This window comes from Neovison vison, chromosome 4 (assembly GCF_020171115.1).
Source record: "Neovison vison isolate M4711 chromosome 4, ASM_NN_V1, whole genome shotgun sequence".
NCBI lineage: Eukaryota > Metazoa > Chordata > Mammalia > Carnivora > Mustelidae > Neogale > Neogale vison.
In genome coordinates, this window is record NC_058094.1 from 219,628,200 (window position 1) to 219,678,700 (window position 50,501).

Below are 50,501 nucleotides of genomic sequence, written 5' to 3' on the forward strand. Positions count from 1 at the left end.
TTTCTGGAGGGCAATTCACTTATACATAAATAAAGTCCTAAAAAAGTAAATATCCTTGAGTCATCAGCAATCCACTTCAAGGAATGTGATCTAAGAAAATTATCAGATATTTAATATCCTAGGTGCAAGAATGTCTATTGCACAGTTGTTTATAATTGTCAAAAACAATACCAAGATAAGCTAAATGTTCATCCAGAGGAAGTCAGAAGATACATCATGGTACACCAAATGGACTAATTTCCATATTTCAAAACTTGTCTTAGGAGATTATTTAATGATACAGGAAATAATTATATTGACACAGAAAACCATTTATTGCCAAGTGAAAAACATACAGCTTTTAGTTTAAGAGAATAGATTGAAAAAATCATTGACCTCTCCTTATTCTAAAAAAGAAAGAAAGAAAGAAAGAAAGAAAGAAAGAAAGAAAGCAACAAACTACTGAAGTGTAAGTTTGGGTAAAAAATGCATAAAAGAAAAGAAATTAATATGACTGCTGAAAGGAAAATGGCAAAACAAGACTTCATGCGCTTCTGAGAGATCAAAAGTAGGTATGGCCAAAGTGACACAGAAATCAGAGCGGAGAGAGATACCCCTTAGCACAGGTAGCAGAGAAAGCAGCAAGTGAGGGTCACTTTTCAGAGCTCCTTCAATCTACAGGAACACAGAACACGAGAAAGAACCTGATACAGTTGGTTGAGAATTATACTTTCAATGGCTTCTGGGTCAGAGTCTCCTTTCTGACCATATGTATTTGTAGAGAACACATCTATGACATGAAGCTGCAAAACACGTCTTTCGAAGGAAAGGAACTGTTAACTGAAAGGGGCAGTGGCTTCCAGAGAAAAGGTTGCCAGCTTGCTTATCTGAGAGCGAAGCCTGCCAGTCCACCCACCACACCCACAAGCAGAGAGCGTGGGGTCAGTCTTCTCATGAAGGGAAAAAGCCACTACTTCGAAGAAAACGTGAGTCAGTTATAGGTAATAACATTTTTTTTTTCATAAACATGGTTGGAAAATTGAGTATCAGCAGACATTTGGTTTCAAAAAGAAAACAGCTTGGTCAAGAGAATGCTATCGATTTAACAAACCATTTTGTTATCCTCCTGGGACTCTGGGGAAAATGACATTTCCCGGTCCTCTGGGTTGAGAGGGGGGACAGATGACTGGTTCTGAAGAGAGGAATGTGAACAGAAACATATGACACTTCCGGATTTGGTCCCAAACTCCAAATCTCCAACACAGGATCCTCTTCTCTCTTACCTTTTGTGTCATCCTGGGAAAGCCTTGGGTGCTGGCGTCCTGGATCCCTGAGTCACATTTCCTCTGAGAGCCACCCCAGGGAGCTTCCTGACTAGGAAAATGTGCAATGGCCGTCATATAAAAAGGAAAGACCAATGTGCTCGCTTCGGCAGCACATATACTAAAAAGGAAAGACCAAGATAATCAAGCAGAATATGGACTTCGGGGAACAGAGATAGTTCAGGGAAAAGATAAGGACATTAATTGAATTCCAAGTGTCTTTTTTCTTTTTAGAAAAAACTGAGGACATATTGTGCTCATTGATTAGGAAGAGAATAAAGTCAAAACAAACAAACAAACATCGAAGAATGAGAAAAAGTTCATGGATGTTAAAAAGTGTTGCTTGTATGAACTAGAAAAATATAGACCCCAAAAAAGGAAACACCCAATACAGGTGGATCATATGAGGGGAAAAGGTAAGCAATAACAGGTAAATATTTTGACATATTTTCATCAAGTGGTGATTATCTCAGCTTATGTGAATAACCCCCATGACCCAAGGGAAATTTTGTAGCTGCTGCGTAATAGTGACAAGTGGGACTATGCCCGGAACCCAGAGAATTCCCCGGGATGTGTTCCTCTGTCTGATATTTCTAGGTAACAAAACTGCAGCAACCCAATGAAGCTGGGGCCCCACAGATTCAGTGTCTCTGTCTCTGGGGATGAAGGTGTGATTCATCCCGAGAAAAAACTCTGTCCTGCTAAGGCGCCAGTAGAGATAGAGGGAAAAGTGGAATGGGAAGTGGAAGAAGGTCACGATGCCTGTCAATTCAAACCCTGTGACCAGCTACAGAAGCCAGGACCATGGCCGACGTGTTTTGTGTTCTTTCGTGTTTTCTTTACCTCCCTTCCCTGAAACATACACATTATAGGAGGAGCCCCTTGGCAGTGGCTACCATTGTAGGTTTCACCTGAGTCCAATTCAAGCTTTTGTTCCATCTCCTGGCCTCTTAATACGACTCAGATAACTGCTTTCTCTAATCCTATGACACGAGCATCCGCAGATCAATCTGTTTTCTCCACGTAGTACCAGCAGGGGACGTTAGGGACACATTAACTGTTGTCTCAAACAAAACTCCAGACTTCCTGGTTGCACAGTAGAAGTTTCTGTCTTGCCTTTGTAAAGTCCTCAGCGGTTGTTTCTGATTGACAGGAATCTCCTTTCCAAGGAGTAATTCCAAGTTTGAGGAGGGGCTGTTTTTTCCCACCTGCCTTTTTAAAAAATGTCGCTTCCTAGATCCTTCTACTCATCTATATCAAGTTGGTAAAAAGAAGAGATAGATAAGCATACCTGCCTACTAATCTTCTCGACCTGGAGGTGACCACAGGTATCTACACGTGCAGACACTGAGAAAGACTAGTTACATGGCTTCCACTGGAATCTCCGTCTCTGTCTCTCTCTCCTTCCATCTTCCCTCTCCTCACATCTTCCAGTTCCGCTGTGTTTTTTCTGTTTCCAGATCCTCTTCCTTCTATGTCACATTCCACCTGAAAATCTCAAAGTGGCTCTCCAGGCAAACTTATATGGTGATTTTTACATTCTTTGGAAAAAGGAACAGAGGCTTTCATTAACAGACAATAGTCTTGATCTAAAAAAAAGTAACTCATGGTCATTGCATCCTTTCCTTTAAGATACTACCAATGCAGGGTGCCTGGGCTGCTCAGTCGTTAAACGTCTGTCTTCTGCTTAGGTCATGATCCCAGAGTCCTGGGATCCAGTGCTGCATCCATTGGGCTCCCTGCTCACCAGGAAGCCTGCTTTTTCCTCTCCCACTCCCTTTGCTTGTGTTCCCTCTCTCACTATTTCTCTATCTGTCAAATAATAAATAAAATCTTTATTTAAAAAAAAAGATACTACTAATACTTTCTTCAGGAACCTTGTTTGCTTAAGCTTTTGCATCAGTTATCAGGTTAGAAAGAAAGTTATCTCTTAGTATCTCAAATAAGACATAAGTCATTATCCATGGATTTTCCCGCAAGACTCTTGGAAAGGAGAATTGGGTCCTGCCCCAGGAAGAGTAATAATTATGACCGCGATACACCTTCTCTTTTTGGGGTAGGAGAAGGACCCAGCCTCAGGCAGCCAGCAATGGGCCACAGATGCCTCTGCATCACTTCCCAGTCACCAGTCACTGAGGACGCCCACAGACGCCGACTAGTGGAGCTGACCACTGGGTCTCCTTTGACCGCTACATTTATTGAGAAGAAAGAAAGTTCAATCCCCTTGACTGCTCTCTTCTCATTGCTGTTCTGAAATTTCCATCCAGTTATTATTTGAGGAATTATTAAACACAAACCCCTAAACACTCCTCCCTTTATTTTATAAAGCAGTTCAGCTCAGCTCCTATTCCTATATCCAAATTTACATATGCATGTAATACTCAGACCAAGAAAAAAAAATTGGGGGCAAGGCAGTCAACCTGACAAGTAACAAGACTGTATTGACGGGGCAGGTGGCAGCTTTCTACCCTACCTGAGCGGGCATGCCGCCCTCGCCAACCCCCTAGAGCTAACCAACAGATTTCCTCCAAACAAAACCAAACAACTTTCCCCAAGGAGGATATTTGAGGCAGCTGCTAAGAGGAAAAGACCAAAAACATTCTCTATCTTATGATATTAACTTCTATTGCTTGAATGTTGTCTCTCTGCCAACCAGTTTCTTAGCAGCCTTTTTTTTTTTAAATTATTCAATGGCATTTAACAGATGGAAAAACCCTAGATCACAGAGAAAGGCACACATCATAATCATACACAGACTTATCAGTCTCAACAAAAACAGTCTTAAAGCCTTAATCATTTATTTACAAAGACATGAAAATGTTTTCCTTGGGAAAAATAAGCTAAGTGACATAACTGAACAATACACTTATCAGTAACAAAGCAGATCAAGTAGGGATAGTCACAGAGTAAAAGAATTTCAGTATAATTAATGTAAACTACATTAATGCGAACTACAGAAATTCCCCATTTTAAGTAGTCATCCTACTAAAATCTACCATCCTCTCCACAATCACTACTACCGAGAAAGGAAGGAAGGAAGGAAGAAAAGGAAAAAAAGAAAAAGTGGAAGGAGAGTTGCTTTGTAAATATGCTGACAATAAAATTTTGTCAATCTTCTTCTGGGTGTTCAGAATCTAAGGCATTCACCAAAAAAGCTCTCCTAAAATCCTAAATTTTCTAGTCAAACAAGAAAAGAAAAAGAAGAGCAAACCTGGCTGTTTTCTGTTGTTCATCTCTTGAACTATTAACAATTGTGTGAAAAGCTATTCTGGTTGGAGGATAGGAGAATCTGTAATACTTCCTGCTCTGCTAGGTTATTTGAAACCCATTACAAGACACATAGATTCTCATAGGAAACTTCATCTGCCATGATTATTCCTCTTCAGAATGAATTACCGAAAATCAGATGACTTTTGCTTGTTAGCTACCTCGCTCAATTCCTACCAAATTCAAAAGAAAGAAAATCATGGCTTTTGGAGGCCATTAGAAATAATTATCCCTTCCACAATCTATAATTTGATCAGGGATAATTATGTGATGTAACAATAGAATAATTAGACTTGTTTCTCTATATGTGTTTGTGTGTGGCCTTGCCATACCACGTTTGCTAAATTTTATTTTTATGTGACTTATTAAACTTCGTCAATTTTACAAATGTCGTGGCTACAAAAGATTTAAATAATTGAAATGTATGTGATACTCAATTTTATTTTAGTGTCCTTCTTTAATACTAGGAAAATTAATCTAATACAAACTCTTATACCAAATTATTTCAATGGGCTACGCACTGATGGGAGATAAGTAACCAAGCCTGACATGAAAATCATTACGGAGCCCACAGTCCTGGGGAAGAGAAAGACATTCTCAAAAATGACACAAATAAATACATATTTACAAACAAGGGTAAATAGGATGAAAGAAAAGCACAGCCCCTGTAAGTATAATAGGATTTCAGAAGGTTTTCCTAAAACAGCAATCTGTGAGCTGAGGTGTTTTTTTAATTATAGAAAAATATATTTAACTTAATATTTATCATTTTAAGCACAATTCAGTGGCATTAAGTACATTCGCAATTCTGTGTGATTACCACCACTATCGATGTCCAAACATTTTTTCATCCTCCCCAACAAAAACTCTGTATCTATTAAACAATAACCCCTTCTTCCTCTCTCCTCCCTCCCAGCCTCTGGCAGCCTCTATTCTATTTTTCTGTCTCTTTGAATTTGTCTATTCTAGATACCTTGTAAAACTAGAATTATATAGTAGGTATCCATCTGGATCTGGCTTATTTCACTACTCATTAATATTTTCAAGGTCCATCCTTATAGCATATATCAAAATATGTCTCCTTTTTCTGGTTGAGTAATATTCCGTTCTGTGTATATACCAATTTGGGTTTATCCACTCATCAGCAGATGCTTGGATTGTTCCTATCTTTTGGTTGTTATGAGTAATGCTGCTGTGAACATGAGTGGACAAACAGCTGGTCCAGTGCCTGTTTTTGACTCTTTTGGAAATTTACCTAGGCAGGAAGTTGCTGTTGGTAGTTCCATGTGTAACTTTTTTAGAAAACTGACAAAATATTTTCCACAGCTGCTGCACTATTTTATACTCCTATCAGTGATACACAAGGGTTCCAATTTTTCCACATCCCCACCAATACTTGTTATTGTCCATTTTTTTTTAAGATTTAATTTATTTATTTGACAGACAGAGATCACAATCAGGCAGAGAGGCAGGTGGCGGGGGTGGGGAGTGGATCAGACTCCCTGCTGAGCAGAGAGTCTGATGCGGGGCTCAACCCCAGGACCGTGGGATCATGACCTGAGCCGAAGGCAGAGGCTTAACCCACTGAGTCACCCAGGTGCCCCATTATTGTCCATTTTTAATATTCTAGCCATCCTAGTAAATGTGAAGTGGTGTCACATGGTGGTTTTGATTGGCATTTCCCTAACTGACAAGGGAGGCCGAGCATCTTTTCCTATGCTTACTGACTGTCTGTATGTCTTCTTTGGAGAACAAAGTTCTTAATTGTGAGGGAGTCCAATTTCTGTTTTTTGTTTTGATTCTTGTGCTTTTGGTGTCATATCTATGAAATCATTACCAAATCCGACGTCATGAAGATTTTCTCCATGTTTTCTTCCAAGATTTGTAAACTTTTACCTCTTAAGTTTAGGTCTTCGATCCAGTTTGAGTTAGTTTTTGTATCTACTGTAAGATAAGGGTCCAACATCCGTCTTTCGCATGTAGATGTCCAGTTTTTTCCCTACCACTTGTTAAAAAGATTGTCCTTTCCTCCTTCAACAGTCTTGGCACGCTTGCTGGTAATCAGTTGACTATAGATGTGAGGATTTATTTCTGGGCAGTGAGCTAAAATTTCAAGAAGAAACAGGAGGTAACTAGATGACAAAAGAGAGAAAGCCCCTCTAGGTAGAAAGATTAGTTTGAGCAAAAGAATGTTTTTCTTCTTAAGAAATGTAAGCATTAATATGTCATTTTTCTATTCTTTTTTCATACACTACACTAAATTAATCTGGTCTATAAAATCTCCTTTGGGGGACACCTAGGTGGCTCAGTTGGTTAAGCATCTGCCTTGAGCTCAGGTCATGATCACAGGGTCCTGGATTGAGAGCCACATCGGGCTCCTTGTTCAGCGGGGAGCCTGCTTCTCCCCCTCCCCTACCACCACTTGTGCACATGCCCTCTCTCTCTCTATCTCTTTCTGTCTCTCTGGCAAATAAATAAATAAAATTCTTAAAAAATAAAAAATAAAATCTCCTTTGGGAGGAATCCTGAATTATTTACTCTACTGTGGGGCCTTTAAGAGACTCATACAGGGCGGCACTAAGTCCATTTTCTTTCTTCATCTTATAATCAATGTGAGTCATTAATATCCGAGTTTTTTCCTTCTATATCCAACAGGTATTCCCTTCTATATCCAACAGGTGATTCAGAAAAGCACAACTCACAAGGCCAAACATTAATTCTCATAGCACAGAACAAAATTGCAAATATGAAAAACCTAATTATCTAGCAATTAGTGAAGCCCACCTTGACTGTCATAAAATTAGTAGTTACACTATTATGGAGAGCAGTGTCAGCAAAGCTGCTTCTGGGCAGTAAAAAGACTATGGGAGGGAGGAAAGGGGAAATTGGTATTGTCAGAGATTTAATGAGAGTTAATATGGGAAATCTCTTACTTTACACTAATTTTACTTAACAGTTTACATGTCAAACGTCTCTATATCATTAATCTACTTCGAATGGAAAGAATGAATGTAATTCAGTTAAGGAACATACTCTATCTTCCAATATGGAAATAAACAAAATTTCATGTTTCGATTTAAAGTGACTGAAGTCTTTAAGCCTATATTTTGTTTGAATTTGAATGTGACTACACCACGATTCAGAAAAAATCATCTCCCACCTTCACGCTGCTTCCTTTTGGGTTTATAATAAATAAAAGGGGAACTCATTTCTAAGTTTTCTCTCTTCTCGTGATTGCTACTTTAGTTACACAATGACTCAGATGAAGCTTGAAAGTTATTGCTTCTAAGAGCCTAATCAACTTTGCAGACAAGTCAATACCATCTTCCCATCTCTCCTTGATGGTGTGGAGGGGTGGGAAACAGGGAAAGGATGGCAATTTTCTCCTTCCACTGTGTGTGTGTGTGTGTGTGTGTGTGTGTGTGTTATGTATTTCAATTCTACGGTTTAAACATTTCAAAATTATAGATTTAATTTTAACTATTATTTTGTACTGTCACTGATCGTTCCATTTTCGTTTGAGAAAAAAGGGTCAAGTTTCTCCAAATACTGTCTCATTTATATAAATATTTTTATTATTTATTTATTTTTTTTTAAAAGATTATTTATTTATTTGACAGACAGAGATCACAAGTAGGCAGAGAGGCAGGCAGAGACAGAGACAGAAGAGAAAGCAGGCTCCCTGCTGAGCAGAGAGCCCCGATGCGGGGCTCGATCCCAAGACCCTGAGATCATGACCTGAGCCGAAGGCAGAGGCTTTAACCCACTGAGCCACCCAGGTGCCCCTAAATAGACATGAAAAGGACAACAGTTCATTTCAGTGTATTGTAAAATGTAGAAGAGACTTCCTGTTACTTGCTGCATGAAGAAATTTCACAGTGTACTTATTCCACTGACTTACCATAGAAATTGTTCTAGAATATTATGCTTATTAGGATATTGTATTACGTTTGACATCTGTCACTTTAATTATCCCTTCTATATTTTAATGCTTCCTTGTGATCTTTTATCTTTGTTTCCTTGGATGAATGAAACATATCCATCTCCTTTTAGCTTTTATCTATGATTTGGAAGGTTAACACTTTATTGTAAAGATAATCTTGCTTGACTATCTTAAAACATTAAAGTTCTTTTTGCCTAATTATGCCAGCAATAACTACTGACTTCCTTTGATGGACATTAAGGAAATTGACACCAATGATACCCGCATCTTTGCTATTTCCCTTTCATATTTTACAGGCTGCTAATTTGGAGTTAAAATCTCCTTTAAAAAAGAAAGACATTTTTCAGTATGTTTACATTGAGTATTTTACTTCTGTTGCCATAATTACCCTCAATTACTGAATTTTCCTGTTGTCATTAGTGTTTTCAGGCTTATATTTTGTTTTGTATTTTATTTATTCTACAAGTTTAGATAGTTTCACTGATTATAACCACTTTTTCTCAATCACAACCTCCCTAATGAAGAATTAAATTGCTTATTCATCTCTTAATTATTCAGAGTACATTTGTTGTGCATCTTGCTGGAAAACAGTCTTGAATGGTAAATGTTCCAAGAATTTGCAGATCTGAGAATGACCTCAGCTTGATGTTTAAAGAGAGTAAGCCCTTGGCTGGGGATATAATGTTTGAGTCTATACCCAGTATAGATGTATGAAGCAACAGGTAACAAAACTCATAGTTACAGATGTTTATTTTTCTCATGCAATAAAATGTGTACATATTTGCTGGGTTTGGCTCAGTCACCAATGTGGATGCTGATGCGCCAGCCATCATGTCTGTGGTAGGCAGAATAATGGGGGGGGTTCCCCCAAAATATCCACATCCTAATTCCTGGAATCAGGACGTTATGTTAGTTTACATAGTGGCGGGGGATTAAGTTTGCAGATAGATTTAAAGTTGCCAATCACCTGACTTTGAGGTAGAGAAGTTATCCTGGGTTATCTGGGTGGACCCACTATTAACACGAGTGGAAGAGGGAGACAGAAGAAAGTCAGCAAAAGAATTCAACCCAACAGTACCGGCTTTGGGTTTAGAGAACATCAGTTAAGGAACACAGTGGCCCCTAGAAGTTGTACTAGAAAAGACAAGGGAACAGGTTCTCCCTAGAGCCTAGACAAGGAACACAGCCCTGCTACATCTTGATTTTTGAAAAAATGTTGTATTTATTTATTTGAGAAAGAGAGAGAGAATATGAGTGGGGGTGGGGGTAGAGAGCAGAGAGAAGTGGGGGAGAGGGGAAGCAGACTCCTCACTGAGCAGGAAGCCTGATGCAGGACTCGATCCCAGGACCCTGAGATCATGCCCTGAAAAGGCAGATGTCTAACAGACTGTGCCACCCAGCCACCCCTCACCTTGACTTTTTTAAAGCCTAGTTTAGACCTATTTTGGACTTCTGACCCAACTTCAGAGCCATAAGATAATATATTTGTGTTGTTTTCAGCCACTACGTTTTTTATGGCATTGACATCCCTATACAATGTCCAAGGGAGGATTTCAAAGTGAGACAAAGGAGAAAGAGCCACATCAGTCAAATCTCTGTCTCTTTATAGAAAGCCAAAAGCTTTCTCAGAAGTGCTGCCAGCAGAATTCTATTTTCTTCTCAAGAACCAGAGTCAGGCCTGGTCTCTACCCTTAACTTAAGAAAGGCCAGAAGGGCAATTTTTAGCCACTCACCTCAACATTGGCCGGGAGCTAAAGAGAGGAGCTGGGACGGCTTTTGAGAAACTGATCAATAGCGTTTCACACTTTTCTTCTGAAAACTCTGAAGGTATTACTCTACTATCTTCTCATTAATTGATACCCCCAGGAAGAAATATGAAGGGATCTTGATTTTAACAACTGTTAAATATAAATCCTGTGTATGAATGTGTAAACTTAGAAGGAATTCACTGGAAAACTTTCTCCAGAATGTATGTTGGCATTGATTTCTGCTTTTCAGTTTTGCTTAAAAGATCTCAAAGTTTTTAGCCTGAAGAATTTTTTTTTTTACTTAATTCGACTATTTAGTAAATACTTATTAAGCACTTAATATGTGCCAGATGCTAAGATAAGTTTTGTTAGTTTTGTCTTTTTTTCTCTGTCTTGTGTATTTAATCTTTCCCATTCTGGAATTATTGTTATTTTAAGTTTCAAATTTCCTACCGTATTTTCCAAACCTTTTACCTTCCCTGTTATTTAAAAACTAATCCATTTAGGCCTCATATCTTGAGTCTTCCAGGTTCATGTTATGTTTCACTGTTTGTTTTTCCCAGAGTTTTGTCATTTTTTTTTCTTTCTGCATGACTAAAATTTTATTCGGGCTATTGTGCATTTCTTTCTTTCTTTTTTTTTCCACTCCCGTTTTAATCCAACATTTTAAAATAGTTTTTGTGTCTGCTTTTAATTCAGCAAGAGTGTAAGGTGAAAACATGTTCTTTAAACTCTTATACCATTATTCCTTTTCCACTTTTCCTCAGATTTCTTAAAAGATTTAAGTTTTGTTGGTGGTGGTGTTTACTCATTCTTGATATTGACTTTTTCCCTTTATTGGTGCGTAAAGGTCTGATGTGAGGGATTCCAGAATCCCGTATAAATGGAGAAACAGAGATCTATTATCTATGACAGGCACATCTAGCAGCCCAAGAACCAGAAGATGCTCCAGCCATATCTAGAACTGGAGGCTGGAGGCTTATCTTGCAGGAACACAGCTCACCTTTCCAATATTGGGGGATACAGGTGTTTTTAGAGAACACTATCTAGCACCAGAGTGAGAGGACAAAACTGCATTTGCCTGGAAGAGCCAATGAGGGGATCATCTGTTCCATATTTTGGATCATCACATCTCCTGTCTGGATCGGAAGGACAAAGATGCAGCAGACAAAGGAAGGGGCGGTATGGTGTGGAGCACTGATCAACCCTGTCCTGCCCATGGGGACTGCCCCAATTCCCATGAAAATGTAGAACATCTTCAACTCTGATTGTATGAGTGACTGGAGGACTTGCTATTTTTCTTCTGAGATGATGTCATAGTTATTTTAGGGATAGGAAGCTCTTAGCATTTCCATTCACTACAGAACTTCCTAGGAATCACCTTTGAGCATTAAAAATATGTATTAACCATGATAGTCTGGGAGGAAAATACCAGCAAAGATGCCCTATAAAAAGCTTCTGTTTTTATAGATTGCAAGAAAAGATGTGCATAACTGTGATCGTCTTTGCTCGTTTGTGGCAGAGCCTGCTGGCTGCCTCTCCACTGTTCCTTCTCTTCTCCCTTCTCACAAACAGTGAATTTTATCTCGAATTTTATCTGGTGCAGCATGCATTTCTCTGTCCCTTTCAGGCAGGGGTGGTCATGCAACACAGCACTGGCCAATAACATACAAGGAGAGGGCAGTGTGTGGGGTTTCCAGAAAGGTTCTTTAAAGGGTGCTAACTTAGCCAAAGCTCTGCTCTTGGTTTTGTGGCCATCTTTTTTGGGGGGGGACTAAAGCTAACAGGCATTATAGCTGGAGCACTGCTGACATGTGGAGAACCAGAGAACAAGGCATCACCTGAAAGATGGAATGGTAGGAACCTAAGTCTTGTTGACATGGGACTTTCACAGCATTCCTGGATCACTGGAATTGTTTAAACCACTGCTGTACAACTCTGCTGCCATCTCATGCAGCTGAAATCAATCTCTGAGGAAACATTCTGTTATGAGAGAAGAGTCCTCCTTCTTCTCTCTATGCACTACTTCTCAATGTCTTTTGACTCTTGCTCGGTTAAAGGAATGTCAAAGTGTAAGGCTCGCATGGGGAAACTTTGAAGATCACTCACTTTACCCAGGATATCCATCACCATTGGTTTAAAATTCAGTTGCAAAACTTGTACTGTAGGAAAACCCTAGAACATTCTAGAAGTTTCTGAACGGGGTGGGGGGGGAGATGAAGTTGTATAAATGGACACTTGACATTTTTATTGGGCAAATATTTGGAGACCAGACACCAGCTTTTGGGACATAAGACTGCACTTAGAGGCCATAGGACCTCGAGAGAGTTCAGGGAAGTGCCTGGTCCCCTGTGAGGTTGTATATCCGGAGCCTTATGTAATGTCTTGGGATAAGAGATCTGGGGACTTAGCAAATTCCTGTACTGATTTTTACTCGAATGATAATCACAGAAATGACTTATAAAGCTCTTTGTTCATAATAACATCAGTTTGCATTAGTCGTTCTGAAGGGAAATAAGGAAGAAGGAAGAAATGGAGCATCCTTGAGGATCGAAAGATGTTGAAAAGCCTGAGAAGGGGCAAACACGGAAAAGGAAAAGAGGCAGAATCCAAAGCCCTGGACAAGACATCTGGTGTTGGAGTGCCTGGGTGGCTCAGTGGGTTAAGCCTCTGCCTTCAGCTCAGGTCATGATCTCACGGTCCTAGGATCAAGTCCAGAATCAGGCTCTCTGCTCAGCTTCTCTCTCTCTCTCACTGCCTGCCTCTCTGCCTACTTGTGATCTCTCTCTCTCTCTCTCTCTCTGTAAAATAAATAAATAAAACCTTTAAAAATTTTTAAAAAAAGGACACTGGAGTTGTGTCCTGTGGAGTTCTTTTGGCTGCAAATTTACATTATAGATAGTTATGTCTCCGGGTAATGAATTCTGTGAGCCACAAACTTTATTAGATCCTGCCCCTCAGCACAGAACAAGTTTAAATACTATTATTTTTTATTCACTTATCCTAAAACACTTCTAAGTACCCAATGTGTGCCAGGCAGTGAACAAATTATAGCAAAGATTTATGTTCAACTTTGAAAAGGGATTCATTACTTTTCTTTTTTTTTTTAAGATTTTATTTATTTATCCGACAGAGAGAGATCACAAATAGGCAGAGAGGCAGGCAGAGAGAGAAAGGAGGAAGCAGGCTCCCTGCTGAGCAGAGAGCCCGATGTGGGACTCGATCCCAGGACCCTGAGATCATGACCTGAGCCGAAGGCAGCAGCTTAACCCACTGAGCCACCCAGGCGCCCTTCATTACTTTTCTTTTTAATAGCTACGGATGGTAGCATAACTTCACTATGCATTCTGTGCTACCCACCTACCTTTAAAACTTGGTTTAACACATAGGAGATGATGATACAGGGCCTATTGTAATCACAGATTTAAACCTCTTTCCTTCCAGAGTACAACAGATCTTTCTTTGAAGACTAGAGAGGCCTCTTAAATGTTATCAACAACAACAACAACAAAATACCCATTGCATAAGTCTTGGACAACAAAAGCTTAATTTCATATTATAGGCACCTAATGGGCAGTGTAAACGGTGAGATATATCAGACAATAGAAAGGAAGAGATATTTTTACTATAATGTCAATATATGATGCACTACAAATTACCACTGGAATTTCTGGGGTTTATAAATTAACTGCTGTTTCTGTGTTGCTGATACTTTTAACGTAATTTAATCATATGCTTCTTTTAAAAAAGTTTCCAATTTACCCAAAGCTTTCTGGCAGTCATGTTGTTATTGTAACTAGGATCACGCGTTATATAATATCACATACCATGAAAATTCAGGTTTCTTCACAAAAGTGTTTCAAGGCTTTGGAGATAACTGATTTGAAAATGAAATGAAGGCAGCTCTCTACCACTGAATTTCAGAGCAAGGGGAAGAAACAAGATAGAATTAGACTCACCAGTGCAAGTGACTTATTAAAGATGCCCAAATGCAGAATCATTCAACATCATTAGGCTTATTAATTGACTGCAGATATCCAGAGTGAACAATCCCTCTTCTAAGTGGGGACTAGTTCAGTCGCCCGTTTCCACCACTCATTCAGCCCGTTCATTAAAGCCTGTTTGTTTCTCCCAGGTGCCTCCTAATGAGTTTCATTGTTTTGTTTATTGGGCTTGTTGGCTCACAGATCTCTTTCACAATTTTCCATGGTTTCTGAATGCTCCTTAAGTACCAGTTTTGATCAGCCCATTTGCAGCTAGTGCTTTAACCTCGTCTTGGATAAATGAAGTAAGTGGGAAAGTAAGAAGCGGCACGGTGAAATGGGGAGGGGGAAAAAGCCAGAGGGAATTCCACCAGATGCCTGTGTTCCTTGAAAGAACCAGCAGGTGGTAGCAGCACTTCGTGGGAAGGCCCCAGTTTCGGGCTGTAGGACCGGAACAATAGACCCCAAATCCCGTCCTCGTCTGGAGAAGAGGCTAGGGGTGGGCGGAAACATTTTTCCTCGAGGCGCCCCCTCGGTTCCTCAAACCTTCCAGGCACCCGCTGAGTACCTCCCAACGCCTCAGATCCCCGTGGGGGAGGTTCTCCCCGGGGAGCGGGAGGAGCGAGGAGGTACCCAGAAGGGCAAGACTTGCCCGGGCAATGCAAAGCCAGGCACCTACACCTGGACTTCCCCGTTCAGACCCAGGCTTCCCAGCCCTTTGGGGAGGGTGGGGTCAGAGGCCCCACCGTTGGCCAAGATCCAGGGTCACGAAGGGGCAGACGAGTTTAAGGGCAGATCAGAGACACTTTCGTAACCCAGATGCCCCCTCCCTGCTGCTTACCCATCCGCACCCCACCCCCGTACCCTCCGAGATTTCTCAGTTTGTCTTTCCCTCCACCCCCTTCTTTTCCTTCTTTCTCTTCTTCACAGCTCACGCCCACCTTAGTTTAAACCTGAGTAGGAACTAAAACAGTGGGTTTAGTTCCTAGAGTTGAAGCAGAAAAGCAAGGGTGGGGAGAGGGCGCGGGTGTTCGGGCCGGCGACTGCGCCGCCCTGCCCTGCTCTGCCCCGCTGTCCCCGGGTATCCGCCGCCCTCCTGTGCGCTTTCCCTCCCGGGGACCCGAGCCCGCGCCCGGCCCGGGGTTTGAACGCCTCGCCCCGCCGCACGGCAGCCCGCCCCCTCCAGGACCCCCGCGCGAGCCTCCCTCCGTGTCCAGGTCCCCCAGCCCCGCGCGGCCGGGAGGAGGAGGCGCCCCCGCCCCCGCGCACAGGCGGGCCCAGGGCGAGCCCCGCGCCTCCACCCCGCTCTCCCCCGCGCCGGGCGCCGCACATCGCCGCCCAGGCCGGGAGGGCGGGCTCGGCTCCCCGGAAGAAGGGAGAGGGAGGGCGGCCGCAGGGGCCGGAGAGGGGCGGGCCGGGCTGGGAGGGACGCGGAGGGGGCGGGCCGGGCTGAGCTCGCCCCTGCCGCCGCTCCAGAGCGGAGCAGCAGGCGGCGGGACCCGCGACCGAGCGCGGCGACGGCGAGCGCGACGTGGGCCCCGCACGATCCGCGGGCGCTCCGCCTTCAGAGCAGCCCCCGCCGCCAGCCACCGCCCCCCGGCCGCCCCGGAGCCCCAGAGACGCGCAGCGGCGAGAGGACCCGGGCCGCGGGGAGCCGGGTCCCCGCACGCGAGCGGAGAAACGGGCTGCTCGGCTCCATCGCGGGGCCTGGGGCGGGGGGGCACAGACCTGCGGAGCCTGCGGCCGGCGGAAGGTGAGCCCCGGGATGCCAGGCAGTGTGGGGGGTGTGGGGGGGCGGTGTGCTTGGGGACAGAGGCATCAAGGTTTGCAAAAGTAGAGGGGCCCTCCAGACTGGGCCTTTGCAGATCCTTGGGGGCCTCCCGGGGTAGTACTGAGTATCCTTCTCCAAGGCGACGGTGGGTTCCTGAGGGGTGCGAAACTGGCCAGCCTGGCTCCCCGACCTTTGGCCGGCCATCACTGACACCCCCATTACCCTAGCTTCTGCAATCCCCCACTGTGTCTCCAGATATTGGGGGTCCTAATATAGGGGTCCTTGCCGAGGCCGGACTCCCAGCGTTCTGAAAAGGCTTGCCCATCCTTCTGACTCCAGTGGCATCTCTCCAGTCCCCCGGAGCTGGGAGAAGCAAGGAGGTTGATCCCACACCTGCCCTCAGCTTCCCCACCCCCATTACCACCCATAAGCCTTAGAGTGGAGAGGCTTGGTTCATGCTCCCCAGCCCTCACCCCCAAGTTGCAGCCAAAGTCTGCTGGTTGCTGCTGCCCCAGCTCCACTCCCCTCTCTTCACATCTGGGTACTTGGCCCTACCTGCCCTACACCCCCATCCACCAATCTTGGCCGTCTGGCATCCTCTCTCCTCCCACCCCTGGGGGAGCTGGCTGGGGCCCAGCATAGCCGATGTTGTAATGTCCCTGGCAGTGCCCATGGAGAGAAGTGGCTGGGCCTGTTCCCAATAAGTTAACCAGGGCCAGGCCCTCCCCCTGCCAGGAGAACTTGACTCAGGTTGTAGAAGGGGAGATGCTGGTTGGGTGGGAAGGAGCTGTGGCATTGTAGGCAGTGCTGGGAAATGTCCAGGTAATGGGCATTGCAGGATTGAGACCTGCAATTGTTGATGGTGCCATTCGGGGGGGGGGGCACCGGGTTCTCTCAGGGCAATGGACCTTTTTTTCCCTGCAGGAAGATTAGGCTGGAGGGTTTCTGTGTACCTACCTAGTGGCCTAGAGAGGAGGGCCCCTTTGGAGTCTGTTGGTTCGTTCTGGGTGCAGAAAGATGGCTGGCAGTGCACACCGGGTCCCCAGCCTGCCTAGGAGCAACAGGCAGCAGCGATCTGAGCATGGGAAGGGCAGGAACATTCCTCCTCGGGGCCAGGTTCTCCTGCAGCTCATCACCATCTCCCGAGCTGGGTCCTGCGTCCTGGGTCCCCACTGCCCACGAGGGGGAAGGGAGATGGCTGGGTTTGGGGTTTGGGGCAGCTTCGCGTTTCCCTTTATTTCTCTACTTCCCTGCTCAGCTCCCTCTCCCAGCCCAGATGTTTCTGCAGCAGCAACTCCCAGAGCAGAGAGCAGGTGACAGGCTCTGGGGGAGAGTAGGGACAGACCCAGGGTGAGGAGAAGGGCTCATGGGCATCAGTGACCAGTATGAAGAGCACTCTGGATCTGCTCTGATGTGCATGCTCTCACCCTTACACACTCACACACACTCACACACACACACACACGCACACCCCTCCCAGCTTGCGTGCTGCTCCATACCCATCTCACCTCACACACATTCCCTTATATACTCTCACACTTGCTCCCACAGGTAGTGGTCCTGGCTCTTGGGGGCTTCTACAATCTTCCATTTACTTATCTCTCACGGACACGAACTGACTGTCCCAACACCCTCTCTTATGCCCTTTTCCAAAGCCACGCACATCCCCGGTCAGTGCCCAGCCGGAGCGGCTCCTTCTGAGTGGCTGCCTGCCTCTCCCCGACTCTGCCTGCATCTTAAAAGCCTCCACAGCCTGGGAGTGGGAGGCACACTCGTCTGCATCTGCGTGCTCTGGGGGACATTCCTGGAGGCTGGAGGCCTCAAGGGACACAGGGCTCTCCTCTGCTAGGTAATCCACAAATTGGCTTCTGGAGCCGGGGCAGCAGGGGCGAGAAGCACCGGAGGACAGCCGCCTCCTCACTGTCTGCTCTGGATGCCGCCGTAGGGCTGATGGGATCCTTTTCGAGGCGGGCGGACAGAGCTCCAAGAGACTGCGACCATATCCAAGGTGGAGATTAAAGGGTAGCAGCATTAAGCTGAGCAAGGATTATCCTGGAATTTCCTGGGCGTTTAACAGCTGCAGAACAGGACGGAGGACAGGGCCCATGTGCTGACCCCTCCCACGCTGACCCTGTGGCTGACAGGTGTGAGGGCCAGCTTTGCGGCCACGCCACACATTAACCATCGGCCCCTTTGCCCTTGGGACCTCCCTCGCCCCACTGGGCCCTGCAGCCTGCTCGGCCTCTCTGAACGTTCCTGCCCAGGCTCACTCAGCAGCGATGCTCTGGTCAGGTGTCCCCAGCCCCCCTGGTCTCCCTTGGCCCTTTAGAGCCAAAGTCCTTTGCTTGACACTGAGTCAGAGAAGGGTGATGGGATCAGTGGGGCCGTTGGAACCTCTTTGAAGAGACACTTAAAGAAAATGCAGCGATAAAAGTTATTTTGCTCATTCATCCCCCACTCCAACTGCCTCTTTATCTCTGCTTTCTCCTTATAGGTGAAAATTTCTGGATTGTTTTGAAACCTAGAGAGAGAAGGGAGGGGAGGGTAAAATGTAAACATACGCTATGCTAGTCTAGGTTTTAAAAATGTTTTCCCTTTTTTGTTGTTTAGATGATAATTAATGAGATTTTGTTTTAATTGTAAAAATAAGATATGCTCGTTGTAACAAGAAAAGCCACTGAAATATATGTAAGACAAAATTAATAATCCCTCCTTTGCCATCCTTCATTTCTCCCTCCTACAGTAACCAATTTTAATGGCCAGTGCATTTTTCCTGCCATATCTTCCTCCAAACTGATTTGGCTTGTATTACTTAGTTTTTTAAAAACTCATTTTGTGGATCAAGGTACATAAACTATTTAAAACCATCTCAGTTTGTTCACAAAGTTATCATATTTAACATTTCAATTTGAAGACAGTTAATTTTTTAAATTCCGACAGATTTACTCACTTATTTTTAAATCTTTCATTTTTATAGATAACAGAACTCAGAAGCTATGATGTATAAGCTAAGAGTCTACACATCTTTAATCTTTGCCAGTTTCTAGAACCAAAACACAATTTTGATGCCTACGGACTGTCATATTTTTATAAACCAAAGAAATGTAGCAGGCTTGTGGATGCAGTGTCTCTACCGTAGCAAAAAGATGTAAAGTGATATATGTAGGAAAGAAGCTGAGAAAAAAAAATGTGAAGTCATAGAATGCAATTTTTGTCATCTGAAATTTTGTCAAATCAGTCTTCTTTTCTGAGCTCCCATTTTCCATCCACATTTCAGCTGCTTCTGGTGTTATATTTTTAAAACCATATACACATCTGAAATTCGAATGTTTTCCTGTTTGAGATAAGTCTTGGGCTCTTTCATGGGTGGGTGGGAGGATTTCTAAACACTGACCGATGCCGTTGGCGAGCTGGAGAAGACAGAGTGATCCAAAGCAGGCCTGTCCCCCTCTGTGTTGCGGGAGGGATGCACTTGGCTGCTTCCAGGACGCGCTTCCAGACTAAGCTCAGACAGATGTCCTAGTCCTCAACCATTGAAGGCACCTTTGAAAATCAAGTTCTAAGTCCTGCTTGTTCAGTATTCCAGGCATGTGGCTGGAGCTGCGTGTTCTTGTCACTTACGTTTCTGCCTTTGAAACTTGTTTCAAAAGAATCTGCGGGAGTAGGAATTAGCTGACAGCAGTTTCTTCCATATCTTAAAGTTTCGTCTTTCCTTGTTTTTATTCTTGCCTAAGAGGTACACCCAAGTTCTTTTAATATGTGTTAAAAAAAAATCAAAGACTTGAATTTATCTGTTTTGTTTGATAAGCAAGAATTGACCTCACTTCCTAATCTCACTCAACCACAGTTTTTTTTCAGTCTTCTGGATCCAAATCTAAAAGAGGTCCCTTCAAACAGCAAGGAACACTTCTGGGCTCTCTTCAAGTGCTTCCACCATTTTTTAAAAGAATATATTGGTTCTTGGTAAACCTTTTTTAACAATTACAGAAGTGGCAGTCCACATGCCATGTCTCATGTCTCCATTTAATTCTTTTCTTCCTGATGTCTCTTGAGGACAGAAGCTGAGTGGCTTTAACATGTTCCCTAATTGCTTTTGCTCTTTTCTGGATCCTCTGGAGAGAGGCCAGCTTCATGTTGTCATTAAGATGCCCGCTGAGGCTACGCATACACGCCCTGCTGCAGCCACAAGCGACCGTGTGGCTTATATTGTGGGTCATCAAAGCAGATACTCTGCCATTCCTCATCTTCTAGAATGTTCCATAGTGCACAGCTGATGGGATCTGCAGTACGTATCTTCCCTCTTGGTTTGCTGTCTCTTCAAAAAAAAAAAAATTCATTGAGATGCATCCGAAGTGTTTATTATTCCTTCTCTGTGATTATCTGTCTAGTTATAAGTTTAGGAAGACACAGTGCTTACAGTTTACTTTTTGTACAGATTCCAGAATCCATCCATGTTCTGACTGAAAGAGGCTATTTCAGAGAATATCTGCTAGGCAAATGATAGAATAGCTTTCATTGTTTAAAGGCATTTTGCTGACATTTTCAGTTCTTGATAACAGCATTCCTACAGACCCTGTGGCTCTGGTCAGTCTGGTCTGCCTTGGTGTGTCAAGCATGTCTCCAAATTAAGTCACTGAACGCTTGGGGGAAGCACTGACAACACATGTTCCTTCAGGATATTTATTAAGCAGCCATTGGTGATGGGGCCATGCTTTGTTACTTCACAATCTCCCTGTTCTTCTTTGAAACATTTCATCTGTGAATGATTCTAGCAGCATTCGGGACAGTACTGGCAGAGAACCTCTGTTCCTTAGGAGTCATTTGCTGTACTGAAATGCTTCCTTTTTTCTGACTTTGAGATACAATTGTTGTATAACACTGTGATAAGTTTCAGGTGTACAACCCAGTGATTTGGAAATGCTTCTTGCTTGCCTCCATGCACTGTAAGTTAAACTCTGTCTCACAAGTAGGGTTCCACTGACATGAAAGGTGCATTTCAGCGGCTAGTGGCCCGAGGCCCATGACACCTCGGCCCACCCGCTGTCACAGCAGCGCCTTTTCGTGATAACCACGTAGAGATGACCCTGAAGCCTTCGTCTTGCAACAGAGCCTGTGTTGCCAGGAAAAATTAGATTAGCAGGCATCCAACTACGATTTTCTGATCTATCAAAGTCAAATGGTATAGTAGTTTGGTTTCAACTTCAACTTCATTGAGAAGCGTGCCGTTTTCAGGAGCGCGGCGGGTCACATGGCCACAGCCATCGTGACAGAAACAGATTCCAGTTTCCAACTGCTGTCCTTTCTCTCTCTCAGTTTCACATCTTTGAACAACCTGCCTCTTACTTTCTTCCCAACAGAAGTAGATGGAATGGACGGCTCTTGTCCATGCCGCTCACAGACTTCTGAGACTCAGTTATAAGGGGAGAGATGGGTCACCACCAATCTCTAGACCAATGAACAAAGGAAGGTCTGAGCCCGTTTGTCTTCACTGTGACCCTGGAGGCAGCTGTGCCCCACAGTCGGCAGGGGTGCATGTCTATGGGGGGCCTTCTTAAGTTAACCAAGGGAGAACATACTTGGCACTGTTCTGCATGGACTACTTTCGCTTGGGAAATCATTTTCATAATCAGTGCATACGCGGTAACCCTCACTCTTTTTTCAGATTGTGCCATAATTTATTAAATATCTTACCACTGATGGACAGTTACATTCCAGTCTTTTCCCTTACAAACAATTCTGCAGCAAATATCCTTGTTTGAACGTCTCTGCAAACAGACCCAAGGATGCCTTACTTGAAGGACAAACTCTTAGAGGTGAAGCTGCTAGAAAGACATCACCAGCTGTCCTTCCAAGAAGATATACCCGTTTGAACTCACAAGCACCATGACTATAGAGAGCCCAGCTCTCATACCTTCTTCAACCCAGTGCATTATTAATCTCAGAGGACACGATGGCACTGTTGTTTCCACATTCTGTCCTTTCATTGTGAGCAGACTAGAAGAAATTTTTCATATACATACATTTATACATATACATACATTACATACATTTTCATATACATACATTATGTTTCTGTAAGCCGTAGAGGAAATGGACCCCTTGTGGAGAGAGGACCATTGGTCACAAAATGTAGGCATGCCAGACCTACATGGCTCTACCCTTTCTCTGTGCTGGATCACTTACCAGATGGAATCTTTGTGCCTATGCTCTTCTCACTCCTGTTCGCCCATCTCCGCTTGCATCATACCCCACAGCTCTCTTCCATGGTCCCTCTTGCTCCACTGCCTTTCTGTATCGTCCAGAGTGTCCAGGTCTGATGTGGGTCAGGAGGTGTTGGGGAGGAGGGACCGTGTGTTCCCTGGGAAGGGGTATCTTCTGCTGTGCCTCGTTTAATGGAAGCATTTTCTGACTTCCAATACAGGGTGGCTCTAGGAGGAGGAGGGAGAGTAAATGGAGAGAAAGAATTGAAAGAGATCCTTTCAGAAGAAAAGGGTATGTTGGGCACAGAACTATCCTATGCTCTAAAGGGCGGCAGGGGCGGTGGGGGGAGCTTTAAGAAATGCTCAATGATGCGTCCCCTGCAGGATGTAGGGAGGGAGTGACCTACCATATGGCCCTCAAAGATGGTAGACTTGGCACAAGTCAGGAGAGAGTCTGCTTCTGACAGGCCCTTACCCTGTGGTTGGTGCTGGGGTGCTTTGAGAACTACCTGTGTAGCAATGTAGTTACCTGTCACCTGCCTCTTCTGGTCCTGTGTGTCTCCCTAGGAAGCAAGCTTGGCTGCAGACCCCAGTCTTAAAAAGCAGCAGCCCTGCCTGGGAGCAGGGTGGTGGCCAGGGCAATGGTGGGAGCCCCGAAGATGCCCCATGGCTGCTGAGGGGGCTGCCCGGTCAGGGAGCAGAGTGGCGGGCATGGTGTGCAGTCTCTGGGTCCTGGTGCTGGGGTCCTCAGTTCTGGCTCTGGAAGGTAAGAGGGAGGGGAGACTGGAGAATCCCTACCAATCAGCCTGGGTGAGGAATGGGAAAGATTCAGAAAAGGCAGAGAAGAGTGAAGACATCAAGAAAGTGAAAGGAATGGGGAAGGTTCTAGAGAAAGGCTCCTGACAGAGACCTGTGCCCCTGCTGGTGAATTAAAAGGACCAGGGAGGGAAATTCCTGTTTCCCTCCTGAGATGGGGTGAGGGTTAGCAGTGCTAGCTGGAGGCTTTGCTGCTGAGTGCCCTTCTTATCTCTGGGCAGAGGTTCTGCTGGACACCACTGGAGAGACATCTGAGATTGGCTGGCTCACCTACCCGCCAGGTGGGGTGAGTGTCACTCTTTCGTTCCCCACCCAGTGCGCCTCCCCCACCCCACTGGTCGTATAGGATTTGGGAAGGAAGCCCTGGGTAGAGACTAATGGAGTAAGACCCCTTCCCTCCCGGAGGAGCAGGACTTTGGGGTCTACTTACCGGGTTTGCCAGCTAACGGTGGCCCCCCGCTGTCCCTGCAGTGGGATGAAGTGAGCGTTCTAGACGACCAGCGACGCCTGACTCGGACCTTCGAGGCATGCCACGTGGCAGGGGCTCCTCCAGGCACTGGGCAGGACAACTGGTTGCAGACACACTTCGTGGAGCGGCGCGGAGCGCAGAGGGCACACATCCGACTGCACTTCTCCGTGCGCGCGTGCGCCAGCCTGGGCGTGGCCGGGGGCACCTGCCGAGAGACCTTCACCCTTTACTACCGCCAGGCCGAGGAGCCCGATGGGCCCGACAGCGTTTCCGCCTGGCACCTCAAACGCTGGACCAAGGTGGACACCATCGCCGCGGACGAGAGCTTCCCCGCCTCCTCGGCGTGGGCGGTAGGTCCGCGCGGCGCCGGGCAGCGCGCCGGGCTGCAGCTCAACGTCAAAGAGCGGAGCTTCGGCCCCCTCACCCAGCGCGGCTTCTACGTGGCCTTCCAGGACACGGGGGCCTGCCTGGCCCTCGTGGCGGTCAAGCTCTTCTCCTACACCTGCCCCTCCGTCCTCCGCGCCTTCGCCTCCTTCCCTGAGACGCAGGCCAGTGGGGCCGGGGGCGCCTCCCTGGTGGCAGCCGTGGGCACCTGTGTGGCTCACGCGGAGCCAGAAGAGGATGGAGGCGGGGGCCAGGCGGGGGGTAGCCCTCCGAGGCTGCACTGCAATGGGGAGGGCAAGTGGATGGTAGCGGTTGGGGGCTGCCGTTGCCAGCCGGGGCACCAGCCCGCCCGCGGAGACAAGGCCTGCCAAGGTGAGATTCTGTGCCTGTGCGCTTGCCCAAGATCTTCCCACCTTCCCCCAACCTTGGGACACCTCTCCTGAATACCCCAAACTTGATTTTTGTCCCCGAAAGGTCAGGAATAAGCTATTTTAGGAAGGAACTCTCATTTTTCTCCAGATTTATTGTCTAAAGTGCATAAATTTGGTGTCATGTGCTCATCTCAAATTTCTGGAACTTTCTGGAGACTTCCTTAGCCACTGCTAAGCATCCTAGGGCTGCAGGCCTGACAAATGATGGAGATTAAAAGGAGTTAAACTCCTGGGTTATCTTGGGATGGGTCCTTTGTCCCTATTTGCTGTCTAGTTAGGAAGGGATCATCATCAGGGCAGGTGACCAGGATGCAGGTAGGAGACGGCAGTGGAGACCAGCTAAGAGGAATCCTTTTGCTATAGGGTGGAGGGCGCAGAAGGCCTCTGGGCAGGAAGGTCAGTCAAGCCAGACACCGCTATCTGGTACTTGGCCTGCCCTTAGCCCCCACTGAGCCTCACGTCTTCCATCAGCGGAAATGCAGTTCTACTCCAGTGGCCATGGAAGTAATCTCTGCCTCAGGGAGGGAAAGAGGGAAGAGGGGGTGAGGGTAGGTCTCAGGAGGTCAGGACAAACAGCCCTGGGGAATGGAAGGCTGGGGGCATGTCTTCCTGCTTGCCTGGGGTGGGGTGGGGTGGGGGGCTCAGGAGGTGGTGGACAAAGTGAGCCTAATGTCTCTGTCCCATTTTGCCCCCTAGCCTGCCCGGAGGGGTCCTACAAGGCCTTGGCTGGGAACACACCCTGCTTACCGTGCCCCGCCCGCAGCCATGCCCCCAGTGCAGCAGCCCCTGTTTGCCCTTGCCTTGAGGGTTTCTACAGGGCCAGTTCAGACCCCCCAGAGACCCCCTGCACTGGTGAGTCCCCCACCAGCCCCAGGGGTGGAAATGGGACTGGGGGTGGGCAGAGAAGGGGAGCTTGAGGGCAACACAGTGGAGCTGGTTCCCATTTGCAGTGACTTTTCTCCTGTTCATTTTCTCCTTCCGCTCTCCTCCCTGCTGCCCTGACCCCATCCACACTTTCCCACCTCCTGCCTCTCCTGCCACCTGCCTACTCTGCTTTCTGGTCCCCACCCCATGCTCTGGGTCTCCTCCCCTCTGGGCCACCCCCCCCACTTCCTTTCTTTCTCCATCATCATCCCCACCCCTCCTCCTTCACCCCGCCTCCCACCACTCCTTCCTTTCTGGCCCTTCTCGCTGCCCCCACCGGCCTCCCCAGGCCCTCCATCGGCTCCCCGGGAGCTTTGGTTCGAGGTACAAGGCTCAGTGCTCATGCTGCACTGGCGCCTGCCTCAGGAGCTAGGGGGACGAGGGGACCTGCTCTTCAATGTCGTGTGCAAGGAATGTGGAGGCCACCGGGAGCCGGGCTCGGGCACCGGGGGTGCTTGTCGCCGCTGCAGGGATGAGGTGCACTTCGACCCCCGCCAGAGGGGCCTGACTGAGAGCCGAGTGTTAGTTGGGGGGCTCCGGGCACATGTGCCCTACATCTTGGAGGTGCAGGCTGTGAACGGGGTGTCAGAGCTCAGCCCCGACCCTCCCCAAGCTGCCGCCATCAACGTCAGCACCAGCCATGCAGGTGAGCCTTCTGCTAGCTCGGCCTGATGTCTTACCTTGCCTCCTTAGAAGCCCCGCCCCTGCTCGTGCTGCTGGGCTCCTGGAAACCCTCCCGCTAACCCCTCCCCCCCTCCCCCAGTTCCCTCTGCAGTCCCTGCGTTGCACCAGGTAAGCCGGGCATCCAACAGCATCACGGTGTCCTGGCCGCAGCCAGACCAGACCAACGGGAACATCCTGGACTATCAGCTCCGCTACTACGACCAGGTGGGAAGGTGGGGGTTGCCCGGCAGGGCTGGTGGGAGCTCACAGTGCCCCACAGTAGGGTTAGAGATGGGGGAGGTAGACTAGGACCGAGACATGCCAAGAAGCCTGAGGGTGTGACCAGGACTCAGGCACTGGGGCTGGGTAGCAGGGAGTGACCGGCTGTCACCCCCAGGCAGAAGATGAATCCCACTCCTTCACCCTGACCAGCGAGACCAACACGGCCACCGTGACCCAGCTGAGTCCTGGCCACATCTACGGCTTCCAAGTGCGGGCACGGACTGCCGCAGGTCACGGCCCCTATGGGGGCAAGGTCTATTTCCAGACTCTGCCTCAAGGTGAGAGGAAGCCTGGATGGAGAGGGGGAAGCAGGAGGAGTCATCAAGGAGAGGCCTGGCAGCCTTGTGGGACAGGAGGCTGTGAGCATAGTGTCATGGCTGACCACATGGCCTTTGGGTCTGTGGGTGGGCGTGAGTAGGTGCACGGCGGGGGGGTGTGTAGGCGTGTATGCTTGTGAGGCCTTGCCCATGCATGGTCCTGGCTGGCTGCTTCCCCAGGTGAGCTGTCCACCCAGCTTCCAGAGAGACTCTCCTTGGTTATTGGGTCCATCCTGGGGGCCTTGGCCTTCCTCCTGCTGGCGGCCATTACCGTGCTGGCTGTTGTCTTCCAGAGGTGAGCCCCTCCCTGCTGTGTCCCCACACCATTCACCCCACGGCACAACCCCACGTCCTGGCAGCCCCAAAGCCCACTGCAGAAACCACCTCCAAAGCCCACCTCCCACCACCGGGCCCCTTCCTGGAGACCCATGCGAGCCTGGAAGGAGGGATCGAGCAGCCCCCACTCCACGATCCCTGGCTGGAGAGTGGCCTACGTGGCAGGGGAGTGTCATTTCAGGACTCTGGTTTGTCCTCAGGAAGCGGCGTGGGACAGGCTACACAGAGCAACTGCAGCAGTACAGCAGTCCAGGTGTGGGGGTAGGGAGGGCTGGGGGCTGAGCACAGGAGGCAAGACGAGGTTCCCCCGTGGTCCAGGGAAACTCCTCGGCCCCGCCATTGGAAGGAAGAGGGCATGCCTGGGGTGTGTGGGCAGACGGACCTCGTACCACACCCTCCTCGTGCACCCCATTTGCCTACAGGTCTTGGGGTGAAGTATTACATCGACCCTTCCACATACGAGGACCCCTGCCAGGCCATCCGAGAGTTTACCAGGGAAGTGGATCCTGCATATATCAAGATCGAGGAGGTCATTGGGGCAGGTGTGCAGGGGCAGAGAAAGGGGACGGGAGGGCCTGGAGCCCCCACGAGCCTTCCCCAGCAGGATCCCCTCCAAACAGGGCAGGATACCGCAAGCCCGGGGTCCTTCCTCAATAGCCCTCCACCTACACCCGTTCTCCCAGGCTCCTTTGGAGAAGTACGCAGGGGCCGCCTGCAGCCCCGGGGACGGCGGGAGCAGGCCGTGGCCATCCAGGCCCTGTGGGCTGGAGGTGCGGAGAGCCTACAGATGACCTTTCTAGGCCAGGCTGCAGTGTTGGGCCAGTTCCAGCACCCCAACATCCTGCGGCTGGAGGGCGTGGTCACCAAGAGCCGGCCCCTCATGGTGCTGACGGAACTCATGGAGCTGGGCCCCCTGGACAGCTTCCTCAGGGTCAGTGTGGCCCGGGGGCGGGCGGGGCGGCCTTGGGTCCAGGGAAGTCTGCAGTTCTCAACAGTCCCGGAGACCGGAGACGCCTCCCCTGGTCTTCATCCTTCCCAAGGCCATCTTCTGATTCCCTAAGCCCCTCCTTCCTCTCCTGCTGCTGGCTGGCCCCTGGCCTGTGGAGGTTCCCCACCCCGCTGCTGGCCGCTGACCTCTGCCCCCTGCCCCCAGCAGCAGCGGGAGGGCCAGTTCAGCAGCCTGCAGCTGGTGGCCATGCAGCGGGGAGTGGCCGCCGCCATGCAGTACCTGTCCAGCCTCGCCTTCGTGCACCGCGCGCTCTCTGCCCACAGCGTGCTGGTGAACAGCCACCTGGTGTGCAAAGTGGCTCGTCTTGGCCACAGTCCTCAGGTGAGAGCACGGTCTCAGGGGCTCAGCCTTTTCCGGAGGGTGCTGGCGGATGAGCTGGGACCTGGGGTGCGTACCACGGGCGGCGTGCCCTGGGGCCTGGAGGAATGGGGCCCGTCTGCGCTCCATCCAGGAGCGCACCCTGAGCAGACCTCAGAACACACAGGAGCCGCTCGATAAATGTGACCGCTGCTATAATTATTGCTATTGTTGCTTCTCACCCCACCTCTCAGGGCCCAAGCTGTATGCTTCGCTGGGCAGCCCCAGAAGTTATTGCACACGGAAAACATACCACCTCCAGTGACGTCTGGAGCTTTGGGATAGTGATGTGGGAAGTGATGAGCTATGGAGAGCGGCCCTACTGGGACATGAATGACCAGGAGGTGAGCTCTTGACCCAGACATTGTTAATTCCCCACCCCCATCCTTCCAACCCACCAGCCTCACAGGTTTGTACATTCTTGGCTTTTCTTCTCTAACCCACTGAGATTTTAAGTTGTCTTGGCTTCCTTATTTTTAAGTTCCTTCCCCGCGCTGACTGCATGCCCCACCTGATCCCAGCCCACCCACTGGCCGAACAGAATATGCCTTTCTGCCAGCAATAGCGTCCCATCACCACGTTTCTCTACTAACCCCCAGGTGCTAAATGCAATAGAGCAGGAGTTCCGGCTTCCCCCGCCTCCAGGCTGTCCTCCTGGACTACACCTGCTTATGCTAGACACTTGGCAGAAGGACCGTACCCAGCGGCCTCATTTCGACCATCTGGTGGCTGCATTTGACAAGATGATCCGAAAACCAGACACTCTGCAGGCTGATGGGGGCCCTGGGGACAGGTCTGGAGATTGGGGCTGGAGCCCGGGACAACCAGGGAGGGTATATACAAACCAGAAAGAAAACTGAGGAGAGGGGGCTAACATAAAAAGGAGAGGTTGACCTCCCCTTCCCCCACTTAGACCCTCCCAGGCCCTTCTGAACCCTGTGGCCCTGGACTTTCCTTCTCTGGACTCACCCCAGGCCTGGCTTTCGGCCATCGGACTGGACTGCTACCGAGACAACTTCTCCAAGTTTGGTCTCTGCACCTTCAGTGATGTGGCTCAGCTCAGCCTGGAGTAAGCCGGGAGAGGCGGGGTGGGGGTTCCGCGGGGCTCCAAGCCAGGGGTCCTGCCGGGGATCTTAGAGGAGCCGGCCCAGACCTGACCCACTCCTTCCCCACCACCAGAGACCTGCCCGCCCTGGGCATCACGCTGGCCGGCCACCAGAAGAAGCTGTTGCACAATATCCAGCTCCTGCAGCAGCACCTGAGGGAGCTGGGCTCGGTGGAGGTCTGAGGCTGGGCAGGCGGCTGTGAGGGCACGATGCCTATGTCCCAGCCCCAGACACAGGCCCAAGGAACGACAAGGAACACCAGAGCCCGTCTCCATCTTGGCCTCGGCAAGAGGCGTCTGCCACACTACACCCCACCCTCTGGACGCTTCACTCCCTAGTCCTCTGCCCTCCTCCGCCCTCCCCTGCATTAAAGGGAAAGAAGAAATTTTGCAAGTTGGAGGTGTGGTGAGACCTCAGTCTGCAAGGAGGGGCTGGGAAGGCCTTGGAGGAGGCGCATAGGGCCACTGCCAACAGGCGACACCACCCAGCGGAAGGCACAAGGGCACAGGGCAGGGAATGACTTTATTGGAAGGTAGAAGGTGGCAAGACTCAACCAGCTTCACTCCACCCCCAAAGCGGTACCTGTCCCCCCCACTCATGCTTTCCACAAGCCTCCCTCCCAGCTGTCTGGAGCACCCTGGGAAGGGCTGTCCCCTTCCCACCGTTAACACTGGGGTAGAGACGGCAAGCCTGTCCTTAAAGTGCTTTGCTCTGACAGTGCAGAGTACTTCCGTAAGGCCGAAGAGCCACTCAGCTTGGTGCCCCCTGGCACCAGCCCTGTGCGCGGGGTGAGGCGAGGGCCACCTCCCTCCTTGGTTTCCATTCGCCGCAGAGCTGCACAAGTAGTGGGACCTGGGGCGGTTGTTCCCGGCGGGCCTTCCTCAGACTGCATTCTGCTTCCCCCCTGGACCTGGGAGAGCAGACCTCTGGGTGTCTCAGTGTTGTCTTCGGACGCCCCAGGAAAAGGACAGCAGCCACGAGATGGAGCGCGCTCAGATCTGATACTCCCAGCCGTCCCCGTCTTCCAGAGCCCCGTTGGTCAGGCCCCTCAGTTCCCTCCTCAGGGTGCCTTGCCGGAGCCTCTCCCAGTTGGTGCTGCTGCGGGAGGTACTCCGAGACACGGAGGGGGTAGAGAGGGACAGGTGGGGGCCAAAGGGGTGGCCCAGCTGCAGTTTTTCTGAGCCTTTGTCCAAGTCATCGGAGCCCTGGGTGTGGAAGGCCTGCGCGTAGCGCCGCACTCGCTGCCGGTTGAGATCCTGTCGGTCCTCCACCCTGTGGAGAAGGAGGCTGTGAGGGACAGCCAGGATGGAAGGGCTGGTCCCAGACCTGGTCTGTGTCCTGGGCTCACTGCCTCCTGCCATAACTGGCCTGTTCCTTCCTGTGCAGCTGGTGCGCACCCTACCCCGGCACCCCCCGCCTTAGCAGCAGGGATCCAGTGTGGGACCCTTAGGTCAACACAGGTCATCGGGCGAGCGGGCAGCCCACACGGGGACCCTGGGAGCAGGAGGTTGTCCGAGCAGAGGGGCGCCCGGCCCCGCATGGGTCACTCACCGCAGGAACCAGCGGTCCCCCAGCCCGTACTCGCGCCCACAGATGCCCGAGCGAGGCCACAGGCAGCGAGGCAGCTTCCGCTCCAGCATCACCGTGGTGGCCACCACCTGTGTGTGGGGACAGAAGGGGCCCGCAGAGGCTGGGTGCAGACTGAAAGATAGAAGGGTGAGGAGAGGAAAGGGCGCCGGGCGGAGGAAGCGATAGCTCGGAAACACAGGAGCTCTGTCTCCAAGAAGGGACAGACGACACCCCTGAGCTGGGGGTGGGTGGTGTCAGCTGGACTGACCCACTGCTGTGGGACAGAGTCAATGGAACATGAGCCCCGCAATTCTCTGCCCCATGACCTGACCTCCATGCTGATCCTGCAGGAGGCCGAGAGACCTCCGTCCAAGGAGACAGGAAGGAAGGCAAAGCAAAGAGAAAGGGATGCTTAGTACCACGGGATATTTTGATCCTATAGACGTAAAGTCCATTTAAAACTGCTAATATCTTACCGAGAAATCTAATATCAATACATTTGCATGGAAAACATATTTTCTTGAGCAAACCCCATTTAGCCAATTTAGGGCCTTTTAACTGCGTTTCCTACACAGCACAGCTAAGTGCCATTCAATTTGGGGGATGTTCATTTTTAATTCTGTTGAGAGAAATTATTTTCTAAAGTATCTTTTCAAATGATTTGATTCATTTGAACGGTCTTCTGGCTCTATCACAATGATCCTACTGAAGATTACTTCTGTTACTGTGGGAAGTTTTCATAGCATTTTTTTTAAAAAAACAGTCCAATTTTTCTGGGTCAGATTTTACAGACTAATTCACTAAATGCACTTTTAGTCTCCATTAGCTTTATTTCTTGTTGGCTGATTTCTTGTGGACTCTTCTAGAAAAGCCTGAGGTTTTAATTTTCAAGAGAACTATGAATAATTCTTTCCGGCCATCCAAGTACTGCCCCAGTAGTGCCAGTCCAGTGCTTCTGGACGCTCTGTGTTATTCTGTGTACTGTACAGTGACCGTGGAGACACGTGTCGGGTCAAAATCTCCTGCTTCTATGTGAGCTGGCCCCAGCCCCTGGGTGGGAGGGAACGACCTGCACGAATCCTCCCAGCCACCAGGGGGCTCACCTGCGCCCTCCAGAGCTCATCCCGCTCATGGGCCACCCGCCAGTGAGTGTCACCCATCATGGCGATGAGGAGGTTGAGCATGAGCAGTGTGGCGATGATGGCGAAGGCAGCGTAGGTGATGCTGTACATGAAGGGCAGATCCACGTCATAGTTGGCAGGCCCGTCGATGACCGTGAGGAACAGCTCGAAAGTGCTGAACAGTGCCATGGGGTAGTCGTAGAAGTGGCCCAGCTCGTCGGGGTCCTCTGTCTGGAAGATGATATAGAAGGCTGCTCCACCCAAGGGGATGGAGGGTTACCATGGCAACCACATACGTGACTGGACCACGACCAGCTCTTTGCTGCCCAATTCAGTCCCACTTCCCTCATCTCCACCGGGCATCCACACCCGGCCCTCTGTGGCTCCATGCTTCAGGTTCTGAGATTCCCTAGTTTTCTGGATGGTTTATCCCGATCCCAGGAGCCACATCTCCATAACACTCCCAGTTCTGTCTCACCGCAAGGCGAGTTCCATCCTCGGACATTGTATCTTGCAGGCCTTGTATCTTGGCCTTGCATCGCACCTCCCCCAGGTTTATCCACAGCCATTCTGGGCTCTCTGGGCTCCTCCAACCTCTCCCCGCGAGGGCCCCATCCCACACAGGTGATTTACCTGAGGCAAAGCCCAGGATGACCACAGCCATCAGCCAGCAGAACCGCATCAGGTCGCCAAAAATCATCTAAAGGAGGAGGAAAAGGAAAATACCTCCACATGGGTCCCCTGGACAGTTGTTCCTTGCAGCCTCTCACAGGTCTCCCCAGGAAGCCCGACAGTTCCACCCTCCAGGGGTTAGACACCGTGGCTGCACACCCAATCCACTTGGCTTGTTTGGGTACAGCCTCTGAACTGAGAAGGGTTTTTACATTTTTAAAGGAATGCGGAAACAAGAAGGAGGAAAAGAAAAGAATATGCAGGAGAGACCCTATGTGGCTCGCAAAGCCTGCGAATCTGTTATCTGGTCCTTTATGAAAATGTCTGCAGCAGCCGCGGCTCTAGGCCCTCTCTCGAGAAAGCTTGGAGGGAGGCACCGACCTTCTGGATCATGATGGTGAACGGGCCCAACATCTGGAATCCTCGGGCGAAGTACATGACATTGCACCAGCCCAGCACCAGCGCGAAGGACATGGGCACCACCTCCCCGTTGGCGTTCATGAGCCGCATGACCATGGTTACCAGCACCATGCAGGCATAGGTGATGCTGGGGGGGTGGAGGGGACAGAGGGGAGTGTGAGAGGAGGCTGGGATTATCCTGGGACACAAGAGCAAGAGTGGCTGAGGGAGGCAAAACCCACACACTCAGATTTGGCCTTTGCAAGTTCAATACACAGGGCCACACTCATCACTGGAGAAGGCTTCTCAGTTTTCTCCAGGGATTGTCCAGGGGTCAGGATCCAGGGAGTGAGGGAAGGGCAGAGAAAGGGGGAGAGAAGGGAGACTCACATGAGGACGTGAAACGGCCCCCCAAGGATCGTCTGTCCAAAGAAGCGAGTGACCCCCACCCTGAAGATGTCTGGAATCTGGAGAGGGGCCAGGAAGACACAAAGGCACTTGTAGCCTGGGGCTCAGACCGGATCCCTGGGAAAGCAGCCTCCTCCTAGATCCTGCCCACGCCTGACCTCTGCGAGCAGAATGATCACAGCTCCAATGACGGTCACCAGCTCCCCCACCAGGCGGATGTCATCCTCCGGGGTCACGTAGGCCTCCTAAGAGGGAAACATGGTCAGGACAGTCAGGGTCTCCATACAGCCACCCTGCCCACTCCTGGGCACAAATCAGTTTCCCTGGGTAGGGTCATCAGCCCTGTCAGATTCTTTTTTTTTTTTTTAAGAGTTCATTTATTTATTTGACAGAGAGAGAACACAAGTAGGCAAGGCGGCAGGCCGAGGGAGAGAGAGAAGCAGGCTCTCTGCTGAGCAGGAAGATTGTCTGGGGTCTTGATCCCAGGACCCCAGGATCATGACCTGAGCCAAAGGCAGCCTCTTAACGGACTGAGTCACCTGGGAGCCCCATGTCTGTGCCTACGTATTTGAGAGCTGGGCGCAGGGAGAAATGGGGGTTGTCCAGCAGGAACGAGATGAGGTTCTGAGAAAGGGTGGACAGTGGATCCCGCCTGGAAGCTCAGCTGCTCCTGGGGCGTCACCTGAAGCAGCTTCTGCTGTAGGAGGGTGTTGTCGCGGGGACCCGTGTGGTTATTGGTCCTGGGCTTGAGGGGGCGGTAGACGCAGCACATGGTGAAGCAGATGATGTAGATCAGGTAGATGGCACCCAGCACGCAGAAGTACGGCCGCCCGTATCTCTTCCACTTGAGGCTCACCAGCTCCTTCACAGGTGTCTGGTCCAGGATCTGGCGAGCCTTCAGCAGAAGGAAAACAGAGCAAGCAGCTCGGAGACCCCGACTCCACCCCACCCCGGCTCTTTCCCACCCAACGACCCATACCTCCCGCTTCTTGGTGGTGACGATAAGTTCCAGCAGGGACTGCTCGTCCCCGGAGGAGTCGATCTCCGTGAGGTCATAGAGAGTGGAGGTCAGCGGCCCGTACGTCCACTGGATGTGCTTCCGCTTCTGCATCAGGTGCTGGAACATCTGGGGGGACACGGCGGTGAGTCAGAGGGTCAGCGTGAGGAGCGGCCACGGGAACCACACCTCCCAGAGGGCTGCGGCGGGCTCCTGGGCACTGACGGGCAGTCAGCGAGCCCCACGCCTCTGCTGCGTGAACCTCCTTTGGCTTCTGCTTCTCCCTCTTTCCCACCAACCCTCTCAAGATCGCAAAGAAGAGGACAGGCCAAGGGAACAGCACTTGGGGTCACCAGAGCAGGTATTCTAGAGTGCCCTTCTCCAGGCTCTGGATCAGGGAAGCCTGGGGCCGAGCATTTAGCCACGGAGTTGGGAGTAAGGGACTGTGCCCGGTGGGGGGCTTGGGAGGAAGGGTCTTTAGAAGGAGGCCACAGGGCCCAGGGAGCGAGCGTCCCTCACCACAGTGTTGCCCTCCACGCCGGCCAGCTTGAAGGGGGTGAGGCCCTGGTGATTGGGCACGAGGTCCAGGGACTGCAGGTGGTCCCTGCACCCATCGTAGGACAGCAGCAGGTTGTACATTTGGCAGGCAAAGGTCTTGTTGGGCTGGAGGATGAGGATGTGCAACACGGTGTTTCCTGCGGGGGACACAGGTGTCGCATGGCCATTGCACCAAAGGCCCTGGTGTTCCCCTGCTCACCCCGAGACAGGCCTGGGGGCTGTCCAGGTCCCTGCCCTCCCAGCCCCCAGCATCCCAGCTCCCCTCCTCACCCCAGCTCTTACCCAGGGAGTCCTGGGCCCGGATGTCGGCTCCATGCTCAATGAGCAGCCGCACGATCTCCTCACTGCCCACGCAGGCAGCAAAAGACAAAGGGTGCTCCCCTGCGGACACAGAGGGCTCCATGGCATGAGTGCCCAAAGGGATGGGCAGTGTCCCTGAGCGACTGCCTCCTTCCCCCCACATCTGAGCTCTGGGCTTGGTGACACTTGTCAGCAGAACCAGAGGCAGGGATGGAGCAAGTGCCATGGGGAGAACTGGCTCTGGCCTTAAGCCCTTGTATGTCTGACCCCTTCCAGCTTTCCCCGGGGTTGGAGCCCTCCTCAGCCTCCCTCCCTTGGCTCTTGCCCACCTCCCCACTCCCCCTTCCTCCCAGCCCTGGCCCTGCTCCCACCAAAGTAGATGAGGTTGCGGGGGCTGCGGCGGAAAGCTGTGCCTGTCGCTCTTGCAGAGACGCTGGCCCCATGGGCAAGCAGGGTTCGCACCAAGTTCACGTTCTGATTCACGATGGCTATGTGCAGTGCAGTCTGACCTGGCCAGAGAGAGCTCTCAGTCATGGGGTCTGTCCCCAGGATCCTGCAGGGGTCCCCTCCCTTATCTACACCCTGTCCTCCTCATCAGGGCAGCCCAAGGTGTGTGTGTGGGGGGGGGGAGTCCTTGGCCTGGCAGGGTCCCCAGGGAAGCCAGCTGCTAGCTTCTCTTCCCACTCTAGCCCCCTTGCATTTCAGGGGGCTGGTGCTCTCATGTCGCACAGTGAGGACGATGAGAAAAAAGGGAGATGGAGAGAAGCATGAAAACTAGGGGTCTCAGACTCCCTCTTCGGTTTCCCCAAATTACCCACCACAGAGACTGACTTGAAATATCCAGCAGGTCACCCCTTCCCTCCGTCCTGGGCCCCTTGACTCCTCACCCTCATACAGCTTGGATGTCATGGGCTCGAAGACCAGCTCGGGGGCGGCCTCCATCAGCACAATGGCTGCCTCCAGGTTGTCATAGAGGGCTGCTATGTGCAGTGCCGTCTCCCCCATGGCTCCTGGGATTGACAGAAGGAAGAGTCATGCGGCTTCTGCGGAGCAGGGGGATGGTGACAATAGGGACGTAGCGGCCAAGGGCAGAAGGTCTGGGCTACACCGGGAACCTCATGTGTGGGTACCGGTGCTGAAGGCTCTGCCTCTTACCTCTCTGGTGCATGTCACAGGCCTCGTACTTGAGTAGCTTGTTGAGAGCCTGCACATTGTTTTCCTTGGCCGCTAGAAGGAGAGGAGACTCCCAGATCCTATAAAGGAAAGGAATCAGAAAGGTGGCCATGATGAGCATGCCCAGTTGTGCAGCGAAGGGAGATGTCTTGGCTCCTTCACGTACAAACCATGCACCTCAGCAGTATTGACCTTGATCCAGGGAAGTGAGGCAATTGGGTGCCAAGCCCTGTCTGATTTTTTCTCTCGACTAGTTAGTTACCCTCGAAGCAACTTTCCCCCCTTTCCGTTTGTGGAGCATCAGTACTGGTTTCCTGTCCCCTGGGTGCTGGGACCAGAATGTGTGTGAATGTGTTATCTGCGTATCAGGCATGGAGGGGAGGAGCTTTACTTAAGTACTCACTCGCCTCCTGACCTACTGACCTCTGGAGCAGCCCTGTTTAGCTTCACTAAGTGCCCTGTGATTATCCCCCAAGATAAGCCTTGTTTTCATGGACTAAGGGTACAAGGAATTCCTCCCTCATGTTTGGGAAGGAAGTCAACATGCAGAGGCTAGCAGATTTCCTCCAGTGGTGTGATGCTCTCCTTTCTAGACCTTCCCGGCAAAGCCACTTGTTGCCGGCGCTTTCCTCCTGACAACAGCATCCTCAGAGCTCCATCAGAAAGCAACAGTGGACCTTTTTGTTCTGACCCTTAAGTCAGAGTATACTCTCTTCCTACTCCTGTCTGCTTCTCCCTTGTGTAAGGCAAAGAAAAAAAAATCATCTTCTCTAATCTTCTCTGACTCACCAGATCCTCTCTTGAGCTTTATTCCTACAATGAACTAAAAACCTAGATTATAATCACAATTTAGCCCAACTAAGACCAATGGGGCCCCCTTTATTCAATTTCTCTCTTGGCCCAAGGTCATGGTCTTTCCATGGGAGCTAAATGAAATAACACCATTTAGCCATCGATGGCCCACTATGGGAATGGGAGCTCACACACGGACGACTAGTGGCAGGAAATCAACTTCAAGAGCTGGGATGGTGGTGGGGGAGGTGGCCAGGAGAGGAGGAATGAGCACAAGACTCACATCTCCCCAGATGTGGGCCCCAGCTCCCCACCCCCCATGCCATATGGACAGTCACCAGGTCGTGTCAATTCAACATTGAGTGCTCTGTCCCCACTCGATCCCAACCTCCTTGTCCCTGTTGACCCTCATCAATTCATGTCTTCATTCTCTATTCTGCCCCTCATGAGCAAAATATTCCAACTACAGTTTCCCTATGCACTCTTTACCCCCGATCCATCCTTACCCATGTTGCCATGGTGCCCCCTCTAAATGGCAGTACCATCATGGCTTGGAAATCTGCCTTCAACGCTCACAGAGAAGGAACACAGAGGTCCTTTTTAGCCTCTGTGCACCTGCCTTTCCACTCTCTCCTCCCCCATTCACTCCTCACACCTGATGTTCTGTCCTCACTGCCCCAGAACACCCTATTCTCCTGATGCCTCTGCCACAAGCTACTTCCACCTGGAACCCAGGGCCTCCATCTCGCCGTGTTCATTGTCTGTTCTGTGACCCTAATGCCTAGGAACGTGTTTCGCATGTGATAGACGCTCTCCCACTAGCTGCAGAACGAGTGAATTTATAGCAGTGCCAGAAGGTAGTCTGGCCTTACTGGCCCTCCTTATTGTATCCATTGGCCATCCCCGAAGCCAACCTTAGGCAAACAAATAATCTAAGTAAAAACCAGTATGCTCGATATACAAACACAGCTGCAAAGCAAATTTTCTACACCCCCTTTACCACCGCCGCCGTCTTTCCGACGATTTGCCCAAACCCCTTCTTTAAAAATGTTCGAGAACCAGCTCTACCCCCCAGCACACACACACACACACACACACACACACACACACACCAGGGAGTTTTCTGTGCTATCCTCTGGCCCTTTATTTTTGCATCTTTCACTGTGTTATGATTATACTGTCTCTTCCTCTATAATAGGGTTGCTTAAGGGCAGAAGTCAGTCTCTTTCTCATCTTTATATCCTTCCACTGCCCTCCCTCAATCAGCTTCTGCCTTTATGCTCTATTTGGACTAAAGCTAATGGCAAAATTAAAAAAGGATCCAAAGGGGCTTCTGACCCAAGTGCGGAATTCTACTCCCTGCTTCCTAACATACGAGTGGGGAGGCTAGTTGGTCGCCAGACTACAGACACCCCTTTTGGTCCCTACACAACTCTGAAGTCCACAAATGTCCCCCAAAGTGTCCACTGCTACGTGCTCTTTTCCTTGCTGCCCTTGGGACCTGGGGAACAAGGAGTTATTGTCCATCTGAGCTTGCCAAACAAAAATTCAGGATGCTCCATTAAATTTTAATTTTGGTTATACAAGCGATAACTGTTTAATATAACTATGTCCCATGTGATATCCGGACATACTTATAACAACAGCTTATTCATCATTTATATGAAATTCAGATTTAACTCCATGTCCTGTACTTTATCTGGAAACCCCAGGTAAAGTGAAGAATCACCTTATGGCCCAACCCAGCAAAGTGTGTAGAGAACTGCTCTCTTCTGGGCAGCAAACTCCAGAATCCAGCAAAAAAGGGGGCAGCGTAGAAATGGTTCTGAGGGATTGGAGCAATTACTTGCAATGGCATCAGAGGGCCACAAGGGGACAGCAGAGAAAGCCCTCTGTCACATTCTCAGCAGCCACGCTGACCCCCTCCAACACCTGACTACTCCTGGGACCCATAGAAAAAGGTCAAGAGCAGACCCAGCCAAAGACTCCCATGCCTGAGATACAAGTAGTTTCTACCATAGCAACCCAGCATAGAAGTTTAGATCTAGAGCAAAATTTATGCATCTTCAGCAGGTCTCTGCTACACACCTCCCTAGACCAAGAAGAGGAGATACTGATAAAAATATGTTCTGGTTTGAATGGTTGAATGATACTCGTTCCCTTCCAGGGGAAAATTTGACTTCATTTAGTAGAATACTTCACGTTACTGCCAGACCTCTTACTCACAAATAGTGGGTTAGAGCTGTGGCTCTCAACCAGGGCTGAGCCCCTTTCCCCACCCCAAGGAATTTGGCAAAGTCTAGAGACATTTTTGGTTGTCACAATGGGCGTGGGACAGAGGGGTGCTCACGGCCTCCGGTGGGGATGCTATTAAGAAGCATCTTATGCAGGTCGGTCTCCTCTAACAGAGAATGATTCTGTCCAGCATGTCCACCCTGCCAAGGTAGGGAAACTCTGAGCTACAGGTAGAATTACTCATAAACCATCTGGGGATTCTTCACATTAAAAGGAACGAGAAATTCTCTATGTGTGTTTTCTTACAAATCATTAAATATTTAACTAAGAGAGAAACAAAAAGGGAAAGCCTTTTGAGCTCTCTACGGATTGAGTAGCAAAAGGAAATTACAGAGGAAATCTGAAATTAGAGCAGTGTGGAAGCTGTTTTCAGGAAGTAGAATGTTTTAATTTTGCCTGACCATTAATTATCAAATTGAACGGTTTAGTTTAATGTTAGACTGGTGAAAATTGTACTGCAAACCCTTACCCATTTTTTTTTCCAGAACACAAATCTCTGATCCTCCCCCCTGAAGTTTCCTCTGGGCCACGAGTGTCTCTCCTTTCCTCTCTCCCTGTTCCCTGCACTCCGTCCCCTCTTCTCCTCCTCCTCCTTACGGATGTGTACACGGATGTGTACATGTCTACATGCACATGAGCAAAGTTTTCTATTTGGTTGCTGGAAATAAGACAGAATTCAGAGTGCCTGGAAGGAGAATTCAAATCAGAATTTTAGAGCTAGGAAGTTGCTAGACATCAGGTCTATCTGTTCACGTCCCAGATGTAGAGAGAGGCCTGGAGTCCCCCACGTGACCTAAACAAGTCAGAGGCAGAGCTAGGACCGGACCCTGCTCAGCCATTTCTCTGTCCCTGTTCTCTGGGTTGATGGGCTTTGGAGAGGGCCGAGAGGCCCAGGGGGCTGTGTCCATGGGCATCCCCTCCGACAAGCGTAACATTTGGGAAGGGGAAGGCAAACGCCATTTGGGAGCTCAGTTACAAGTTCCCGGGTGGATACAGCTCTGAGAAGAGGAGGTACGCAGCCCCCCAAACTCCTGCCAACACAGGGTGTTGCCTTTAGACTACCATGGTTTTTATCACAGTATATCTCATTTCTTAAATGTGCTTTTCAGCTTCCAAAGCAGCATCTCCCTTATTATGCTCCTGACAGCCCCGTGACACAGGCCGAATGATTTGTTTTTCAGAAAAGGAAACTGAGGCAGCACAACCAAATTGCTGTGAGGCGATCTCGCAGAGTTAACACGCAGAAAGCTTCGCCAAGAACCTAGCCTCGGGCTCTCACCACTCAATTATGTGGTTCTTCTAGTTTTATGGCTCTTACCAACCTTTCTCAGGGGAAGGGGGTCAGCCCAGAACTGTGACCACAGATGCGGGAGAGGGCAGTCCTGTGTGGGGAGGAGGCACGCACTGGCCACTCATGGGCCACTTCCCCTCAGCTTGGGTTCTTGGTGACTAGATGAGGAAGCCAGAGCTCAGGGGGAAAGTGGTTATTTGCAGACTTGGAGTTGGGCCACCCTTCTCCGTGCTGCAGTTGGAGCTCGTGTGCCTGCAAGGATGTACCTGTGTGTGTTTACTGAGGCGCAGAGTCCCGATAGCCTGGAGAGCCCCAGCGCTTATTTTTCCAGACACATCACTTCACATACATGTATGTGCCCAACAGAGAAGAACTTCCAGGGATCATCACAGCCTTCTCACTACCCAGAGGGAGGGAGACGTTTCCAGCAACGGGGTCAGGTGTGAGCCTCTGGGAGCTAGCCAGCATACCCCACACCAGGCAGAAGCAGATACCGCAGCATCCTCCTCTGTGCACGCATGACACCTGCTTAAACCCTTCTTGGTTAGGACACCCCCCAAGTGCACCTGTCACCCAAGGAGATGCATACTGGGGCATTTTGCCTGAGAGCACCATCATCACGTTCACTTTCTGCAAATCTAGCAGAATGCTTTATGCTCACAAAGTAGTTAATACATTTTATCTCAGGAAATAAGACAATTCAAGGTCCAGGGAGAGAGGAAGAAGAAATGGGAGAAAGGTAATTTCAGCTTGGGTCCGGCAATGTGGATTTAAGCAGAGGTGGTAGGGAGATTAAACTCAAGACACATCTGCTAGAGAGAGAGAGGGCTGCGGGGCTCCTGACCATCCTGGAGAGACCATAAAGCCTTCCCTTCTCACTGGACTGTGGTCCACCCCCTGCCCCGGATACCCCAACCAAGAGGCCGCCTGAGCTGTTGGCACAAATTCTGACTTCATCACTTGCTCACGCTGGGCCTGCCTTGTCCCCCAAGGGAGAACAGGCCCTTCCTCCCATATATTTGGGGTTATAGAAGGTGAGGTAGGTACTCCTTACGTTGTCTGCTGCCTTCTGCCATCAGCCTGCCTCCTTGCCTGTCAGTACCGTCCTCACCTAGACGGCCCTCTATTTATCTAGTTGTTTGCAAATCTTCCCTAAGGCCACTCACTGCACAGCCTAGGATACTTCCTTTTCTGGCCATTTCCGTGTCCTTCCTGGGAGTTCCCACCGGGCAGGGAGTCAATACTCCAGGCTCTGGAGGGAGGGGGAAGGAGAAGGCCAAGAAACTGTGGAACCAGACAGAGAGATCAGGAAAGGAGGGGAACCCTGCAAGTGGCAACATCAGGCCTTCCTGGACCAACGCTCCTGGAGGAGGCCCACTCAATGGTCTGGGGAAGGGATAGGGGCAGAAAAGACGAGTGGAAGCAGCCAGGCTGTGGTCCTTCACTTGGTTTTTGCCTTGCTGGCACACTGGGCAGCTCTGCCGCCCCTACCAAGCCCCAGGCCTTTCTGGGCTCTGTGTCTAGCTCCCCCAGCCCCAGGGTCCTGAGTGGGAAGGGAGGAGTAGAAGGAACCAGGGATGGCCTCTTCTCCAACAACAGTGCCCTTCTGTGCTGAAAGATGTCATCAGCCAGACATGCACTCAGCCCCCACTTTCCCAGGCCTGGGGGGAGAGAAGTGGGTGGCTGGTGTGAGAGTCGGGAAAGCCAGAGCTTGGAAAGGAGCACGCCCCCAGCCCAGAATCCTGGGGCAAAGGGAGAAGAAACACAGCCACTCCCAGTCAGGCTCAGGCAGGCCTCCGCTCTCGGAGATGGAGCAAGACCCTCAGATACAAAAGCTTTCAAAATCCTTGGGCTTTCTTCTATGAATTGGATGTATTATCTGCCTTGTTAGGGACCCCGGGGGAACACCAGGACAGGAGCACTTCCTGCTAGCATGCCAGCTCTTGGGTGGGGAGGCCCGGGGAGTCTTTGGAGAGGCCATCTCCTGTGGAGACAGACTCAAGCTTTCTCCTCTCCTCTTCCTTCCTGGAGGGAGTTGGGGGCAGACATCAGAGTTTAGGGATGTTTCAGGGGCTGGAGGCAACAGGTGCAATATTCTTGGGGGTCAAACTTTAAAGCCTCTCATGTTGCTTAGCCCAAATGAGAGAGTGGGCAAGCACCCTGGTACTGGACCCACACCCTTCCCCTCATGGACCCCAGGGCTGGGTCCCTGCTTTGTTCAGCTCCGTGACCACCCCCCCCATGCCTGGCATTCAGCAGGGCCCTGGGCAACGGCTGATGACGGTGATAATGCACCGCAGTGACAACCACAGTCACACTTTGTCTCCTGTGGTTACTAATGTCTGCAGTTCCTTCCTGCCCGAGTCATCCACTCCCCTATGCGTACATGTATGCGGTGCATGTTTCTGTAGGAGAGACTGCTCTAGGAGCAGGGAGTAGAGAATTCAGGCACTGTCCTGACCCACTAGCTCCCCCAGGGTGGTGGGTCCATGATGCCATTATCTTTCCAAAGCCCAGCAAGGTCGCTGGCCTTTAGGGAAGTACAAGAAGCTTACATAATTGAATAGGAGCTTAAAGATAGTGGGCACCTGTGTCAGGGCCAGCGCCCTCCCCTCCCACCTGGCATCCTAGGGAGCTCTAGCCCCAGAGGCCAAGACCTTTGAGACAAAATAATCTCAAGGAGCCAGGCCTGGAAGTACAGTCTGTGTCAAAGAAGACTGAGAGAGTGGGGGGTTGGGGGGAAGGAAGGGTAGGGGGAAAGGGGTAAGGGGCATATCTGGGGGTGCAGAGGAAGCAGACTGAAGCTTACCTCTTCTGCTGCTGCAGGTTCTGCTCATCTCGGCTCTGAGCCCACGACTCCTGTCTCTGGAACCATCTACAGAATTTTCTCCACAGGCAGAGAATGAGCCCCTTCTCCTTGGGCAACGGCAACCCCATAGAGTGTAGGGCCGGCTCCTTGGGGGGCTGAGGCCAAGGCCAGACCCCGACAGGACTCAGCCTTGGGGCCACATCAGCTCCCCCAAGGGCCGGCCTGCCCTCTCCCTGGAGAGGTCCCGTCTCCTAGTCTCCTACCTCCCGGGTCCCTGCAGAGTCTCCCTGAGGCCTGAGCCAGAGTGCTGAGCGCTCGCTCGGAGGTTCCTACACTTGGCAAAACCGAGACTCCCTCGCTGGGGCTGGCTCCTCCTCAGGAGCTCCTCCTGGGAGTGAGCCTGAGCTGTGCAGACACTCCCTCCCTCCTCCCAAATTACCTGAGATTTAAAGAGACAGGCCAGCAGGCCGGCCTTCCAGCTGTGGCCTGGCTTAAACCCCTTCCCCGCCTGGGTCTCTCTCCCTGCCCCCAGGCCAGTCCAGAAAGGGGAGGCCTTCAAAGATTGGAGAGGCCTCCTTTGGACTTTGGGACACCTGATGACCTTTTATAGAAAGACCTGGACAGGTCAGACTAGCCTGAGAGATTGAATGTGGGCCAGGAGGGGAAGCCAGTTGGCTGGGCCTTGGGGATTGAGGGGCCCCCTGGGGAGTGGGGAGAGCCCACCTCTATCCCAAGGCCTTTTCTGGGCCTTTCTCTCCTGGAGATTTAGCTTTCCTTCACTCTTTCAGTTTAATGTCTAGCCTGGCCCTGAAGAGATCTATAAACACTGAAAACCCAGTGTGGGCCGACAAACTTTTTCCGTAAAGGGCCAGATAGTACATGTGAATATATTAAGCTTGGCAAACCACATAGAGGCATACAGTCTCTGACACGCATGCTTTGTTTCGTTTTGTTTTGATAGCCGTTCAAAGATGTATCATCCATTCTTCGCTCCGGGGCCAAGGCAGAAAGTGGAGCTGTGGGCAGGACTTGGCCCCCTGGACTTCACAGACCCCCTACCCTGGAGTTCTAGAACCCTTCCCCATCACAGTATATATGTATTGGGTTATCAAATAAAATACAGGATGTCCAATTAATTTGAATTTCAGATAAACAATGAAGAATATTTTTTAGTATAAATATGCCCCCAATATTGCAGGTAGGTTCTCCGGCAAGCTCTGGGGGAGGTAACCTCTATTCACCCCTTATTGGCTGGTGGGCCCTGTGGAATGTTCCATGTAAACTCACATCACACTTGCAAGGAAGGTATTGTGCCCACATTCTACAGATTAAAAAAAAAGAAGAACAGAACCTAAAGTGGTAAAGCAAATCACCCAGGTTCTCATAGCCAATTCGTGGCAGTGGCCAGATTCGGACCCACTCCCACATCCCGGTGGGTGGATGGTGGCCCAGGGAGGGGCTGGGGCTTGCATAGTCACGGGGAGGAAGGATGCCCATCCTGCTCCCAGCGCACAGAACTCTGACAAGAGCAAGCTATCCTGGCCAGCTACTTCACCCTTCCTGCCGGAATGGGACCAAATCTTTGGCTGATACTCAGTCCCATGGCACAGCAGGGGCCCGATGGCCTGGGGCCTGGGTGTCTGGGCGTTTAGAGTCACAGGTATTTGTGGGTCACTCCCTTGCTGCAAAGTCTGTTTTTTACTACCTGTGTCTGATTCAGAGAGCTGGAGGACACAGTGAGGAGTGTGTGTGTGTATGGAATGTGCATGTGTGCATGAGTGTGTATGAGGAGGGGAGAGGGGGAGGTAGAGGTGCAGGGTGGGATATCTCTGTGGGCAGGGTAGAGAAGTACCCTTCCAGGTACTTCCAGGTGCCTTCTAGATTCCCTGGAACCTAGAGGGAAAGCCACACTCCCATCCCCGCCATTGGGCCCGAGGCCAGGCCATAGAGCCCTGAGCAAACACTGTAGTTCCATTAGCTGCCCTCCCCACCCAGCGAAGGGTCAGCGGGTTCGGGGGGTGGGGGGAAGGCGCTGGGACCCAAACCAGGACCTTTGTGCCCATTAACCAGCGTGTGTCTGTCTGCCTGCTGACCCGCCTACCTTCTCTTTACTGCTGGGCTCCAGGCAAAGACCCCAGTTCAGTCCCAGGTGGGAAAGGGAATAAAGCAGTGCGGTAGTTGTCCTGTGGAGGAGGGAGGCTGCCGGAGGACAGTTATTCCCAACTTGCTTTTCCTTCCACCACTTCCTCCAGCAAAGGTGCTACCTTTGCATGGGGCACCATGACGTATGGGAAATTGAGAACAGATTCAACAAGCATGGAGGGTCGGGAGGGGTCAGGGCAAATGGTTGGATTCAAGCTTCTGCCCACAGTGTCCTCTCCGTTCTCGGACCCGACGTCGCATGCTTGGACAACGGGGACGGCGGGCCTCGGGTTGGGTGATGCTGCCCACACGGGTCCTCTCACGTCTGAAAGCCACATTCCCTGTTCCTCTCAGGGCTGGCTGGCTGGCTCTGAGGAGACAGGAGGATGCCCCAGTGCTCCTCCTGTCTTGAGGAGCCTCGCATGTCTCCCCAGCTCACGCGCAGTCCATGCTGCGCAGCACCTCCTCACGTGGGAGGTCTCGGTTGCAATCCGTGACGAGTATGCAAACACAGGAGGCTACAGGCATAGGGGCTGAGGGGGGGCAAGAGGAAGCCTGGAACTCAGGGGAGTCTGGGCACGGCTGCTTAGGTCCTCAGGAGTCAGCAGAGGGGCAGTGGTCAACCAGGGTCTGACTGGTCCCCGGTGAGCGTCATGCTGATGGGGCTGGAGGTGGCCGGCGAGATGATGTGGGCATCAGTTCATGCAGGATGGGAGGACAGCCCCGTGGGGGCCACAGACCCTGTGTGTGGCTGACTTCTGCATTTCAGGCATAGTTTTCCAGCCTCGGCCCTACTGTGGTTTTGAAACAAGTAAACCTTCCTTGTCTGTGGGTCCATGCCATGTATTGCAGGATGGTTAGCTGCCACTCACTGGGGGACAGTAGCGTCCCCTTTCTCCAGGGGACATTTCTCCAATGTCCCCTTCAGACATTGCCAGATGTTCCCTGGGGGACAAAATCACCCTCCACTGAGAACCACTGATCTAGGGCAAAAAAGTGTGTACATCTCTTTTTTTCTGGTTTTGTCCCTCTTTGTCTGTTCTATGTCTATATTTCCCTCTGTTTTCCCTCTCTCATTGGTTCTCTTTGCAACTGTATCTGCTCCCTCGGTCTTAGACTGTGTGCTAGCAAGTGTGGGGTTTGTGCGTGCGTGTGTAGTATGTGTGTATCATATACACATATGTGTGTGTGGTTACGGTGTATGATGTGCTGTGTGAGGTGTGCATGTGCACTTGTGTGTGTGGTGGTCTGTAATGCAGGATACGTGTGTATCTGCGTCCATGACTCTGAGCAAGCTCTCTGGAACCCTCAGTTTCTTTCCCTTATTTTGATCTCTGCTCTTCGTTTCCTTGTCCAGCTGACTGCGTCACCCCATCGCTGCTCCCCACGCCCTTCAGGAGGGCGTTCCCTTTGCTCTGCTGGTGTGGTGTTGGTGTGCGGTGTGCGCAGGGCTGCCTACAAAGGAAAAACAGGTGAGAGGCTAGAAGGATGGAGCCAGCACAGGGCAGCGAGGTCAGAACCGCTGCTCACTCAGCTTGGAGTTTGTTCCAGTCACTGGGTTCACCAGCCCTGTATGCCAGCTCATAAAGCTTGCCGGGGAGCGGGTGGTGGGTCAGCAGGTGAACATGGGTGCGCATGTGCTGTACACACACACACACACACACACACAAGCATGCACTGGACACTGCCCAGGGACGCTGTGAAGGGTGGACTGCCGAGCCACCTGACAGGGAGCCAGGTGCACTGGGCTCTCCCCGGTGCCAGATCAGGGGCTACCTGGGGGGCAGTTTGTGCTTGGAAAGCCTCCAAGGTCCTCTTCAGCTCAAACATCCTGTGATTCCAAACAAAGAGGAGTCACCTGAGTTCCTTCAGCTTTCATAGGTCAGGAGGTCTACATTGTGCAGAATGGTCACATACTTTCACCCAAAATGTGACCTTCATCCCCAGCCCCCTTTCCTGTCCTTGTTGCTAACTGTGGCTCTGTCCCTTTGCCCTCATTTCCTGCACCCTCCAGTCTGTGCCAGCGTACGTGCGCACACCATGGGGGACGCTGTGCAGGAGCTCCAGCTTCTCTGTTTGCTTGAAGACATCTGGTCAAGGCCCAGAGGAACACGATTGGGGCACTGAGCTGACAGTAGAAACGGGCCTGGGAGGAAGGGCAGAGGCTGCGGCAAACGGCACCTTGCCGCTGGTCCCACCTCCTCGGATAGGCACATACACGGTATTCGACATGTGTTTATGCATGGAATATTTATATCCAAGGGACTAATGTGTCACAGCAGGATTTTAGAGCAGCTGTGCTGTGTGTGTGTGCATATGAGTCTGTGTTACTAGTCTGTAGATTTTCAAATTCACAAGTATTGGTTCTCCTGGACCCTTTGCAGAATCTGCCTGAAGAGCATAGATGTGAGATGTAGGGGAGCATCCTTCTTGACCCATGCCCATGTCCCTCCGCTGTCAGCCATTCTCCCATCTCCTCCAATCCCCACCAAATGGAAGACTTTTTGAGTCAGTCTTGAGAGGTGTCCCTGGGCTGGCAGCCCCTCCTTCACCTCTTCAGAGCATCTTGTCTCCTCTACCCACCATCTGGAAGGTGGAAGCTTTAGAGGGAGCCCCTCCAAGCTCTGCCCAAGGCTCCTGCTCCTTCTTCCCCAGACCCTGAGGTCTCTCCCTCCCAAGCCTGGCCCCCTCTGCTCAGGCACCTGCCCCAACCTCTTTCATCCCACCTTACCTGGAACCTAAAGGTTCCTCTCCAGCAGGAGCTACAGTCAACCACGGAAGAGGCTAAAGGGTGTGCAGCCCCCAAAGACCTTTCCAAATATGTCCAATGTGCCATGAGGCTTGTTTTTGGAAGAGGTAAAGAGAGCAAGATGTATAACCAGGATGGCTGCATTCCAACCCCGTTGGACCAGAAATTACTATGGGACCCTGGCCAAGTCCCTTACCTTTGAGTTTCCCAATCTGCAAAAATAAGGACTCTTCAGTTCTCAAGTTTTCCTGTTCCCTTCCACACTCCACTCCCCCAGACAGCCCTCCTCAGCTTCTAGAAGCAGATAGGATGGAGCTCAGAGCAACCTCCTACCCTTCAGGTGGAATGTGTCTGTCCTTGTCTCTGCATCAGAGGCAGATGCTCTGCCAAGCAGAGGAGAGAGAAGGTTGGCAGACAGGACTTGGGGCCACATGGCTTCTGATCACCCTCTAGCCTTATAAATGGCAGGATCCTGTGACCCCCAAGGTTCTAAGTGGGGAGAGGTGAAAGCTCTCTGACCAGGACAATTCCTGGAGGGCTGACAGCCAGAGATGAGGCTGCAGTCATCCGCCAAGGCAGGAGGGGGCTGGGTCTCCACTCCACTCCGCTGCACTCTGGGCAGTGTTCCTCACACTGGGCTCAGGGTGTGTGCAGAGGGAGCTGTGGGTCCTCTAGGCCTAGAGTAAAGAGCACTGGTTTGGGGCTCAGAAGAAAGGATCTAGCCATTATCCCAAATTGGACCACAGTGAATATCATTCTCAATAGGGAAAAGCTGATGGCCTTCCATTTGAGATTAGGAACAGGACAAGGATGCCCACTCTCACCACTATTGTTCAACATAGTACTGGAAGTCCTAGCAACAGCAATCAGACAACAAAAAGAAATAAAAGATATTCAAATTGTCAGAGAAGAAGTCAAACTCTCTCTCTTCGCGGATGACATGATACTTTATATGGAAAACCCAAAAGACTCCACCCCCAAACTACTAGAACTAATACAGCAATTCAGTAATGTGGCAGGGTACAAAGTCAATGTACAGAAATCAGTTGCTTTCTTATACACTAACAATGAAAATATAGAAAGGGAAATTAGAGAATCGATTCCATTTACTATAGCACCAAGAAACATAAGATATCTGGGAATAAACCTAACCAAAGAGGTAAAGGATCTGTCCTTGAGGAACTACAGAACACTCATGAAAGAAATTGAAGAAGACACAAAAAGATGGAAAAGCATGCTCATGGATCGGAAGAATACACATTGTTAAAATGTCTATACTGTCTAGAGCAATCTATACTTTCAATGCCATCCCAATCAAAATTCCATCGGCATTTTTCAAAGAGCTGGAACAAATAATCCTAAAATTTGTATGGAACCAGAAGAGACCCCGAATTGCTAAGGAAATGTTGAAAAAGAAAAACAAAACTGGCAGCATCACGTTGCCTGATTTCAAGCTTTACTACAAAGCTGTGATCACCAAGACAGCATGGTACTGGCACAAAAACAGACACACAGACCAGTGGAACAGAGTAGAGAGCCCAGGTATCACCCACAATTCTATGGTCAAATAATCTTCGACAAAGCAGGAAAAAATATCCAGTGGGAAAAAGACAGTCTCTTCAATAAATGGTGCTGGGAAAATTGGGCTGTTATATATAGAAGAATGAAACATGACCACTCTCTTACACCACACACAAAGATAAACTCAAAATGGACAAAAGACCTCAACACGAGGCAGGAATCTATCAGAATCCTAGAGGAGAACATAGGCAGTAACCTCTTCAACATCGGCCACAGCAACTTCTTTCAAGACAGATCTCCAAAGGCAAAGGAAACAAAAGCGAATAATGAACTTTTGGGACTTCATCAAGATCAAAAGCTTCTGCACAGCCAAGGAAACAGTCAACAACACAAAGAGG

At 50.3% G+C, this 50,501-nt stretch overlaps 2 protein-coding genes across 7 annotated transcripts; one reads left to right on the forward strand and one right to left on the reverse strand.

The window, feature by feature from the left end:
• The first annotated feature begins 15,736 nt into the window (after nucleotides 1-15,736).
• On the forward strand, nucleotides 15,737-29,704 carry EPHB6 (EPH receptor B6). 3 transcript variants are annotated; one of them, XM_044246752.1, is made up of 19 exons: nucleotides 15,737-15,995; nucleotides 17,863-18,021; nucleotides 22,435-22,505; nucleotides 22,781-22,979; nucleotides 23,251-23,315; nucleotides 23,501-24,254; nucleotides 25,010-25,165; nucleotides 25,527-25,883; nucleotides 26,001-26,125; nucleotides 26,298-26,460; nucleotides 26,680-26,794; nucleotides 27,036-27,088; nucleotides 27,258-27,377; nucleotides 27,519-27,766; nucleotides 27,989-28,165; nucleotides 28,396-28,545; nucleotides 28,801-28,994; nucleotides 29,115-29,270; nucleotides 29,381-29,704. In XM_044246752.1, the coding sequence occupies exons 4-19, from the start codon at nucleotides 22,880-22,882 to the stop codon at nucleotides 29,487-29,489; spliced, it is 3,042 nt and encodes a 1,013-aa protein (XP_044102687.1). In that variant the 5' UTR covers nucleotides 15,737-15,995; nucleotides 17,863-18,021; nucleotides 22,435-22,505; nucleotides 22,781-22,879; the 3' UTR covers nucleotides 29,490-29,704. The 3 variants fall into 3 exon arrangements, with proteins under 3 accessions (XP_044102687.1, XP_044102685.1, XP_044102688.1); XM_044246750.1 differs by lacking the exon at nucleotides 17,863-18,021; XM_044246753.1 differs by lacking the exon at nucleotides 17,863-18,021 and having other exon boundaries at nucleotides 27,992-28,165.
• Nucleotides 29,705-30,034: 330 nt separating this feature from the next.
• Nucleotides 30,035-44,083, reverse strand: TRPV6 (transient receptor potential cation channel subfamily V member 6). 4 transcript variants are annotated; one of them, XM_044246755.1, is made up of 16 exons: nucleotides 43,955-44,080; nucleotides 43,692-43,846; nucleotides 36,487-36,584; nucleotides 36,150-36,341; nucleotides 35,703-35,840; nucleotides 35,314-35,412; nucleotides 34,993-35,168; nucleotides 34,456-34,602; nucleotides 34,159-34,371; nucleotides 33,635-33,721; nucleotides 33,459-33,535; nucleotides 33,051-33,216; nucleotides 32,631-32,697; nucleotides 31,980-32,248; nucleotides 30,859-30,965; nucleotides 30,035-30,579 (listed from the first exon to the last, which is right to left on the reverse strand). In XM_044246755.1, exons 2-16 carry the CDS (start codon nucleotides 43,817-43,819, stop codon nucleotides 30,300-30,302), a joined length of 2,244 nt encoding a protein of 747 aa, XP_044102690.1. In that variant the 5' UTR covers nucleotides 43,820-43,846; nucleotides 43,955-44,080; the 3' UTR covers nucleotides 30,035-30,299. The 4 variants fall into 4 exon arrangements, with proteins under 4 accessions (XP_044102690.1, XP_044102691.1, XP_044102689.1 ...); XM_044246756.1 differs by having other exon boundaries at nucleotides 36,219-36,341; nucleotides 43,955-44,079; XM_044246754.1 differs by having other exon boundaries at nucleotides 35,314-35,835; nucleotides 36,219-36,341; nucleotides 43,955-44,083.
• Nucleotides 44,084-50,501: the final 6,418 nt, after the last annotated feature.

Coding starts and splice junctions, on each gene's coding strand:
- TRPV6 (XM_044246754.1), bottom strand. CDS start 43,819: ATGGGGTTGCCGTTGCCCAAGGAGAAGGGGCTCATTCTCTGCCTGTGG. Junction 36,585..43,691: donor AACCTGCAGCAGCAGAAGAG/GTAAGCTTCAGT, acceptor TTTCCTTTATAG/GATCTGGGAGTCTCCTCTCC. Junction 35,169..35,313: donor CCGGGCCCAGGACTCCCTGG/GTAAGAGCTGGG, acceptor TGTCCCCCGCAG/GAAACACCGTGTTGCACATC.
- EPHB6 (XM_044246752.1), top strand. CDS start 22,880: ATGGCTGCTGAGGGGGCTGCCCGGTCAGGGAGCAGAGTGGCGGGCATG. Junction 23,316..23,500: donor TCACCTACCCGCCAGGTGGG/GTGAGTGTCACT, acceptor CTGTCCCTGCAG/TGGGATGAAGTGAGCGTTCT. Junction 25,166..25,526: donor CCCAGAGACCCCCTGCACTG/GTGAGTCCCCCA, acceptor CGGCCTCCCCAG/GCCCTCCATCGGCTCCCCGG.